The 72,089-nt window shown below is 39.3% G+C and overlaps 3 protein-coding genes and 1 pseudogene across 11 annotated transcripts; all 4 read right to left on the bottom strand.

Moving 5' to 3' along the window:
* Nucleotides 1-4,874: 4,874 nt before the first annotated feature.
* On the bottom strand, nucleotides 4,875-9,970 carry LOC105040370 (receptor kinase-like protein Xa21). The gene is given in 3 exon segments (XM_010916858.4): nucleotides 4,875-5,524; nucleotides 6,482-6,580; nucleotides 6,583-9,970. Coding segments are annotated over 3 exon segments (3,780 nt in total). The 5' UTR covers nucleotides 9,926-9,970; the 3' UTR covers nucleotides 4,875-5,186.
* Nucleotides 9,971-17,835: 7,865 nt separating this feature from the next.
* Nucleotides 17,836-26,577, bottom strand: LOC114913641 (uncharacterized; annotated as a pseudogene).
* Nucleotides 26,578-29,002: 2,425 nt separating this feature from the next.
* Nucleotides 29,003-44,237, bottom strand: LOC109505211 (uncharacterized). 9 transcript variants are annotated; one of them, XM_073254808.1, is made up of 8 exons: nucleotides 43,985-44,235; nucleotides 36,646-36,719; nucleotides 36,443-36,518; nucleotides 35,862-35,948; nucleotides 34,646-34,789; nucleotides 32,702-32,753; nucleotides 30,959-31,032; nucleotides 29,003-29,264 (listed from the first exon to the last, which is right to left on the bottom strand). In XM_073254808.1, exons 1-3 carry the CDS (start codon nucleotides 44,127-44,129, stop codon nucleotides 36,453-36,455), a joined length of 285 nt encoding a protein of 94 aa, XP_073110909.1. In that variant the 5' UTR covers nucleotides 44,130-44,235; the 3' UTR covers nucleotides 29,003-29,264; nucleotides 30,959-31,032; nucleotides 32,702-32,753; nucleotides 34,646-34,789; nucleotides 35,862-35,948; nucleotides 36,443-36,452. The 9 variants fall into 9 exon arrangements, with proteins under 9 accessions (XP_073110909.1, XP_073110910.1, XP_073110907.1 ...); XM_073254809.1 differs by having other exon boundaries at nucleotides 36,443-36,537; nucleotides 43,985-44,233; XM_073254806.1 differs by lacking the exon at nucleotides 36,443-36,518 and adding an exon at nucleotides 32,887-33,026 and having other exon boundaries at nucleotides 43,985-44,230.
* Nucleotides 44,238-49,035: 4,798 nt separating this feature from the next.
* LOC105037410 (receptor kinase-like protein Xa21) lies at nucleotides 49,036-55,401 on the bottom strand. The gene is made up of 2 exons (XM_073254810.1): nucleotides 52,149-55,401; nucleotides 49,036-49,614 (listed from the first exon to the last, which is right to left on the bottom strand). The coding sequence occupies exons 1-2, from the start codon at nucleotides 55,372-55,374 to the stop codon at nucleotides 49,277-49,279; spliced, it is 3,564 nt and encodes a 1,187-aa protein (XP_073110911.1). The 5' UTR covers nucleotides 55,375-55,401; the 3' UTR covers nucleotides 49,036-49,276.
* Between the last annotated feature and the right edge of the window lie 16,688 nt (nucleotides 55,402-72,089).

Raw genomic sequence — 72,089 nt, forward strand, 5'->3', positions numbered from 1 at the left:
TAATTTTCTCTCAGACTTCAAAGTCTCCTTTCACTTGTCCTGCTACCAATTGGGAATCTATGCAGATCTTCAATTTTGACACTCCAAGTTCTTTGGCGATCCTTAGTCTTGTCAGAAGTACCTCATACTCCACTTCATTGTTGGTAGCTGGGCATCTAAACTTCACGGCATATTCAGTAGTGAACCCTTCAGGTTCGAGCAGCAGTAATCTGTCCTTTGATCCAGCAGCATTTGATGAGCCATCCACATATATTACTCATAAATTTTTTGATTTTGATGACTCCAGTTCTTCTACTATATCTTCCTGAATGGGTTCGGGCATCCTCGGATCATCTGGGATGGTGCATTCCACAAGAAAGTCTTTCAAGATCTGACCTTTGATGGAGGGCTGAGGTCGGAACTGAATTTCAAATTCTACAAGCTCGATGGCCCATTTTGTCAGTTGTCCGGAGGTGTCAGGATGATGCAAAACAGCTTTGAGTGACTGGTCTGTCAACACTGCAATTAAATGTGCATGAAAATATAGCCGAAGTCTTCTGGCTGTGATAATGAGCATGAAGATCAGCTTCTCCAGCTTCATGTGTCTGGTCTCCGTATCATGCAGGACTCGATCGATGTAGTAGATGAGCCTCTAAACATTATCCAGCTCATGGACCAGCACAGTGCTTATTACCGCTAGAGATACTATCAGGTACAAATAAAGCTCCTCACTAATATTTGGCTTGCTAAGGAGTGGCGTCTAACTCAAATATTGCTTTAACTCTTCAAAAGCTTCCTGGCACTCATCGGTCCATTGGAAATTCTTTGACTGTTTCAAAGTTTGGAAGAATGAAGGGCAACGTTTAGTCGATCTCTTTATATTTCTTTATATTTCTTGATAGACTCATTTCTAATATAGCCTGAATTTACTATGGATTTGCTTCTATCCCCTGTCCGGACACCATGAAGCCTAGAAATTTGCCCGATGTCACTCCAAAAATGTATTTTATAGGATTTAGCTTCATTTTGTATTTTCTTAATGTTGCAAAGGTCTCTTCGAGGTCTCAATATGGGTCTGAGAGATCTTACTTTTGACAAGCATGTCATCCATATAAACCTCTATATTTTGATCAATTTGGTCTTTGAAGATCTTATTTATCAGGCACTGGTAAGTCATACCTGCATTTTTCAAACTAAAAGGCATCATCCTATAACAAAAGAGACCTCGATCAATAATAAAAATTATTTTTTCTTCATCTTCAGAAGCCATTCAGATCTGGTTATATCTGAAAAAGGCACCCATGAAAGTGAGGAGCTCATGACCTGAAGTTGCATCCACCAGCTAGTCAATTAAAGGCAAAGGATAGCTATCCTTTGGGCATGCTTTATTAAGATCTGTGAAGTCGATGCAGACTCTCCACTTGCCATTCACCTTTTTCATGAGGACTACATTCGTGATCTTGCTGGGGTAGTTAGCTTCCTAAACGAAGCCTGCATCCAGTAGCTTGTCTACTTCTTCAGTTATCACCTTTTGTTGCTCAGATACGAAGCTCTTTTTTTTCTACTTAATAGACTTATAATTTGGGTTGATGCCTAGCCGATGCATCATCACCTTCAGGTTGATGCCAGATATATCGGTCAGTGTTCAGGCGAATACATCAGCATGTGCTTGCAAAAAGAAAATGAATCTTTCTCTTATTACCTGATCGAGATTCGATCCAATCAGGATGGTATGCTCCTTGTTGCCGTCTTTGAGTGGGATGGTCTCCAAATCCTCCATCGATTTTTCTCTTTTTTCAGGTAACCCATCCCGTGTGTCCAACCCATCAATTGGGTAGGCTTCGAATGGCCCCGAACTAAAAAGCACGATGATGTAACAATATCATGCCAAGGCCTGATTTTCACGTACTTTGCCAACTTCAGACTCCATCGAAAACTTCATTTTCAGATGGCAGGTGGACACGGCGGCTTGAAGTGCATTGAACCCCAAACATCCAAAGATTGTATTATAAGCTGAAGGTGTTCGGACTACCAGAAAATCCATTGGACTTTAGATCATCCAGGATATAGTCCAGCCACCACAGGAAGAGTTATTATTCCCTCGATTGGTATAGCATCATCAGAAAATCCCACAAGAGGGGTATCCATCCATCCCATCCATTTTGGTAGTATGCCCATTTGAGAAAAAGCATCGTAAAATAAAATATCGACTGAGCTTTCATTATCAATTAAGACATGACGTACATCATAATTTTTAATATTAAGAGTTACAACCATCGCATCATTATGGGAGAACTGGATCCTTTGGGCATCCTCCTCAATGAAGACAAGGGACTCTTTAGTCTTTAGCCTCTTAGATGGTTTGGTTGCTTCCTCCATCCTTTCGTGGGGTGCTTCGATTATTGCATTGATTACTTCTACAGAAGGCCGATCCTCAGAAAGCTCTCTCTGCTGCGGTTCTGGTGGGATTGATAATCTTCGTTGTTCCTCCTACTAATCCTACCAACATCGAATGAACCAATCTAAGCGACCGTACCAGATAAATTCTTCTATTTCATCTCGAAATTAGATACAGTCTTCGGTGTCATGGCCATAGTCGCGGTGATAAAGATAATATTTATTGTGGTTTCACTGATCGAAGTTGGACCATAACTTCCCCGCTCTCAGGATCCGACCCCTGATCTTCATAAGGACCTGGGCTCTGGTGGTATTCAGAGGGGTATAATTTGTGAATCTTACACATGGAGTCATATGCCGATCCCCTTGAGGATTATCCCTTTGTCAAGGGTTTTGTGGGTGAGTTCGGGATCCTCGATGCTTGGGAGGAGAACGGGGGTGCTGCCGACTTCTTGACAGAGACTCTAGCCTTTCTTCCTTCTTGTCTTTAGCTAAAATCATCGAGAGCTCACCTTCAAACACCTCATCTGTCCTAGCATATTTTTTCGCTCAGGCCAGCATGTCGGTGAAGTCTCGGGGATAGATCTTCTCCAGAGAATAGCGAAGACCATTCTTTTACAATCCACCCTTCAAGGCAGCCATCGCAACCAATTGATCTAGGTTGCAGACTTCTAGCACGGCCGCATTAAAATGATCAAGATAAGATCTGATGGACTCCCCTTTTCTCTGCTTCACATTCATCAGGGAGTCAGATTCCTTCTGTTGCCTCCTACTGCTCATAAAATGGCCAACGAATAGTCGGCTCATTTGATCGAAAGAATGGATCGCTTCAGACTGGTATACCAATACCGAGCTATATACTTCCAAGTAGATAGAAAGGTACGGCAAAGGGCGGCATCAATTGCCTTGCAGATGAGCATCAGGGACTTGAAGCTCTCCAAATGGTCCACAGAATCGGTGATCCCATGATTGCTCTCAAGCTGTGGCATCTTGAAGTTCATGGGGAGCGGCTCTTGCATTATCCGATCACTGAATGGTGGGTTAGTATTATACCTATTGTCATATGTCGGTGCCTAATGATGGATCACCTCAATCTGCTCATTTATCTCCCAGAGTTTTTGGTCAATATCTGCATCCTTGGCAATATAATTTTCGGAATACTATGAGGGAGATCGTCGACAAGGCATTGAGTTTTACTTAGAACGAGAATTTGGTGATCGTCGTCTTCTAGGTTTTGGACTCCGAGGTCGACTGTAATGACTCTATCTCTTCCATTCAGGACTTCGAGGAGGGAGTGGAGGTCTTGCCTACAGTGCTGCTATAGGCTGTTGTGGGAGAATTACTGAAGATGGATCCACCACCGGTATTGTGCTGGCCAATGGGGATACAACCATAGTTACCACTACTGGTGTCGTCGTTGGGGGTACCGTATACAGTTGCTGTATCGTCTGGACGGCGGTGGTCAAGATTTAAACTTACTGGAATAATAAATGAAACTGTTCTGCATTGACAGTCATCATCTATGGAGGAGGTGGTTGCTGAACTTCCGACTGCAGCTGCACTGAAACTTGTTGGCCTGCTGCATTCTCCACTGGTTGGGAGGCAGCAGCAATACTAGATCTCTGGGTGGATGCTTTTTGTGGTGCCATAACCTATGTTTGGTGCTTTTTTTCATAATTAGGTCAGGATCCTTCCTCTAGCGTCAATTTATTGCCGCTGAAATCTATACTGTTGTCGGATAAGGCTGGAGCGGTGGCACGTCTTTTCGAAAGAAAAATCTATAAGCAAGTCTTGATCGGAGTTGGCTCCGACAGAGACTTCAAGTTAGATCATAGGAAAACAGAAGAAGAGTGTTGAAAAGATTATGCTTGCGTATCTTGGGAGGTCTCCTGTGGATCCTTTTGTAGGTTGAAGTTGTGTAACCGTCAAGAGAAATTATGGGGCTGATTTAAGTGCAACGTGGCGAGACTTCCGATCGAAATTGATGGGGTGGTTACCGCACCTATCTTTTCTATTTCGAAGCCAACTGAAAGTCATATGCGGTTTTGAATTTTGAGTTAAAGTGTAGGTGAGATCGGTCCTGTCTTTTTAATTGAGAGTTTGGTTTAATTTGATAGAAGCAGATGCTGAGCAGAAGAAGCAGCCGAGTTGGATCTCGTCCAACGAGATAAAGATCGGTGTATGCTTATTAGCCCGAAGTCAGAACTCGATATGTTTAGGTATTTCGCCATCTGTGTTAGACGCCAGTCGTCGTGAGGATAGGAGTAAACCTGATGCCAAAGTTATAAATTACCGATCCTAAGAATTTGGCTCAGGACGGTGGTCCGAACCTCAGGAGCATCACAGGCCGAAGCTAAGATTGGATCATGTTTCTATGGCTAACAACCTATATCTAGCCACTGGCTCAGATCTTCGGCCCAAAGAGGAAATATCTCCCCAACAGTAATAAACATGCACTAGGCTAGTAATAGACCCCAAAATTTTCTCAGGAATAATAATAAATCTCAAGAAAAAGGGCTTCAGGTTGCTTACCGGTAAATCTCATTCATTCCACAATTGCGGTCCATGAGGCTGAAGTCCTCTAGGCATTTTTACTTGAAAAGTCCATATTCTCTTTGCTCTATGTGTAATATATTCAATATCTTATCACACCATTATTCTCATTTTTGATAGATGGATGCAAAGGCACGCACCCTCTCACGCACACACACAGAAAAAAGAGAGAAACTCTTTTGAGCGCAAACAGCTAGTGATGAAGGACTAGTTTCGGAAGAAAATTCAGAAGGGTCTTTTTGATTTCTTTGAGCCTGTCATGGATTTAGTCCCTTGAGAAACTTATCCCTTAGTGCCACCATTTCCTTGGCAACCTCTGTCATCTCCAATCGCTCTTCTGGTGATTCCTTTGAGCAGAGGAGGCCATATTTGATTACTGAAGCTATACACTCCTTATGCTCCTCTGTTGAGAACAACCTGTGGTCTATGATGTCCATAACTTGTTCTGAGAAGGCCATTTGAACATATTTATGAAGGTTTAGGCCATCTTTAAACTTGTCATCGGTCGGCTTCTTTCCGGTAAAAATTTCTAGCAGAAGAATTCCATAGCTGTACACGTCCCCAGCTGTAGATGCTTGGTTGCCCATGCCATACTCTGCAGTGCATTTGAACATTTGATAAAGCTATTGAAGATTTTGAGGTTAATAAGGATCAACCTCTGCTACTGAATGACATATATCGCAATAACAAGCAGAGTTGTAAGTATACCAGATGCTCTATCGGAAAAATAAAATAAAATAAAATCAACCCAACAGAGAAAATGCCCTGTGACTGCAGCACTTCTTGAGTGAATAGGGACCAAAAATGAATGGCAAGCAATCCGGGGTGTTTGGACCTGATTAATTTTTTATCAGTGGTCTGGGCTGGATATTGGGCCCACGAACGCTGGCAGACAAGAGTTTTGGGGAAAGTCTGATTAACATCTAGATGGCCGAGGCTGAGATTAGGTACACAACAAACAGAGCCCAAAAGAATGCGTCCACTTGGGTGTGGTCCGGATCGGATCTGATGACTGATTCTGGCCCAGCCCCGTAACACCACCATACGACCATGAGTAACTCTAGAAAGTTGCAGGATACTAGAGAACGAGTTCTGAACAGCAATGGAATTTCAATGACTGGCTACAATGGGCTCGGCTTTCGATTAACCGCAGGTTTTGCGTTGAGGTTGTATCTTTCATGTGAAAGAAGGATCAACCTTCCTTCGTAGGAATCCACCATTGTATCATCCATTCATTGCTTTCATATCTGTGCAGGTGGATGAATGGCAGGGTTCGAATTGCATTAAGAGCTGCGCGGTGGGTGATCCAATGATGGATTCGCGCGAAGGAAGGCGAATCCTTCATTCAAGCCAAGGATACAATGCTTGGGGAGGGGCTGTTCTAACTGAAATTTATACAAAGCGTTTGTAATAACAAGGGAGCAACTTATCGATGTTCCTAATCCTAGGCAATAGGTGCATAAGTGGACGTCCGTGTGTGTGTGTATGTGAGAGAGAGAGAGAGAGAGAGAGAGAGAGAGAGAGAGAGACAGAGAGAGAATTGAATTCTCACCTGGAGGGACATAACCAACGGTTCCCTTGATTCCCACTGTACTGCTTGAACTCTGAAATGATTCACCATGTGTTTGTACGAGAAACCTTGCTAATCCAAGTCACCCACATGAGCAGTCAAGTCATTATCCAGAAGAACATTGCTGGGCTTGAGATCACAATGAACAATTGGAGTTGACCCGAGGTGATGAAGATACTCCAATGCAGAAGCAACGTCGATGGCTATGTTCAGCCTCTGGATGAGGCTTAGACTTCTAGATTGATGATCCTCACGTGCTTTCGGATGCAACCACTCTTCTAGACTCCCATTAGGCATGAACTCGAAAACTAAAGCTTTAAAATCATTACCATGGTGATCTATACTGGAGCACGAAGTGAAGATCTTGACGAGGTTTCGATGTCGGATGTTTCTCAAGGCTCTGCATTCAGCCATAAAACTCCTGGAAGCTCCATACCGTTGGAGGTTAAGCACCTTCACAGCAACGATCCGTTCATTACCATGATCCATAATTATTCCTTTATAGACCGAACCGAAACTTCCTGCGCCTATCAAATTAGCTGCAGAGAATCCATTAGTAGCTCTGGAAAGCTCATCATAAGACACTTGCACATGCATGTCTCTCAACCGAAGTATAGACAGCGATTTCATTCTAGACTTTGGTATCCATTTACGAGTAACAAAGAAGCATAGTAGTATAGTCAAACAGAAAACCACACCAGCTACTGAAATAATTATTGCCTTGAGTGCAAAAGATTTATGCCTTTTCCCATGGGTTTCAATAGAGCAGGGTGGCAAGTGTAGTTCAGGAATTCCACCACAAAGTCCATCATTTCCACCGACTGAAATCGCACTCAGATTGCTGAATATCCCTTCTTTTGGCACGTCACCCTCGAAATTGTTGAAAGACAGATTCAAAGACTGTAGGTAAATAAATCCTTCAAGGTATATCGGTATACGACCAGATAAAAAGTTGTGCGCCAGATCTAGCTCCTGAATCCCTTTTAAGTTGCTAAAAGAGGAAGGAATTTCTCCTTCAAGCAAGTTGAATTCCATATGGAGACTTTCCAAGATCTGGCATTCACCAATGGCGCCAGGTAGCTGGCCAGATAGTTTGTTGTGAGAGAGATCAAGCCTTTCAATATTTTTCAAATCACCAACTTCTGAGGGTATGGACCCATTCAACAGATTATGGGACAAGTCTAGGAAGATGGAGAGTGAAGAAAGGCCCATAACTTCTTTTGGTATGGCACCAGTGAGCTTGTTGGATGAGAGGTTCAACAACTCTAGATTTTGGAAGTTGCCAAAGACTGACGGAATGCTCCTTGCCAAGTCATTTTGTTGGAGATACAATGTGATCATTTTGGTGAGGTTACCAAGTGTGGACGGAATTTCACCGGAAATCATGTTTTCTCCCAAATTCAAGTATTGTAATCTCCAGAGCTTCCCAATTTCTGCACGAAGACTGCCTTGGAGAAGGTTGGTACCCATATCAAGGAAATTTAGGTTGATGAACTTCCCAATCCCATCAGGTATTACTCCCGAAATCTGGTTATTATCGAGCGCCAAATACTCCAGCCTCGTGGAAAGATTGGCAATTGAATTGGGCATCCTGCCTCCAAGCATATTGTCTCCTACATCTAAATGTTGCAAATTGGTGCAGTTGGTTAATGCCATCATGAAACTCCAGCCAATGATATTCTTCGCTTCTAGTTGATTACCCCAGAGATAAAGCCTATAAAGGCTCTGCAATTTTCCTAGGCTCGGAGGGATCGTGCCCGTGAAGCTATTAACATCAAGTTCGATGTCTTGGAGTGCAGAGGCATTGGCCAGAGACGCAGGAATTGGTCCAGTGAGCTGATTTTTGGCCACGTAAAAAGTTTGAAGGTTGGGAAGAGCATTGCCAATGTCTGATGGAAGAGTGCCGGATAGCTGATTCAGTTGGACGGCGAATTTGATGATGGCCGAGAGATTGTAGAGGGAGGAAGGTATGGAACCTGACAACTTGTTGAGCCCAAGATTAAGATATATAAGAAAGGAGAGTTGTCCCAATGAAGCTGGAATCTCGGCCGAAAGTTTGTTCTCGGAGCAGTCCAATTTAATGAGAGAGGACAGTTTCCCCAACGAAGATGGGATACCTCCGTGGAGATTATTTGTTCCGAGACTAAGAACATTCAGAAAGGAGAGGTTCCCAAGAGAAGAGGGTATGACTCCGGATAGATTGTTATGATACACATCAAGATAGACCAGGTTGGAGAGGTTGCCGAGTGAAGGTGGGATGACTCCATGGAGGTCATTACTCTCAAGACTAAGAGCTTCCACAAAGGAGAGGTTTCCAAGAGAAGGTGGGATGGCTCCCGTAATGTTGTTATACGAGAGATCAAGGGTATTCAGCAAGGGGAGGCTCCCCAAAGAAGGCGGTATGACTCCGGATAGATAGTTATTATACAGACCAAGAAAAACCAGGTTCGATAGGTTGCCGAGTGAAGGTGGGATGGCTCCCGTGAGGTTGTTATACGAGAGATCAACGTCATTCAGCAAGGGGAGGCTCCCCAAAGAAGGCGGTATGGCTCCAGATAGATAGTTATCATACACAGCAAGAAAAACCAGGTTGGATAGATTGCCGAGTGAAGGTGGGATGACTCCAGTAAGGCTGTTTTGAGAGAGATCAAGCTCGGCCAGGAGGGGAAGGTTTCCCAAAGAAGGCGGGATGTCCCCTGTAAAATTGTTGAAGCCCAATTGTAGCAGAGTTAGCCTCGGAAGGTTGCCGAGCTCCGCATGGATTCCACCTTTGAGAATGTTGCTCGTAAAGTTAATGGCTTTGAGTTCTTGACAGCGGCTGAGATTGAGAGGGATTTCCCCTCGAAGCATGTTGCTCCCTAAATCGATAATTTGAAGGCGGGAAAGAAGGGTAAGAGTTGATGGAATCTCACCTTGCAGCGCGTTGTCCCTCAAACTAACGACTATGAGCTGGGAGCACCGGCCTAGAGCGGATGGAATCCCTCCATCGAGGGAGTTGAGGGTCAGATTGAGATATCGGAGCCGGCGCAAGCGACCAAACTCTTCCGGGATGTGTCCCCTGAACCGGTTGTTTGAAAGGCTGATTCTCTGGAGGAAGGTAAGGTTGGCAAGGAAAGGTGATAGGAGACCAACCAGCCCAAGAGAGTCGAGTTTCAGGGCCGTGACCCTTTCTGGGTGATGGCTACCGCATATAACACCTCGCCACTGGCAAAAATGGAGGGAGTCATTCCATGAGGCAAGAAACCCCAGTGGATCATCAGAAATCAGGGACCTGAAGGCGAGGAGCGTGGACCGGTCGGTTGCATTGTTTCGACGCTGCTGGGTGGACACAGCAGTGGCGGTAGGAAGATGAAAGGTCTCCAGGATCAACACACACAGCAACAAAGGGACGAAGATGATGACCATGCTTGGAGCATTCGCCTCCATCCCCTGCGCCCACGCCGCTTGGCTGCCACGGAGAATATCCCTGGCGGAGCCATACTGGTTGGATATTTAAAACCCATAGCATCGTGTAAACGGACTTGGAAAAGTTGACGCAGACGTAATACCATCCAGACGCCATCGATATGGTCACATGCGCATATGGGACCACCGTGCAAGTTGGTTGGTGGTCCGCATTAGATATCTTAGCAACATTTTTTTTCCTTTTTTTGCAAGGATCGGGGGATAAGGTGGGGGTAGATGTGACATAAATATTTGGACGCACTTTGATCAATTACTGTTCGACCCGTGAACCCCAAGCAGAGGACGCCGCCCTCCATCAGCTACGAATATAAAATTTTATAATGAAATTTTATAATCATAAAATTAAAAGATATTATTAAATATGATGATAAATTAAATTAATAATATATGGATATAATTATATATTTTTAACAGAAACATATAGGGTTTTTAAGCCTTCAATGGAGAGAGGTCCAAGTAACAGAGTTTTGGTGAGCTTTATTTAATTGATCACTGTAACATAAACAGTGAGATATGTGAGCTTAGGACCAGAAAGAATCCCATGTGCGCATTATGTAAACCAAGGATAAGGTGCCCATGGAATCAGAAAACAATGCGAGACACATGGGACAGATGACGCATGGATAGAAGGTCCGATCATCCCACATGTTCTCTATCAAAATATTTATAGTGGAAGAGAAAAATGAAATAGAAAAAAAAAATAATTTATTATAGTTGTTTCAATTTTATACGATACATCTTTAAAGTTATTTATTTTAATATATAGATTTTATATAAAAAAATAATATTAATTCATGTAGAATCATATTAATAAAAAAAATAATACATAACAATGCTAATAAAAAAAATATTAGGAGATCACATCAATAAAAAAAAATATTATGGATTATCACGTGATCATCTAAAATCATGTTAACATTTTTTTTTCAAACTTCAAATGCTGCCTCCCTAAATTTAAAAATTAATCACGAATGTACTCAGATACTAACATAATAAACTGACATGTCTGTTGGTATAGCTAACTTAGATGATGTGATTGTGAAAAAAATATAGAATGTGGTTATTGCAGTAAGATCGACGCTCAAAAAAAAGACAACAAAAAATCAATGATTCTTGTTAATAATTCTTATTGACAAAAATATCACATGAGACAAAGCTGCTATTCAAAAAGAAAGCAACTGAAAACCAATGATTCTCATAGACAAAAATATCATAGAAGAGAAGGTTGGCACCCAAAGAGAAGACGGCCGAAGATTGATGATTTTCTCAGATAAAAAAGCTACATAAAAGATTGGCACTCAAAGAAAATAAAGTAGTCGAAGACCGATGATGGAGAGAAATTTACTAAGCCATGATAAAGAGAAATTACCAAAACTCTGAAGCTAAAAAAAAAATGCAATGGAGAACTGTAGATTCATCTAAAATTTAAAAAAATATATCTTCGAGCATTAATCTATCAAAAAAATAGATGATCTCCAAATCTACTAAAAATAGAAGATCTGTATGGAAATAGAGATTGATAGATCAATAATAATGGTTACAGTAAAGATAGAAGAGATGATGATAGCCTATTAAATGATCGGTGACTCTAATATCATATTAAAATATTTACAAAAGAAGAAAAAAAAATGAGAGAGAAAGAGAAAAGAAAAATTTTAGTATCTCTATTTTAATTTCATTCGATATCTCTTCGGGGTTATTTATACTAATATATAGATTCTATACAAAAAAAAGATAATATTAGCTACTACAAAATCATGCTAACAAAAAAAAAACTATACAAAATAATACTAGCAAAAAACAATGTTATAGGATTACGACAATAAAAAAAATATATTATAGATTGTTATATGAATCCTAAACCTAAAATCATGTAATCATCTCCAATCATGTCGGTATCCTTATCTTTGATGTAGAGGACCGGCATCCGATTTAGTCCTTTACTGTAAGTCTTATATCATCTCATCAGCAGACAGTTTCTATCATCCCACCCCTCTCCCTCACAGCAATTTATCACTTTTGATGGGATCTACAATTGTAATGCATTTGGTTTATTCCGCAAAAGCTTCTTAATTTTTCAATTTTGTATTATTTTATACCTCTCAACCCCAACAACAGCAAGATTGATAAAGAAGAGAGTGGAGTCTCATATCTGCTTGCTTGTTTGTCTTCCTGCTCTCACCAAACTCCGTGACAAAACGACGACCTCTATACCCTCTTCGCCTTCCCGTTACATATATGACTTCTTTCGTCTATTGCTACAGAAAGGAGTTCCCTTCCTTATAGATCCCAAACCTTGCCCCCAAGGACACCATATACACGTCACACGCGTATGACACCTTTTTAGATCCCCAAAGAAACGGACCCCAAAAGAAAATGGATACTTTTTTGATTAAAATGGAGGCTTGGAAGAAACCAGCACCAAAAATTTATTGATAAGAGACCGAACAACAAGCAATGTTGCAGAACCAGAGATCATAGAACATCTGGTTCAGTTACAGGATTTTCAGGACAGAAAAAAGAGCATGAAACAGGTTACAGACATGGAGCAGAAATACATTGCAGATGTGTCCAGAAACTGGTATCAGGCTTCTAAATGGCCAAGAATTGAAGGAAAGAAGAGTAAGGATTGCTCCAGAAATTGAAATAGAGAGTGCAAGTGCCGGAGAAAATGAGCAAGGTACTGTCATGTTGCATCAACTTTAACTCCTCTGATAGCATTCCAAACATTCCAAACATTTTCTGAAATGTGGCATGGCACATGATAACAGAACAGAGTTGGGGACAGAGTGATGATATTAGGAGCTTGGCAAGAAGGAAGAAAATGGATACTTGCTCAGCCAAAAAGGGCAATCCATTGCTCAGTGAAAAATGGCAAAAAGAAATTGCTCCACCAATAATTTTTGAATCAGATCAAAAATTATTGGTTGAACCAGTTGATTCACTACGTAATTTTTGGATCAGATCAACCAATGCTGTTTCATATGAAGAATAGATTAATCTTTCATTCATCCTATCATATATTTGATAAAATATAGACGAATAGATGGGACCGATTTCCTCCTTGTTTTTAGTATAAGAAAAGAAGGTAAGATGATATTTGTAGACATTTTTACAAAACTATTATTTGATTAAAAAATATTATTATTATTAATTTATAATACTTATTTATAGTAAAGAAATAGAGCAGTATATAAGCTATAATTTTTATATTTTATAACTAAATAAATATTTAGTTTAATTTAATAAATAATTTTATAATTAATTTTATATGAATAAATTTATTTATATATTAATTATATATGAATAAATAATTTATAATTTAATTTAAATAGTTAATTAATTTTGTAAAAATAGTTAACTAAAAAATAGTGAATGTAAATAAAAAATAGAAGACAACTTTAATTATTTACTTGTAATTATAGAAATTATATGTTAAAATTAAAATAATTAATAATAAAATTTAATAGTATAAGATAAAAAGTATAGGTAAAATATATATAAGTAAAATAAATAAAAAAATAAATAAGTATTAAAATTTTGTAAAAAAATAATAATGAATAATTTTGTCAATATAGAAACTTACCCTCTATGCTCAATCCATCCTTTATTATATTCCCCAATATGAGAAGATGAAAATTTGTGGGTCTAGATAGTTAGACAATCCCTTCTTTTCATCCATCCTCTTTAAAATTTTGAGTCAAATGATGAATGAAGACTATTCATCCTCCCTTTCGTAATCCTAACTAATATAAGATAAAATTTTTTGAACTAAATGATGGATATTTGGTAGATTGAGACAAGCAATCCCACTAACGGTATCCATTCCTCCTTTTATGACTCCAACCAATGCAAGATGAAACTTTTTGAACTAAAAAATGGATGAAGATCATCTATCCTTCCAATTCTATCCATCTTTCCTCTCATAGGTCCAACCAAACACAGGATCAAAAGAAGGAAAAGAAAATCGCCAAAATAAGGAGATTCCATGGCGATTGCCATTTCCATTGACGGAGTCACACGTCAGTTCAATTGAGCGTAAACCCGTTTTCTTTTCAATTGGGATTTTCCATTTGAACCAGGGAAAGGGAAGTGGGGGAACGGGAGAAAAGAAAGGATGGCAACCAGGGGAAAAACAGAACTTCTATTAATTTGTCGGATGCTCTGTATCTCATCATAGTTGTTAGATCAAGTCCTTGTCAACTTCTTCAATGCCGTCTCTCATTGGCTTTCCTACTCTTTTTCCAAATCTATCTTCAACCAGAAAAATGATGGCAGCCAATGGAGATAGGTACAATCTCAGGTGTGCTACAGACCACATACCAGAAGCAGCTAAGAATGGAGAGATTAGCGCAGAGAATGTGATATACATTGCGGAGAACATCAATGATGCCGGTAGGAACCTCTTTCCACCTAATATTCAGTATTCTCTTTCTGCACTCTTATTCTCCTTCCAGCTAACATTCATTATTTGCTACTGATTAAACTGGTTCAGCTATTGAGACCACCTTGTGGTCCATGTAATGGGCTGTGGCTGAGCTCGTGGACCACCCTGCGGTCCAGGAGAAACTCCGACGGGAGATTGCCAATGTCCTTAAGGGCGATGCAGTGACCCAGTCGAACCTCCAAAGGCTTCCTTACTTGCAAGCAGTTGCGAGGGAGATGCTAAAGCTGCACGCACCAATACCATTGTTGGTGCCCGACATGAAACTCGAGGAGGCGAAGCTCGGTGGATATACGGTACTAGAGGGCTCAAAGGTGGTGGTGATGCAGCGTTGGCGAATAAGAATAAAGATTCACACAAGAGAAAAACCTTCAAGATAACAAGGAAAAGAAAGAATCTTAGACTCCAATTGGAGAAATAATCCTGTGATTTTTTGATACAAGACCGAACAAACACAAAACAAGATATTTATAGTATCTCAACCCTAACATGGATAGTTCCGTATAACTGAAAATTAAATAAAAGCTAAGAACATAAAACTGAATTGAAGACGGACTTCCAAACATAAAACGGCTCCGAAACCCACTAAAATGATGGAATTTGGATTCGAAATTGTGGTGAACAGATAATCCCATTCATGGTTGCAGGGCTTGATGCAAGCTTTCCATTGATATATTATAGGTCCCGATCGTAATTTTTTCTGGATCAAAAGTTGTAGCCGTTTGAAGTTTAGATCCTTGTTTTGATGCTCCAGCTCATTTATTTGGTCTTTCACTACTTTCTGTGGTCTATCTGACCCAAGTACTCTTTAGCTAGATATTTCGGGTGATGAATGCATGGTGGCTCACAAACAACCCAGCATGGTGGGACAAGCGTGAGGAGAAGATCGATGTGAGCGAGAAGGGTGGCCAGTTCAGTTTTCACATTGCCAAGCATTCCGGCCAGTCAAGAAATGAACTGGAGAACGTGAACGTAGATATATTTGACAGAATATACAAGCTTTTTTCTTAAAAAACATTTTTTTCTTGTCCTTGATATAGACCATAGGAAGATTGCGGTTTCCTCGGAGTTCTGAAACTCTTGCAATTAATGAATGGAAATAAGTTCTGAATATGTAATAACTGTTCTTGTATTGTAAAACCAAATCCTTGATGAGATCTATATTGGTTTGATTGTAGAGGAAGACGACCGCGCTCCATCGTCCCGTTCACCAACGGCACGAGCTGCGGCTCTCGCAACCGAAAACGTTATCTCTTCTTTTATCCCGTCTCCCCTGTTCCGTTTCCTTGGTTCAAACGGAAAATCCCGATTGAAAAGAAAACAGCTTAATGCTCAAGTGAACGGAGGCGTGACTTCGTTGATGGAAAATTTCCACCTTTAAGAGTTGCTAAGTTGGTTGATATGGTTCAACCAATAATTTTTCGAGAGGGAGCCATTACACCAAAGTTGGCTGCCACGTTGTTCCATCTGAGTTCACATGCTCTCCTCGAAACGTCACTCTCTTGACTTCATCTCTCTCTGCAACAAGAGCTAAAAGGAAGACATGGGTTTGGTTGCCTCTCCTGCTGCTAAAGAAAGGCTGCTGATGCCAGTTCAGCTATCGGAATCACTGAAGATTCCATGAAGCCAGAAGCGAAGGATAAAGAACAGAAGCAGAAAAAGATTATTGAAGATAAAGAACCAAATCTAAGTGATAAAAATTCGGTAGGATGGCCTGCAGAAACTACAAGTATCTTGACATCTTAAAGTCTGCGAGGGGCTATTCCCCAATCACCACTTATACCTCTATTCACAGAACTGGGGAGGACTTTTTGAGCTTGAGAATTCCTCAAATGGCTTATAAAGAAATCAATTTCCAAATTTTGAGGGGAAAAAAAAAAAACAACTTGCATAACATTCTGCAGTAATGCATAACTATTTCTTTAATCAATAGCAAGACATGGTATTTTAAAAATGTAAAACTTATAAAAAAAAAATCTCTTAGCGCAGAATCTAAATTACAATTCTATTAAGCAATGCCATCGGTTAGGCAAGTGGAAATATTCTTGGTTAACACACTCAAGTAGTCAATATTTTTACATTTTGGATCATCATAACTGGCTAAAAATGAATTCTACATTGTAAATACAAGTCTAAGTTGATTCTTCTGCAATGAACCCGTGATTATGATTGTGTAACAATATGACAAGCATTAAAAAGGTTTGTGGAACAACAACGGCGTCCAGTTAATAAAACACGAGTTCATGCAATACTTGGAGGATGCACTTCCATGCTTGCTGTGAGAGCCCAATAAAAAATGGTACATCGAGTCCTGAGAGGAGAGCTGGAAAAGCTGAAGGACGATGTACGCGCATGTGGCAATGCTAAAAATGAAAAAGGAGAATCTCAGTATCAATACTGGTATATAACGCTGAAAAGACACAAGCAAGTACAGATATACAACAAGCTCGACCAATTGAGTCATCATTCATCCAAGGTTTTAGTCTCAGGCGAGATCACGTTTTGTGCTTGTGTGAGTATGACAATATGAGATATAAAAAATATTGGTCCCAAAAATCTCAGAGAAAATAAATCAATAAAATCTAATACATAGCTGAGATGATAAGATGATATCAAGTAAGCTATTTTACCAGGAAAGCAAAAATCTCAACCGAGATTAAAATATTATTGACAGATATTTGTCTTCATATTGGCTGATTAGGTAGAGTATCCTTGATCAGATAATTTTTAGGTTCTTCAATTCATTCTTCTTTCTGTTTTGACTTGCAATCTAGAGCTTTGTTGTGTTGCAGCTTGTTCATCTTCTGTAATTTTACTTTATCTCTTCTTTGTATATTCTTTACCTTTTTAATATAGCTAGGGAAAGCTAACTGCTTCCTTCATTTTACCTCAAAAAAAAAATTAGGCAAAGTATCTTTTATTGGTTAAATAGTTCCAAAACTCATTATTGAAATCTTGGACAATATAACCAAGATAATCTGACACCCAACTAAGATGAAAAAATGGCTCATGCAGTTGTTTGTATTATTTGTTTCTTTTTTCCTAAACATGAATAAATGACCAGACAAATCAGAAATAATACAGCAACAACTATTTGAACAAAAAAAAAAAAGGTCTGTCAAAAATAATATATTTTAAATAGATTAAAAATATGATATCTATGTCTTACTCTAACTTTAAAATTGAAAAAACCAATCAATAATATAAAAAATATTTTTTTGAGAAAATGATGGATAACCATGGGAAAGGCTCATCAAAATTTCATTAAGAGCATAAAACAGATTCAGGTCATGAAAAAGATACATAGATGGGCATAAGAGGCACAAGAAAGTACCCACGAAAAAGAAAAATAGGTAAGATTAAAATAAATGATATAAAATTTTGTCAAAGAAAAATGGCATGGAAACAACTACTAATGAAGGACATATTCCAAAAGAAAATTCAGAAGGGCCTGTTTGATTCATTTGAAATTTGGTCATGGATTTAGTCCCTTGAGAAACTTATCCCTTATTGCCACCATTTTGCTTTGCAGCCTCTGTCATCTCCAATCGCTCTTCTGGCGATTCCTTTGAGCATAGGAGGCTATATTTGATTACTGAAACTATACACTCTTCATGTCCTTCTGCTGAGAACAACCTAGGGTCTATGATGTTCATAACTTATTTTGGAAAGGCCGTTTGAACATATTTATGAAGATTTAGGCCATCTTTAAATTTGTCATCAGTAGGCCTCTTTCCTGTAAACATTTCTAGCAGAAGAATTCCAAAGCTCTACACGTCCCCAGCTGTAGATGCTTGGTTGCCCATGCCATACCCTGCAGTGCATTTGAACATTTGACAAAGCTAATGAAAATTTTGAGGTCAACATTGTTGCTAAATGATATATGTTGTAATAATAAGCAGAGATTGTAAGTATACCAGATGCTCTAACAGAAAAATAAAATAATAAAATAAAATCAACCAAATAGAGATAAAGCCCCGTGATTGCAGCACTTCTTGAGTGAATAGGGACCAAAAATAAAATGGCAATTAATCCGGTGTGTTGGACTTAATAAAACAGTGTAACCAACCATTGCTTAATCAAGTTCGGATCTGTTTGAAGTTGGTCTAAAATTAATTTTGAGCTGGAATGCTAAGATCAAGCTTGGTTTGTTTATGATTACTCTAAGCTCAGTTTAAGATCATTTTGAGTTGAGTCGAACATGAGCCTGATTGATCAGCTTCATAATCCTACATTGAGTTGAAATCAACCCTAGTTAGTTCAAGCCAATTTTCAATATAGTATTTATAAAGGTCCCTTTATATGATCACCTATTCATAAGGTTTTTCTATATTATGCATGATGATATTTTTGGTTTCACCTATATAAAAATAAGGCATATTTTTATCTTATTTTCCTTTAATTAGGCAGTTATTTGCTTTTATTTGAGCCCTGTCCGTTCAGCACTCGGATAATAGTAAAAGGGATCCAATCTCGTTCGGATACGGTTTCACCTATATAAAAACCCAAGCCCAACTCAATTAATTTGACCCGTAGCGTGCCCAAAGCCTAACGGCATGACGTGGTCTGGGCTGGATTTTGGGCCCACAAGGCTGATAACCAGAATTTTTGGGGAAGGTCTGATTAATTTCGAGATTATCGCAGACAGTGAATGGAGCCCAAAAGAATGGCTTGAGTTGAGTCTGGTCAGGATCGGACCTGACCCCCTACTCTTGGGACCCCTATACGACCATATTTTAACTATATAAAGTTGCAACTTGCAAGATACTACAGGACAAGTTCGGAACAGCAGTGGAATTTCCATGACTGGCTGCAATGGGCTCAACTTTCCATGAACAGCAGGTTTTGGGTCAGGGTTGCATCTTTCATTTGAAAGAAGGATTAACCTTCCATTGCAGGAATCCACCATCGGATCATTCACTCATCGCTTTGCGATCTGTGCAGATGGATGAATGACAGGATTTGAAGTAGATTAAAATATGTGTGGTGGGTGATCCAACGGCGGATTCATGCAAAGGTGAATCCTTCTTTCAAGCCAACGATACGACCCCGACCGTGGGTGTTTGTGTTGGGTGGATGTCTGGTCAGGACACCACCTTCCAAGATCCTTTCAGTACCACGCGATGCAGCAGGAAGAAAGAAGAAACAAAACAAAAGAAAAAAACAATCAAAATACGTAGATCAGCCACAAAAGGGCTCGCCTCCACGGGGCATGCAAACTTCACTATGAAAAAGAAATTTTACAAGAGGAGACCTCACCCTCAACTCTTGTACACCCAATTCTCTCTCACCTGAAGTTCTCCTCACAAAAGCTCTCTCTCTCTTGGAAACCCCCCTGAACCCCTGAAGTGCCTGACGACCGCTGTCCAGGAGCCTCCTGCTCCTTCTCTCACAGCACGTGCGCCTCTCTCTCTCTTCAATCGGGTTCGTACGGCTCTGTACGGTGAGAAACCGAACCGCCGCCTTCTCTGTTCGTCTCAGGCCCTTTTAAAGGGTTAAACAGAGCTTAAAACCTAATTAGATTAAGTTTAAGAGTCCTAAACAAGCCAAATCAGCATCCCAGACCGTCGGATCAAGATCGGGAGCCACCTGGGCCGTTGGATCGCGCTCCAGTCAATGAAATAGTACCGTGGACCGCGAGAAATGCGTGGGAAATGCCCACGCGGTCCAAAGGCCCCACCGTGGACCGCCCGGTCCACGGTGGAGAGGGGCAAGGGGGGCCAGCAGGCCGCTGGCCTGGGCAGGCCCGCGCGCGCGGGCCTGCGCGCGCCTGGGCTGCGCGCTCCGCTGGGCCGCACGCCCGCCTGGGTCGCGCATCCCGTGCGGGCCTGGGTCGCGCGTCCCATGCGCCGCCGGTCACCGGCGGTCCTCCACCGCCTCGATTCTCGTGCCGACTTCAAAAGTTCGTATCTCCTCCATCCGAGCTCCGTTTCAGGTGATCTTGGTCTCGTTGGACTTCGTTTTTCACCGCGAACCTCGCTGTGGGCTCAATGTGGGCTGAATCTCGAGGCGTCAAATCCTAACAATCTCCACCTCGACTCGATATTCGGTCTCCTCCAAACTCCGAGAGCTTCTGGATCTCCTCGCCCCCATGCCCTGGGGCAATCGCCTGCTGATCATGGATGGGCAAACATGGGAGTCGAGCCAGGCTGCTCGATCCAATCTCCGTCGTATGCTGTGCTCCTCCTGACCTAAGACCTGCTCGGGGCATCATCCTGCGGCAATAGGAATCTCACCTTGTAACGTCGCCTCTCGTCCTCCCGAGTCTCTTGTCTCGTGCCCGATCCACCTCCTGGAGCTCCACCTCGCTCTGGGCTCCACGTGGCTCCCAAAGCTCCACCTCGCACTGGGCTCCCTACCAGGTAATAATGTCCTCTGCTCCCCTTCTTCCCCTCCAGCACAATCCTATCGCCGCGTAGTACCCTCAGGATTCCTCCACCAGCTACCGTCCTGTAGCCTCTCGAATCCAGTCTACTAAGTGAGATAAGATTTCACCGAAAATCGGGTATGTATCGGACCTCCCCCAATCTCCTCACTGCACCGTCATGTGTCCTCCAGCTGACCGTCCCAATACCTCTGATCGCACAGCTCGATCCATCCGGCAGATATACAGTGCCCTCACTGTTCTCCAGGGAGTCAAACTGCTCCTCTCTGCAACACACATGATAGGGGCATGCAGAATCTAATATCCACTGCTGGGAAGAAGTAGATACCTCGTCAGATATCTCCAGAACATCTCCATCTGAATCGCTGCCGGCCGTCGTTACAGCAGCCACCGTCCGATTTTTCAGTTGAGGGCAATCTCTGGCTAGATGCCCCAACTCCTCACACCGGTAACACCTGGTTTTGCTCAAGTCCCTCCTGGATTTGGACCGCCCTCATTGCGATCTCCTGTCGCTCCGTCTACCGCCTCCTACTCCTCCAAAAGCCACCAAAGCTGAGCTACTGCCACCTGAGCTCGAAGCTGGGTTCTCCCTCCTGAGAACCTCGTTCTGGAGTATTGTCGCGGTGACCTCGTCCATCTTGATAGTGCTCTTCCCCACTAGAAGAGCAGTTACCAAGGACTCGTACGAAGGGGAAAGCGACGCCAGCAAAACCAACGCCCTGGTCTTCTCCTCAACGTTCTCTCCAACGCTGAGAAGGTCGGTGAGGATCTTCTGAAAGTGGCTCAAATGCTTCTACACGCTCTGTCCCTCAGTCATCCGCAGTTGGTAAAACTGCCTCCAGAGAAAAAGAGTGTTGGTGAGAGACTTCGTCATGTACAACTCCTCGAGCTTCGACCACAGTACCGTCGGAGAAGTCTCGCTCGGCACATTGATCACCACCTCATCCGTCAGGTACATGCGGATGGTACTCACCGCCTGCATCTGTAGCCGTTTCCAATCCCGTACCTCCATGGTGGTCGGCTTCTCATCGCACAAGAGAGCATCGATCAACCCCTGTTGGATGAGCACGTCCTTCACCCTTGCCTGCCACAAGGAGAAATTGCTCTTACCATCAAACTTGTTGATCTCCATCTTGATTGTTCCTATTTTCTCCATCTTCAGTCTTGCTCACCACCACAGGGGCTCGCCTCCATGGGGCATGCAAACTTCACTATGAAAAAAAAAATTTACAAGAGGAGACCTCACCCTCAACTCTTGTACACCCAATTCTCTCTCACCTGAAGTTCTCCTCACAAAAGCTCTCTCTCTCTTGGAAACCCCTCTGAACCCCTGAAGTGCCTGGCGACCGCTGTCCAGGAGCCTCCTGCTCCTTCTCTCACAGCACGTCCGCCTCTCTCTCTCTTCAATCGGGTTCGTACGGCTCTGTACGGCGAGAAACCGAACCGCTGCCTTCTCTGTTCGTCTCAGGCCCTTTTAAAGGGTTAAACAGAGCTTAAAACCTAATTAGATTAGGTTTAAGAGTCCTAAACAAGCCAAATCAGCGTCCCAGACCGTCGGATCAAGACCGGGAGCCATCTGGGCCGTTGGATCGCGCTCCGATCCACGGAATAGTATCGTGGACCGCAAAAAATACGTGAAAAATGCCCACGCAGTCCACAGGCCCCGCCGTGGACCGGGGCAAGGGGGCCGCTGGCCTGGGCCGGCCCGCGCGCGCGGGCCTGGGCCGCACCTGCGCGCGGGCCTGCGCGCGCCTGGGCCGCGCGCTCGCCTGGGCCACGGGCCTGGGTCGCGCGTCCCACGTGGGCCTGGGCCGCGCATCCCACGCGCCGCCGGTCGCCGGCAGTCTTCCACCACCTCGATTCTCGTGCCGACTTCAAAAGCTCATATCTCCTCCATCCGAGCTCCGTTTCAGGTGATCTTGGTCTCGTTGGACTCCATTTTTCGCCGCGAACCTCGCTGTGGGCTCAATGTGGGCTGAATCTCGAGACATCAAATCCTAACAGTTTGGGCAGGGGTTGTTCTAACGAAAATTTATACGAGGGTTTTTTTTTTTGGTAAGTAATTTATACAAAGCGTTTGCAACAGGGAGCAAGTTGTCCATGTTCCTAATCCCAAGTAATGGTGCATGAGCGCACGCCTCTCTGTGCATGTATGTGTGCATGTTAGAGAGAGAGAGCAAATGGAATTCTCACCTGGAGGGACGTAACCAATGGTTCCCTTGATTCCCATTGTGCTGATTGAACTCTGAGATGATTCACCATGTGTTTGTACGAGAAACCTTGCTAATCCAAAGTCACCCACATGAGCAGCCAAGTCATTATCCAGAAGAACATTGCTGGGCTTGAGATCACAATGAACAATTGGCGTTGGCCCGAGGTGATGAAGATACTCCAATGCAGAAGCAACGTCGATGGCTATGTTCAGCCTCTGGATGAGGCTTAGACTTCTAGATTGATGATCCTCACGCGCATTGGGATGCAACCACTCCTCTAGACTCCCATTAGGCATGAATTCCAAAACTAAAGCTTTAAAATCATTACCACGGTGATCTATATTGGAGCACGAAGTGAAGATCTTGAAGAGGTTTCGATGTCGGATGTTTCTCAAGGCTCTGCATTCACCCATAAAACTCCTGGAAGCTCCAAACGGTTGGGGGTTAAACACCTTCACAGCAACGATTTGTTCATTACCATGATCCGTAATTATTCCTTTATAGACTGAACCGAAACTTCCTGCGCCTATCAAATAAGCTGAAGAGAATCTATTAGTAGCTCTCGAAAGGTCATCGTAAGACAATTTCACATGCATATCTCTCAACTGAAATATTGACAGAGATTTCATTCTGGACTTTGGTATCCATTTACGAGTAACAAAGAAGCATAGTAGTATAATCAAACAGAAAACCACACCAGCAACAGAGATAATTATTGCCTTGAGTGCAAAAGATTTATGCCTTTTCCCAAGGGTTTCAATAGAGCAGGGTGGCAAGCGTAGTCCAGGAATTCCACCACAAAGTCGATCATTTCCACTGACAGAATCGCGCTCAGATTGCTGAATATCCCTTCTTTGGGCACGTCACCCTCGAAATTGTTGAAATACAGATTGAAAGACTGTAGGTAAATAAATCCTTCAAGGTATATCGGTATACGACCAGAAAAAAAGTTGAGCGAAAGCTCTAGCTCCTGAATCCCTTTTAAGTTGCTAAAAGAGGAAGGAATTTCTCCTTCAAGCAAGTTGAACTCCATATGGAGGCTTTTCAAGATCTGGCATTCACCAATGGCGCCAGGTAGCTGGCCAGATAATTTGTTGCGAGAGAGATCGAGCTTTCCGATATTTTTCAGATTACCAACGTCTGATGGTATGGACCCATTCAACAGATTATGGGACAAGTCTAGGAAGATGGAGAGTGAAGAAAGGCCCATAACTTCTTATGGTATGGCACCAGTGAGCTTGTTATATGAGAGGTCCAACAACTCTAGATTTTCGAAGTTGCCAAAGACCGATGGATTGCTCCCTTCCAAGTCATTTTGTTGGAGATACAATGTGTTCATTTTGATGAGGTTACCAAGTGTGAACGGAATTTCACCGGAAAGCATGTTTTCTCCCAAAGACAAGCGTTGTAATCTCCAGAGCTTCCCAATCTCTGGAAGAAGACTGCCTTGGAGAAGGTTTGTACCCATATCAAGGAGATTTAGGTGGATCAACTTCCAAATCCCGTCAGGTATTACTCCCGATATCTGGTGATTATTAAGCGCCAAAGCTTCGAGCCTCGTGGAAAGATTGGCAATTGAACTGGGCATCCTACCTCCAAGCATATTGTATTCTACATATAGAAATTGCGAATTTGTGCGGTTGGTTAGAGCCATCATGAAACTCCAGTCAGTGATATCCTTCGCTTCTAGTTGATTGTCGGAGACATCAAGCCAGTTAAGACTCTGCAATTTTCCTAGGTTCGAAGGGATCGTGCCCTTGAAGTTATTAGCACTAAGTTCGATGTCTTGGAGTGCAGAAGCATTGGCCAGCGACGCAGGAATTGGTCCAGTAACATGATTTTGGGATACGTAAAAATTTTGAAGGTTAGGAAGTGCATTGCCAATGTGTGATGGAAGAGTGCCAGAGAGCTGATTAACGTTGAAGGCGAAGTCGATGATGGCCGAGAGATTGTAGAGGGAGGAAAGTATGGAACCTGACAACTCGTTGAGGCCAAGATCAAGATACGTAAGAGAGGATAGTTGTCCCAATGAAGCTGGAATCTCACCCGAAAGATTGTCCTCGGAGCATTCCAAATAAGTGAGAGAGGACAGTTTCCCCAACGAAGATGGGATGCCTCCCTGCAGATTATTTCTAACTAGAGATAGAACATCCAGAAAGGAGAGGTTCCCAAGAGAAGGTGGGATGGCTCCTGTGAATCTGAGAGATCAAGGGGGTGCTTGATTGGAGGAGTGAGAGTTTGGAATGAAAATGGTTGACTCCCGTTCCAACCATTTGGTTGGAATGAGTTCTGTTTTGATTCTGATTTTAAGATGGAATGGAAATAGCCCAATCTATATAGAACTCAATCTCTATTCTTCTATATAGATTCAAATTTTCATTTTAATTTCGATTCGATTTCAATCACGAATCAAGTACTTCAGGAGATTTGGCCATTCCGACTTTAATTTCAAGCCATTTCAATTTTTATTTCAATTCAAATTCTGATCGCGAACAAAACACCCCCCAACTTAATTGGACAAAGAGAGGCTCCCTAAAAACGAAGGTATACCTCCAGATAGATTGCTATTATACATATCAAGATGGACCAGGTTGGAGAGGCAGCCGAGTGAAGGTGGGATGACGCCAGTGAGGCTGTTTTGAGGGAGATCAAGAATGGCCAGGAGGGGAAGGTTTCCAAAAAAAGGCGGGATGTCCCCTGTAAGATTGTTGAAGCCCAAATCCAGTTGCGTTAGCCTTCGAAGGCTGTCGAGCTCTGCAGGGATTCCACCTTTGAGCATGTTGCTCGTAAAGTAAATTGCTTGGAGTACTTGACAGCGGCTGAGATTGGAAGGGATTTTCCCTCAAGGCATGTTGCTCGCAAAATTGATAATTTGGAGGGGGGAAAGAAGGGTAAGAGTTGATGGAACCTCACCTTGCAGTGCATTGTCCCTCTGAGGACTCTGAGCTGGGAGCACCGGCCCAGAGCGGATGGAATCACTCCTTCGAGGGAGTTGAGGTTCAGATTGAGATATCGGAGCCGGCGCAAGCGACCAAACTTTTCCGGGATGTGTCCCTTGAACCGGTTGTTTGAAAGGTTGATTCTCTGGAGGAAGGTGAGGTTGGCAAGGAAAGGTGATAGGAGACCAACCAGGCCGAGAGTCGAGTTCGAGGGCCGTCACCCTTTCCGGGTGACGCCGACCGCATGTAACACCTCGCCAGTGACAAAAATGGAGAGAGTCATTCCATGAGGCCAGAGACCCTAGTGGATCATCAGATATCAAGAGGAGGAGCGAGGACCAATCGGTTGCATTGTTTCGACGCTGCTGGGTGGACATAGCAGTTGCGGTAGGAGGCTGAAAGGTCTCCAGGGGCAACGCACACAGCAACAAGGGGACGAAGACGATGATCATGCTACGAGTCTTCGTCTCCATGCTCTGCACCCACGTCACTTGGCTGCTACGGAGAATCTCTACGGCAGAACTGTACTCGTCCGATATTTAAAACCCCATATCATTGTGTGAAAAGTCCAATGATTCGTCAAAAGCACGGATTCTCCATCCACACAAACACCATCCAGAAAGAGCACGGATTCTCTGTCCACATGGTACGATGCAGCCATGGAGAGACAACACAGACCGTGTCACACACGGACACATCGGTTGAGCAAATATTCGAACAAGATTTTTTTTTTCTTTTTATTTTTGGGTGGATGGGTAGGCAGGTGGGGGTTGGATGTGACACATTTGGGCCACACGAGGTGACCGATGGAATATGCTTCTCCTAGATATTTTTTGTGCGCTGCCTGATGATGCGGAGTGCAATACTTTATCCTATTGAATCACGTAATTATTATTTTTTAATATATATTTAATATTTATAATTTTATTTTTTTATTTAAAATTTTAAATGATAAAAATATTTTTAAAAATTATGACATCCTTCTGAATTTTGCTATGACGTTTCAAAATTTTTTTTAATTTTTTTTTTATTATGAATGTTCTTTTTAACTATTCGATTTAAGATGGATGATTTTGATTTGTCCATCAACAACTGATTTTAATTTATCAAATGCATGACTGGTGCAGTAAATAATTCGAACTATATGGATATTTTTGCAACAAAGAAAATGACAAGTTTTTGAATTTTTCAACGTGAGATGGGATCCGAGGGAGGAGTAGGACACCAGTGGCCTGGTCTACGACGGACTCGAGGGTCCTTACGATCCATGCACCGCCACCATCTATGGGGACGAGGGAGAGGAGGAAGAGGAGGAGAGCCACTCGAGGAGGAGGAGAACTGAGGAGAGGAGGAGGAGAGCCGCTTGGAGATTGTAGGGCCACCGTTGCTTAGAGATCATGGGAAATCACTGCTCGAGGAAGAGGAGAACGGCATTAGGGGAGGGAGGAGGAGAAAGAGGAGGAGTATGGCATAAGAAAAGAGAGGAAGAGAGGCGGTCAACGCAGGAGGGGAGGAGAAGGAGAAGCAAGGAGGGGAGGGGGCCGGCGAGGCAGCTAGCGTGGTAGAGAGACAATCGGTGTAGAGAGAGACGGCGACGAGATAAAGATTTTTTTGTGATCTTTGATTTGAACATCCCTAACTACCCTTATTTTATAAAATATAATTAAAGAGCATGGAAGCAAAACACCTTTTTTTTTTTTTTTAATTATGACATATTTTTACAAAAATTATAATATTCTTTTTCTTTCGAAAAAATTATAACATCCTGTGCTGATATTATAATATCCTGCATTGAAATTATGACTTTCTGCATAAAATGTCATAATTTTTCACAAGATATCATAATTTTTGTAAATGAGTGTTATAATTCTGTGAAGGAGGGTTGTTATAAATTTTATGAAGGGATACCATAATTTTATGAAAGAGTGTCATAATTTTTTTTGAAAGGAAAAAGATATCATAATTTTTATGAAGAGATATTATAATTTTTAAGAAAGATGTTTTCGTCATTCAAAATTTCAAATGCATGCTAGAAAGCGATGGCTACATGATCCAATAGGACTAAGCTATGTGATCTAATAAAATAAAATGATGTACTCCACGTTAAATACACTACAGACCGTGCATAAAGAATTTCTCATGCTTCTCCGCTCTGCTCCACCCCGCCACCACACCCTCTCTCACATCACACCATAGTTGGCTGCCACTTTGTTCCATCTGAGTTCGCTTCTCTTCTTAAAACCTCGTACCCTTTATTTCAACAGACGGTGCACAAAGAATTTCTCATGCTTCTCCGCTCTGCTCCACCCCGCCACCACACCCTCTCTCACATCACACCAAAGTTGGCTGCCACTTTGTTCCATCTGAGTTCGCTTCTCTTCTTAAAACCTCGCTCCCTTTATTTCACCCCCTCTCTACAACAAGAGACATGGGTTTGGTTGTCCGCGGGAAGGATGTGGTTTCATGAAGCCATATCCTTCTGCTGCTACTGGTACAGCCTGATGCCAGTTCGGTTATTGGAATAACTGAAGATTCCATGAAGCCAGAAGCGAAGGATGAAGAACAGAAGCAGGAAAAGATTATTGAAGATGAAGAACCAAATCGAAGTGATAAAATCCAGTAGGGTGGGCCACAGAAACCACAAGTACCTTGATAGTTTAAAGTCTGGGAGGGGCGATTCCCCAATCACCACATTATACCACTAGTCACAGAACTGGGGCAGACTTTTTGAGTTTGAGAATTCCTCAAATGGCTCACAAAGAAATCAATTTCGAAATTTTGAGAAATAAAAAAATAATTTGCAAAACATTCTGTAGCAATGCATAACTACATCTTTAATCAACAGAAAGGCATAGTATTTTAAAATTTTAAAACTTTTTAAAAAAAAAATCTCTTAGTACACAATCTAAATTACAATTATGTTAAGCAATCCCATCAGTTAGGTAAGTAAAAATATTCTTAGTTAACACACTCATGTAGTCAATTCTTTTTCTATTTTGGATCATAATAAGTGACTAAAAATGAATTTTATACGTAAACAGAAGTTGAAGTTGATAGTTCTGCAATGAAGCCGTGATTGTGGATAATTGTATAAAAATATGAGTATATGACAAGCATTACAAGGTTTATGAAACAACAATGGATGTCCAGTTAATACACAGGGTGCTCAGGTGGATGGTACAATAAAACACAAGAGTTCGTATATTACTTGGAGAATGTACTTCCATGCTTGCTGTGAGAATCCAATAAGATATGGTACATTGAGTCTTGATAAGAGAGCTGGAAAAGCTGACGGACGATGTACGCACATGTGGCAATGCTAAAAAAGAAAAGGAGAATCTTAGTACCAATACCAGTATATAACGCTGAAAAGACACAAGCACACACATAGATATACAACAAGCTCAACCAGTTGGGTCAACACTCATCCAATATTTTCATCTCAGAAGAGATCACGTCTTCTGTTGAAGTATGGCAATATGAGATATAAAAAATATTGGTCCCAAAAATCTCAGAGAAAATAAATCGATAAAATCTAAATATATAGCTGAGATGATAAGATGGTATCAACTAAGCTATTTTACCATGAAAGCAAATCCCAGCTGACATAAAAATATTATTGACAGATATTTTATGTGTCGATAATATCAGCTGATTAGGCAAAGTACCTTTCATGTGTCAAATAGATCCAAAACTTGTTATTGATATCCTGGCCAATATAACCAAGATAATCTAACACCCGACTAAGATGAAAAAAATGGCTCATGCAGTTATTTATATTATATTTTTTTCTAAACATGACTACATGACCAGACAATTCAGAATTAATAAATGAACAACTATTTGAACCCAAAAAAAAAAAAAAAAAGGTCTGTGCAAAATAATATATTTTAAATGGTTAAAAATATGATATCTATGTCCCACTCTAATCTTTAAATTGAAAAAATAAAATCAATCAATAATATATATATATATATATATATAGAGCAAATGATGGATAACCACTGGAAGGGCTCATCAAAATTGCATTAAGAGCGTGAAATAGATTCAAGTCATGAAAAAGATTTAGAGATAAGCATAAGAGGCATAAGAATGTACCCATGAAAAAGAAAAATAGGTAAGATTACATATATTAAAAATATATGATATAAAATTTTGTTTTAAAAATTAATAAATGACATGATCATGTGAATTGCCGTTAACAGCATTGTCCACAAAAATTGGCATGGATAAATGACTAATAAGCAACTCATATGTTTGGTTCTATTACTTTTAAATTAGAACCCGTGGCACTGCAAGAAATAGCTAGAATCAATTTACACAGGTAATATTAAATAATCGGTCAAAATATCACATTATGACATGATTATCTAATATGAAATGATTTCTCAAACCTTACAAATAATTTTATTCATTTCATAGGAGTTTTGATGGCCATTTTAGCTGCATCTCGGCACAAACTCAAGTATTTAAGGCATATGAGTTTGTTAAAGAAGGATCTTAGCATATGTGGTGATGGCACAAACTTATTCATAGTGTTTGACACAAGAAAAAACAGGGCGGCATTGCAAGGGGAACAAAAACTTAACAAGGCAGGAGCTCTTAGAGGACATGGAGGAAGATGATCTTATTTGGTTTTCCCTTTGCGCCAACATAGGTCATAGAATTTGTTAGGCATCCTTGATAAACCATGTCTGGATACAATACCAGACCCTTCTTATTTGCTTTTCTTTTAGTTCTAATAGTACTCCCATAATCAAACAACAGATATCATTTATTATATATTGACAGAGAAATCCAGTCCTATGTGGTGTTTTTTCATTATGGATGAAAAATGATGTCTATATTATTAAAAAACCTCCATCATTGACCACAATTTTACAAGATGATGAAGACCTGGATATCAACAGATAACAGCTTTGTTTGCTCACAAGATGCAGTTTATATTAATTGAAGTAATAGCCTATTTTGGGACTATAAAATGCATTATCAAGCTTGCATTACGAGAAATACCTGCCAAAACATATTAACGAACAAATCCAAATTAATGCACTTATCCATGTTTATTCCTTTTAAGCAACCCACACCTGTACAACAAATTTTCATACATGAGCGAGTGTTCTTTCCCGTTCTAACTAGAATAAAATTCATCAAAATCTACATGGTGCATATGCAAATTAACATAATCAAAAAATATCTACATGCATATATATCTTGCAGCTTTAATACTCAAAGCTTGTACCTAATATAATTATACCTTGGTGCCAAGTGCATACTGAATCAACCATTTTTTCTAAACTTTTTTTTTCTGAAAGAGTCTTGTAAGAAGACTCTTGAAGCATCAGGTTCAAAGAAACAAAAAACTTTAAAGAATATAATATGCAGATCTTATTTATGCAAATATAGAAGAAAGACATAGTTATAGCAATTCTAATTTCTGAAGGGAATGTGGTCTGAAACTAATAGCTTAAAAAATAAACAAAAAATCATGCCGTAGCTACTTACTCTAGAAATGATGAACCAAAGCTCTCATAAAATTTAAAATGTAAAAGCATCTAAGAATCATTCATGTAACCATCTTGAAGGACCTTCCATTTCTAGAATACAAGATAAGCCACTCATGGGAACAGGCTTGACCTTTACATTTTAGAAGTCATACCTACAACTTCCTCCATTTGAAAGGAAAATAACTGTTTAGAGGAAGGTTAGAGCTTGTACATTCTTCACCAAATCAACCTTCTAGAGACTGGAGAATGTTCCTTGCTTGAGACCCTCCTCATGAAGCCAAGTAAAATTCTTAAACTTTTGCTTGAAGCAACATTATTTAGAATTCTGTCAAGATCTGTAATAAATGCTTTGAAAAAAGAAACTTTTATGCCAAATGAATGAGAAGGTTGGCAGATTCCATAGTTTAAGGTAGCGAGAATACGGATCGAAGTATTGGTGAAACGTGTTCGGTGTACGTCTTCATTCAAATTCTGAAAAAGGGTTACTGATAGATGCATTTCATCAACTGTAGTCTATTAGCAGTTTGTTATCATCAGTTTTTTTGTAAGGTTCAGAAGATAACTGGTGACCGACAGTGGCTGGCACAATTAGGCATGGATTGTTAATTTGGAATCACATAGTTAGGTCAGCAATGGAGGTTGCATAGAAGGTGAAGATTGGATATTATGGTTGAACTATGCATAAAGCTATGGGATTCTTTTGGCAGTTCGACAAGGACCACTATCAAGTAAGCAGCAGCATGATAAGTGGAAATATCTGCAAGAACCATGGTCAAGCTTAATATTATTCCAGCCAAAGCAGGAGCTTTCCATGCACAACCACAATGAGATCAGTTAATAATTATGATCCGTAAAAGAATAGGTGGATGAACCATCTTTCTACATTCTCAGGTATTAGGACAGAGATCCCTGCATTCTTCAAATTGAAATGCATCGAGCTATCTAAATGAATCAATTCAACAAATCACATTATCCCCGCTTTTGAAATAGTCGCCAGTTTTCAAAAGGAAAAATGACAACCAATGCTAGTGTACTAGGACTGGCCCACAAGTTGAGCATGCTCCCAATTATTCAAGTAAAATCTTTGCATGTCTATTTTCTTTGAAGAACTTTCAAAAGACATACATCATTAATTTCTGAGACCATCTTTTGAACTGCTGAAGTTACAGGTAGTATCCAGTTGCCCATTCAGGTTTCTAATTGACAATAATAGAAAAAAGGATAAAAATAATATATAGTCATGACTTACTGATATGGCAATAACATTTATATAAAAGTCAATCAAGGTTGCAGCCATCCACCTGCAAAATTATTAAGTAATAATTGAGATTAGGATCAAACAGCATACCTCCACGTATAACAATAAACATATAGAAAAATGGGTAGGTCGGCAATTATATTGGACAAGTCCCAAAGAATGTTGATGCATCATACCGTGTTCATCAGCATGACATCAGCTGGATTCACAAAAGAATTTGAATGTCTTTCATAGGTTCAGCTGGATTCACAAAAGAATTTGAATGTCTTTCATAGGTTCAGCTGATGTCATGCTTATGAAAAGGGTATAACACCAGCTGCCCCAGAAAGTGGTCAATCAAACATTGTCCAACACTCACAGAGAGGGTACAAGGAGAAGCATGTATTTTCAAAACCACAAGAATGACAATAAACAAAAGGACTATAAAAACACCACTCAAATGATAACACCCATAAAATATATAGGTCACATATGCTGTCACAGAGAAAGCTGAAGCAAGGGGTTCTGCTTTAGAAATAGCAAGGCATGGAGTCAAAAATCATAGCATATTGAGAGCAATTTAAGCCACATAATTTTGTTCATGAAAGAACATAAATCATAAGGGTGCCATGTCAGAAATAATGTTAGAAGTCCAGGAACATATTGATGATTACAATTAGAATATGATGACTTAATCAGCTTTCCAACTTTGATACCAACAATTCTTCTAAAGTTAAAGATGGATGTAAGATGGTAGCAAAACTAAGATAGTGAGAACAAATCAAGTTTTTTATATTGTGGCCAAATAGATCCATTTCAGCTGAAACTGATTGATTTCAACCAAGACTGAATCGAAACTGACCCCCAGTTTCAGCATTAAACACTAGCTATAGATGCTTCTTTTAAGTATTATTTTGGTGATTACAACAATATTGAGCTCATTTCTTTATTATTTAAGTACACAAGCGATATAATATTATTTTTCAATAATTTCTCTACTTTTCTTGATTCAAGAGATGACATAGACAATGGACATAATCTTGACTGGCCAAGATATCCAAAAGAATTCCGTTATTACAGCATATACAAAGATTTGAACAACAAATATGCGACATTTTCAAAGATATAACATCTTTTTTTATATAAAACAGGGAACATTCTTTAACTACCTGCAAATGGTTAAAGCCACTTAACTTTAAAAACATATGAATCCGATGTAAATGTAAGTTCTATTAGAAAATGAAGAAAAGATTTGCATGTACTCAGCATGAAAAGGATTTACAACTGGTAAATTTAATGAACTTTTGAGCATCTGAAGTTCAAGAAGGAAATTCTATACATATTATACATATGATATGTTCACTGCAAAAATTAGCAAACATAGTTACACTCCTAAGTAATACTAATGTCAGCCTATGATTGTCAAAACTACATAAATAAAGAATATATGAAGCACAAAATGCTTTGAAATGTTATCTACCAACTTTTTCTTGGCTTCTTTTATTTTCTCCTCTTTTTTTAAATTTTTTTATTGAGGCCAAAACTCTGAAACTTGGAGCAAGACTCCCGAAACAACCTAAACTACCAAAACCAAAACTTCATAAACCCAGCCAAAACTGAAACAGATGCTGAGTTTTCAAACCTTAAAACAAACGTCACTTCTTTGAGCTCAACATTCTATAAAGTATAAACTAAACAGAGAAGCTTTTTTGTTAATCATTTATATAATTAATTTCTTAATACTCAGATGTTCTCATAATTTTCATATTTATTGATATTGCATTTTGTATTAGGTACTTGGCATGGGATTAGTTTTGTGCAATGCTCTATGTTATGCTATATGTATTATGTTTGTAATTTTTTGAAGTAGAAACAAGTTTAGGCCATCAACAAAAATTCAATGATAACCTTGGAAAAGAAAGAGAAATAAAGAAAGGGAAGCAAGTAATAGCTTACGGTGTCAACAACTCCTTCTGAAAAGGAAAGCCATCAATAATGATAGTACCTACGACAGTTGCCAATGCAAGCACACCCAAGACACTGAAAAGAGTTCTTCCAAACATGACAGAAGAGAACTTTAACTTACGTTCATCATCATTCCTGAAGAAAATTAACAGTGCTCATATTAAAATATGACAGAAGGAACAAAATAACAGAATCAGACTGCTGATAAGAAGTTTTTGTCATATCCTTAAACCATAACTTCTTTTCTGAATTATTGATGTACAATTGATAAAGAAATGAGAAATCCATATATTATACAACATGGGAACTTTGTATCATCATTATTTAATTAATTTCCTATATTAAATATCTTTGATCTGAGACATCAATAAAATAAATATGGTCTGGAATCTTGATCACGTGTAGAATACACTTCTAAGTTTTTTTTTCTCTTTCTCAAGAATTATATTGCAAGGGTTATGCCCATTCATTCATCTGACTTGATTTTGGGAGGAGGGTTATAATTATATCCCATGTTGGAATGTCTTAATGGAACCTCACTTGACAGGCTTGTCCAGTTATTTCAACCATTACTGTTGTTACTCCACAGATGAAAAGTATCCATTGCTTGAGTTGCTTGTTGGAGATACCAAGAATATATGGTTGAAAATATATAGAGTGCATCAGTTAATCTGCTGTCAAAATGAGCATAACAAATCCAGTTCCCCGGGAAGAGATGCCTGTTTGAAGGCATGGTAAACTTTACAATATGGTTTTTGTTTCATGGAACTGTGATGATAGAACAATATAACCACTTGTCATAGAAGAAATTTCTTAAATAACTATACCGTTCCCAAGTCCATAAATTCCCATAAACATTAATAAACAATAGGTAAGGCAACAATAACAATACCAAAACCAAACACCTATTTTCAATTCTTAAAAAATAATAATAATAACACCAAACAGATTCAAGAACATGTTTTATGATCTAAACGTCACAAATTTGTTACATCAACGCGGCCATCAGGGTAAATCATATTCCATCTATTTTGGTTCGTTAAAGATATTATTTGTACTGCATGTATTATATAGGTGCATATAGTTGTATATGAAATATTCAACAAGTTGAAGATTTGAATAAGCTTCATCATCGTAAGACAAGGTAGATGAAATGCGCAAAGAAAATCAACTTTCTGAGAATCATGTCTATAAGCTGATGTCATACCTCAACAAGACCCGACTCATAGGATCTTTTACATCTGCAGAAGAAATGGTCAATAGTTTCTTGACAATATATGCACATGTTGCTATGCTACAAGAGGAAAAAGAAAAATGTATCAACCCAAGAATATGTTAATGATATACATGAAGAAGAGATGGAACTTGAAGGGAAACCATTGAGTGAAGTATACATAAGTCCTACCAAATAATGAGTACATATAAGAGATACAAGAATAAGAAAAAGCTGATAGAGTTTGATTGACACCTTAAAAAAGGCCAATTAATGTCCTATCAGCATAATAACAGAATATGTTTAAAATATTGGAAATCCTTTGAAAAGGAAAATTTGAATGCTATAGCATATTAAGAACAACAAGCACATAATTTTGTTAATTATTGAACAGGCAGCTGAAAAGAAAAGGTAGATGACATAATGATTATTCCTGAAGATACAGAAAGTTTTAAAAAAAATAAAAAATAAGAACCTAAACTGCTAGCAGATAAGACATGGATGTTTGAAATATCAAATACAGAAAGTCCAATTGCAGCAATAATAGTGGAGAAAAGGTCATTATGTCTACATACTTAAGAATATTCACTGGTTTGCTGCAATTTCAATGGCTGATGGACAACTAGGTTGCACTGATTTGACACATTCAGACTTGCAGACCAACAGGAAACTGAGCATTTTAGTGTTCAGTATAAGACAAACAAAATATAATAGGAAACATTTGCTAACTCAAAAAATTAAAAAAGGAAAAGAAAAAAAGGAGGAATAAGAAGGATACCTGCCAAAACATACTAACAGAACTACCCATAATATCGTATTGATCCATTTTGATTCCCTGTAGGCAACCCAAACCTGAAAGAGTAGAAAAGAGCATAAAAGACATGATAATATTCCCTTCTAAACCCAAGCTATTATAACAAGTAGGCAATTTGATAAAAGGTGTATATCTGCCAAAAATACAAAAGTATCTTCTTTTTTCATGAATCCCAAAAGAGCCTGCAAACCGGATGGTTTTGCTGCTCTTTCTCTTCTAATAGTTTAAGCTCCTTCTGGTGTGATCACAATAATTAGGGAAAAAAAATCAAAAATTTGATTAAGATTAGATGGATAAAAGGAGAAAGCAAGGTTCATGGAACCACCCCGAATCAAGCGGTTCTGGGCATGCCGAACTATACCAGTGGCCTACCGGTATAGTTCCAGCATGAAATTCGGAAAACCGGCAAGAGGGAGAAGGAAAGAGAGAAAAAGAGAGGGGGTAAGGGAAGGAGAGGGAGAGGGGGAGGGAGCGAGACCCTCTGAAGGGCCCCAGAGGTCACCGAAAGGCTGCTGCGCCTGCTAGAGGACCGACGAGGAGGAGGGATGGAGAAGGAAGAAAAGAAAGAGAAGGAAAGAGATCGGGAGGGAAGGAGAGGGGAGAGGGAGATAGAGCCTCCAAAGGCCCACCAAGGGCACTGGAGGCCGAAGTTAGCCCACCGCTATTTCAGTTTTTTTTTTTTTTTTTTTTGAAAGGAACATCAGGTGAAGTCCGCAATGGCGTTGCCGACTTCAGCTAAACTTTTTTTTATTTTGCCAACAAACAGTGAAATCAGCAACAGATTTGCCAACTTCATTATGAGTCGACAAAAAAAATTTAACATCGTGATGGGGAGGATTCAAGCCTCCGTAGCCCTCCGCCGGCCACTACCGGCCTTCCTGCCCTCTCCTTCTCCTTCCCTCTCCCTCTCTCTCTTCTTCCTTTCCTCTCTTAGTTCGGACTTTCCCGCTTCTCCGATCATCCGAGGGCCTCTGCAGCCCTCTGACAACCACCACCGGCATCTCCACTATCTCCCTCTCCTTCCCCTCCCTCCCCCATTCTTTCTCTCTCTTCCTCTCTCACATTCTTCCTCTCTCCCATGTTCTTTGCCATGTCAGTTCGGACCCAATGCAGAACCATACCGCCGACTAACCGGCATGGGGTCCAATTCCAGCACAGCGAACCTTGGGAGAAAGAGTGGCCATGCAAAGAAAGGAACCTCTTTCTTGTCAACAGATTGATCAGAAGGAGTATGCAGGCAGAGTTTTACAACTGCACCAATTATTTTCCCTTTATGGGAAAAACTGCACCATGGGTTTAATTCAAAGTAATGCAAGCTAGATATGGGAAAGATGAGGATATTTGATGGAAAGGAGTTGGTATGACTAAATGCTGTGCTATTTGGCAAGGACAAGCAAAATCTTTTTAAAAAAATCTCATTATGTTGCTCATTTCTAGTCTCACAAGAATCAAGATGTTTAACTGACATATTATGTTTTTCACACTCCAAGTAAACTTACTGGGCTCATCATTTAAAATGGAACCTTTTATTATTTTGTTTTTTGTCTTGATGAGCAAAATGGAACCAACATGATAATCAATTACTGGATTTCTTGATATTCACTTCTTGTTGTGGGGTCAGGGGTTATCCTTACCTGCAAAGATGAACAACCTAAAACTTGTGATAGTAACAAAATGTTCCCTTTCCATTGATGAAATTTGAAGCTAATAATTATCTTACAAAGCATATTGTCCAACAGGAATGGTGTTCCACTTCGATATTAGAATACAAATTTTTTCAGCCTCTTCATTTATTTTCTGTATAGATCTGGAATCACTTGGGTTTTTAACCAGACACCACGGAAATTGGAGCAGAGGTTAGGAAATAACAGTTGGAAGATAGGAAAAGGCACCAGCCATCCTTTTAGGGCAGTGTGTCAGAACAAAATAGTGGGAAAATGCTAGAAGCAAAACAGCACTAGGATCAGTTGCTGAGGATAGGCTCTTAAAAATTTTTGGTTAGTTTTCCCTTCACCAGATTGATCTAATCCATTCATTTGTCTATTTATCCAGTCATAAAGCATTCTTAATATATTCTGCTTTGATTCTATGTTCTACCTTTTCATTGTATAAAGCAAGGACCGCCGAACCAGAATCAAACCCTGTGCCGGCTAGCCGGCAATACAGTTCGGTATGAATCCGTACCGTTCCATACCGGGCTGAACCAATAGGGAAGAGAAGGCGAGAGAGAGAAGAAAGAAAGAAGAGAGAGGGAGGGAGAGAAGGAGATGGAGAAGAAGAAAAGGCCTCCAACAACCACCGCAGGCCACTTGAGGGCCTCCACCCTCCTCCAGTGCGGAATAAGGGTTCACCCTGTTCACTTTTTTTTTTTTAGGTTTTCTCACGCATTGCCGACTTTGCAGTATTTTATTTTTTTTATAATTTTGGTAAAAGTTAGAACTAAAGCGAAATAGTGGCGAACCCCTATTTTGCACTGGAAGAGGGCGGAGGCCCTCCTTTGGCAGAAACCGCCCTCAGGCCCCTCATCGCAGGCTCGCCAGCTGTCGGAGACATCACGGCAGCATTACTGTCTATCCAGAGGTAAGGACCTTCTCCTCTCTCTCCTTCCCTCCCTCCACCCTTACCGAGCTCGGCAAGAGCTCGGATGGCCTCTGACAGGCGTTGGAGGCCATCTTCCTCTCCCTCTCCTTCTCTCCCCCTTCCTCTCTCTTTCTTCTCCCTCCTTTCGAGATGGCCGCTATGCCATTTTGTACACCAAAATCAGACCAATTTTTTATCGATACGGTTCGGCACGACCTAAACTGTCCAGTTTGGGATGGTTCGGTGAATGATACTATAAAGAAATACTCCTATCAGAAAAGAAATTAGGAATGGAGCATGCATCACCCAATATTGTTCTTGAAGAAGATGCTTTACTAGTTCTGGCTTATTATAAACATATTAAGCAGACATCCCAATTATTGGCATGAACAATCAAACATGCGATGTGCAATCCCTCTGTGTTCCTCAATCTCTCTAAGATGCAAAAATTCTGCAAAGCTGAGCACTAATAATGTTTTTGAGAATTCCTTTCTAATCCTTAGAACATCTTCATCTCCAATTCATCTGTGGTAGGAATTTAATAGAGCTTTGTAACTACAAGAAATTTAGATTTTTGCTGATCAGTGGTCCTTATTCATAACTTAGATTTTTAGTTACCCCGATAACTGAACCAAATGATGACAATCAAGAGAACCTTGCTGCTAGTTGATGGAAGAAAATATGAAGTAATATTCAGGAAAAAATGGAAATTTCAAAGTTCAAGCTCTAATGAACAGAATAATTGGAAGGACAAAAGCATCATTTCATCAAATACATGAAGTTACAATGATGAATTTTACTAATCAAGAGAAGTGGACGTCTTGCATGTAATTTATTCCTGTGGTACGCAAGCAATAGCAGATATATGTTACATGGACATGGACTCACGTGTGTGTCCAAGTGCCAGATCCTCTCAATATCTACATGCTATTCTTGTGGAGCTGTTTCCAAGTGTCATACAGATGTCTTAAAAATTGTTTGTGGGAATTTCAAGCAAAGTAAAGGGTTTGGGTAACATTAGATGTATAGGACGACACTTGTTTCTGTAAAAGGTTTCTGTTAATATGCAACATATCTTAAGCTTGAACATGACAAGAGACTAAAATGATAGAATCACTTAATTAGAATTATTAACTAAAGTATTCTGGATCTTAAACAAAATGATAAATTAAGCATCAGCTAAGCATGCATGGAAGCAGGATCTAGCTTTCATACAACAGTAAATCATAAAACCAGCAACAATTTTTATTCTTAGTAACAAAAAAGGAAAGTATTAGTGATCTAAACTTGTTAAGTAGCAAGAATCCATCGATTAATCCAGCTTTACACCAACATTCTTCTTCTTCTTCTTCATCTTCTTCTTCTAGAGATGTGCGTGGCACTGGTGGTGGTGTCAGTGGTGGGAAGGGGCAATTCATCTGAATCCGAAAGGGATTGACTCCTAAAAATAATATTTTATCTTTGGTTTTAGACTTGCTTGTGAAGGCTATTTTTCTCTAAAAAGGTGTTGCATAAGGCATTTGAAGGTGGCTAGGAAGCTGATTCTAAGGTGACCAATGGACAAACCAAGGTTCATCGTATCGGGCCGAACCGTCCGGTACGGGGCATACCGAACCGGATCGACGGCCAGCCGATTCGATCGATTTTTTTGCAAAAGCACTCCGAACCACACCGAACCGCCCGGTTCGATGCGATTCGGCTCCATACCGCCTAAAATTGGGCGGTATGGACCGGTATGGTTCGGTTCGGCGTTGAACCGAACCGTACCGACACCCCACGTGAACAAAGGGGGGAGTGGGGCCTGGGCTGTCTTTCAGTGACAGCCCAGGTGGGTTGTCTCTCTGAGATGCTCGAGAGCTCTCAGAGAAGTCCCGAGGCATCTCAGACTCAACGAGACACCGAAAAAATAAGAAAAAAAAAAAATTCCGTCAAATTACAGCACTGGTTCGAGGAGACGTTGATTTTTGGCCAAAAGTAAGGTAATGTGTTATTCTTTTAGTAAACATTTTATTTTTTATGTTTTTGTTGTTAAAAAAAGAATAAGAACGAAGAAGTATGAAAATAAGAGAAAATCATACCAAAATTTTGTGATTTTGGTATGATTTGATCATATGTGATAGATCTTTGAAAGATCTATATGATGACACTAAAATCGTTAATTTTTATTAATTATATATTTTTAAAATATTTATATATATTTATTCATTAAAAAATTATTAAAAAATAAATTCAAAAAAATAAAAAATCAGAGTTTCAGAATCATGTTTAGAATGATTCAAGCTACTTAAATCTAACCTCAATTTTTTTAAAAAATATTTGAAATTAAAAAATATTTTTATAATTATTTAAATAATAAAAAAATATTATCAAATAAAAAATATGTAAAAATAGTGTTATATTTTAGTTAATTCAAAAATATTATTTGAAGCATATAACATATTTTTTTGAATTTATAAGTTTTAAAATTATTATTAAATTTTTTTTGAATTTATATATAATTTTTTTAATAATCATTAAACTATCGTGTTTTGTTATACTTGCAGATATTTGTAAGAAAAAAAATTCAGAGCAGGACGTTCATTGACTTTAATTAATTATATATTTTTTAATATACAACAACTAAATGGCATAAATACATAATTATAAGTTGAATATACTATATTGATGTGATCTACACAAAAATTGCCACAATGTTATTCATAATCAAGCCAAAAATCCAGAAAATGATTAACATTGTTTCCATTTAGATGAAACAAAATCAATTTCAGCTCAAATGGGCAACCAAGCACCCAGGATAACTAGGGATTAGGTGACATACAAGCTGGTAACAGGAGCTTAAGAATAAAGTGCAGGGTACTCTTTTGACCCAAAAGAGAAAAGAAAGAGAAAATTAGGAGAAAAAAGAGAGAATGCATATTTATTACATCATATGAATGTAAGCAATCAATCTGCAAACTCCATAATAAATAGATTTCAACAGATCTTAAATGAATGCTGAGAAAATGCCCTCAAAACGTGGGTTAAGTATAAGGTAGGAAGATGGAGATGAGCCCCTCCTAATCTTAAGAAAAAGACATTCTAGCTTTTTACGGAAGCTGTAGCATCTAGCCTTCATTCCCCCTCCCAGAAATCCAGATTCTGTTCGGCAAACTTTACAAGTTTCCTAAGGTAAATGTTAGCCACTTACAATGTTCAAAGAATTCACTTACTGCCTCACCACATGGTTTAGGTTTCTTGAGGATGGGCAGTAATAAATCTTAAAAAGACTATCATGAAATTCTGTACCACTGGAGAAGAGTGGAAGCAGACAGAAACCCAAAAATAAAAAGAAGATACATTGAATAATTCCACTTGAACGAAGCTTCAAAAGCCTACTATTGTAAACTCATTATATCTCAGTATTCAAGACTCTACCCTAAGGGGCTTTTTGGTTAAAAGGTTTTGATTGAAAGAAATTTAAATAAAATTTAAAATGAATAAGTTTTACAAAAAATAGTTGCTCAGTTCTTCTTCAAGAAAACTTGTTTTGCTAAAACCAATAAGTTGTAGAGCCCACAAAAAAGGTTTTATGAAAAACAAGTTCCCCTCTTTTTCTCATGAAACATGTTTTATATAAATCATGTTTTACAAGTATCTGCTTTAGAAAACTCATAGACAAGCAAAAGTCCTGAAAAGATTTAGTATAAGGCTATTAGTAGAGAAAGAAGAATGACTATAAAATGAAAAAACTAATCCTGTTTATTTGATTATATGGCTTTTGGAAACCTAAAGATCACAATTACTATTTCTAAGCCACATTCATAAACTTTATAGGCCAACTGTAGCTCCAAAAAAAAAAAAAAAACAAAGGAAACACTTTAAAACCATTTTTGGGCATTAAAGAAAAAATAACTAATTTGTGGCAGCTTCCATAGGTATTCATTGAAAAGGTCATAACTTCTCTATCCGAGCTTCCATTTGCATGACTATTAAAACATTGGAAATCTAATTCGTCTGAATTAATTTTAACCAAGCAATCTCCCATTTGTGATGGTTTTGGAACAGACGATTCAATTATTGTTGCCAGTAGCCTTTTTTGGTCAGCAATTTGCATCCAATGCTTTTGTTACCCTTCCCAGAAGCATGATCTGAAGAGTCACCGAAACTCACGATGCAGAACCATAAACATAGGTTCAGCAAAAAAATTTCAAGATTTCATCATAAACAAAATCTTGAAATCCAATAAATTGAATATGATCCCTTTGTCACAAAAAAAACAAAACATTACTACAATTCCTGGCATCTTGATCAAATTCTTTGCTACTATTCTACCATGAATATGCATGCTTGTCTTTACACGGCATCCGAGCACTATATGATACATCTACCGGTCTATATATATGCCTCTATGTCTTTAGTATGATAAATTTATGTTTCAGATCCTATGATCACTTCCCTTCAACAAAACAATTCCAGGGTTTGAGAAAAAATTTCTTTTTCTAATCGCCCCAATTGTCATCTGAGTCCGATCAATTTTCTATACCTAGCGCCAAAAAATAAACAAAATCCATAAACCTGAAAAGAAATATCAGCGTGCGATGAATAGTAAAATTTCTAATCAAGAATCCAAGAATTGCAAGGCAATCAATAAACCAAAAGATTATAAGAAGAAGAATAATATCAGAGAGGCGAGAGATCTGGTAGAAATCTAGAAGGAACGGGGAAGGTGTGTGGATCACGTCACCTGAAGCCGCGGAACATCGAATGGAGATGGTCTTCCGGCGATCGAGAAGGGTAGCGAAAGAAATAGAAGAGTGGGCGGCGGCCGGGGTCCGCTGATTCCCGGGAAAACGGCAGAGGAGGGGACCAGGGGTTACGGAGAGCGCCATGAGAGACCGGGGGAGAGGGGCCGGATTTCTCGGAGAAGGAAGTTCCAATAATATCTAGAATCATCGCTTCTTTTCTTCGAAACTCTCGGTTCGGTTTTGCCCCTCCACCCAAATGCGAGCCTGCCTGCCTCAATTCTGGTTCGGTGGGACCCACTCAGATTTTTAAATTATAAATTTAGTAACTCTGGCCAATGTCTCCATAGTATTTTCCAAGGGCAATTTGGTAACGAGCATTTATTTGGAACAAATCAAGATTCAGTGATTGGACTACCATACCTGGAAGTAGAAATAATTATGGGTTGTGCCGACGGCCTAAACTATATTCATTTTTCATCAGGCATCCTATGGAGCTTATTCAAAATTTAATATTTTCTATATTCAAACTAAGCCTATGGATAGCTCTATCTGAAACATAGTCTTATTGTTAGGATTTGATGCCTCGAGATTCAGCCCACATTGAGTCTACAGTGAGGTTCGCGGAGAAAAATGGAGTCCAATGAGATCAAAATCATCCAAAACGAAGCTTGGACAGAGAAGATTCGGACTTTTGAAGATTGCACGTAAGTCGAGATGATGGAGGACGGTCGGAGGCGGGCCGGTGGAGCGGCGGCGGCGGCGCGGTCGTAGGCGGCGAAGCGCGGCCCAGACGGGGCCAATGCACGGGACACGCGACCCAGGCGTGCGGCCCAGGCGGACGCATGGCCCAGCCCACGTGCGAGCCCGTGGGGCACGGCCCGAGCCCAGGCGCCCGGCGCGGGCGCGACCCAAGCCCACGCACGCGGGCCGGCCCAGGCCCAGGCACCTTGCCTGGGCCCTATACCTCGGTCCATTGTGGACCGGGCGGTCCATGGCGGATCGCGTGGATTGCATGGGCATTTCCCAAGCGTTTCTCGTGATCCATAGTACTATTCCATAGACCGATCACGATTGGATGGTCCAGGGAGTTTCCGATCTTGATCCGACGGTCCAGAGGCTTGATTTGGGCTGATTAAGGAGTCTTAAACCTAATCTAATTGGGTTTAAGCCCTTTAAAAGGGCCTGTACACAGGAACAGTGGCTTTGTGGTCTGGTTTTTTGCCGTGGACCCCATACGGAACTTGAGGAGGAGAAAGAAGCGCGCGTTGCTGAGAGAGAAGAAGCACGAGACTCCTAGACAGCGGACGCCAGGCACTCAGGGGTTCAGGGGGTCTTCCAAGAGAGAGAGCTTTTGTGAGGAGAACTTCAGGTGAGAGATAAATTGGGTGTACGAGGGTTGAGGGTGAGATCTCCTCTTGTAAAATTTCTTTTTCATAGTGAAGTTTGCATGCCTCGTGGAGGCGAGCCCTTTTGTGGCTGATCCACGTATTTTGATTGTGTTTGTTATATTTCTTCTTTTTTCCTGCTACATCGCGTGGTACTGAAAAGATCTTCGGAGGTTGTGTCCTGGCCAGACATCCACCCTACAAGTGATATCAGAGCAAGGCGATTCAAGAACGCAGATTGCAGCGGTGGTGAGCAAGACTGAATATGAAGAATACAGGATAAATGAAGATGGAGATCAACAAGTTTGATGGTAAGAGCAATTTTTCCTTGTGGCAGGCAAGGGTGAAGGACGTGCTCATCTAACAGGGATTGATCGATGCTTTCTTGTGCGATAAGAAGCTAACCACCATAGAGGTGCGGGATTGGAAACGGCTACAGATGCAGGCGGTGAGTACCATTCGCATGTACCTAGCGGATGAGGTGGTGATCCATGTGCTGAGCGAGACTTCCACGACGGTGCTGTGGTCGAAGCTCGAGGAGTTGTACATGATGAAGTCTCTCACCAACACTCTTTTCCTCTGGAGGCAGTTCTACCAACTGCGGATGACTGAGGGACAGAGCGTGCAGGAGCATCTAAGCCACTTCCAAAAGATCCTCACCGACCTCCTCAGCGTTGGCGAGAATGTAGAGGAGAAGACTAGGGTGCTGGTTTTGCTGACATCGCTTCCCCCTTCGTACGAATCTTTGATGACTGCTCTTCTAGTAGGGAAGAGCACTATCAAGATGGACGAGGTCACCGTGGCGATACTCCAGAACGAGGTTCTCAGGAGGGAGAATCTGGCTTTGAGCTCAGATAGTGGTAGCTCAGCTTTGATGGCTTCTGGAGGAGTAGGAGGCGGTAGATGGAGCGACAGGAGATCGCGACGAGGGCGGTCCAAGTCCAAAAGGGACTTGAGCAAAATCAGGTGTTACCGATGTGAGGAGTTAAGGCATCTAGCCAGAGATTGCCCTCAACTCAAGAATTAGACGGTGACTGCTGTGGCGACGGCCAGCAGCGATTCAGATGGAGATGTCCTAGAGATATCTGATGAGGTATCTACTTCTTCCCAGCAGTGGATATTAAATTCTGCATGCCCCTATCATGTATGTTGCAGAGAGGAGCAGTTTGACTCCCTGGAGAACAGTGATGGCACTGTATATCTACCGAATGGATCGAGCTGTGCGATCAGAGGCATCGAGACGGTCAGCTGGAGGATATATGACGGTGCAGTAAGGAGATTGGGGGAGGTCCGATACATATCCGATTTCAGACGGAATCTTATTTCACTTAGTAGACTGGATTCGAGAGGCTATAGGACAGTAGCTGGTGGAGGAATCCTGAGGGTGCTATGTGGCGATCGGATTGTGCTGAAGAGAAAGAAGGAGAGCAGAGGACATTATTACCTAACAGGAAGCCCAGTACGAGGTGGAGCTTCGGGAGCCAGGTGGAGCTCAGATCGAGGTGGAGCTCCAAGAGGTGGATCGGGCACAAGACAGGAAACTCGGGAGGATGAGAGGCGACGTCGCAAGATGAGATTCCTATTGCCGCAGAACGATGCCCCGAGCAGGTCTCAAGTCAGGAGGAGCACAGCATACGACAGAGATGGAATCGAACGACCTGGCTCGACTTCCATGTTTGCCCATCCATGATCAGCAGGCAATTGTCTTAGGGCACGGGGGCGAGGAGATCTAGAAGCTATCGAAATTAGGAGGAGGTCGAATATCGAGTCGAGATGGAGATTGTTAGGATTTGACACTTCGAGATTCAGTCCATATTGAGCTCACAGCGAGGTTCGCAGCGAAATATGGAGTCCAACGAGATTAAGATTATCTAAAATGGAGCTCGGATGGAGAAGATAGGGACTTTTGAAGATTGCACGTAAGCCCAGGTGGGGAGGACGGCCGGCGAAGCAACTGTGGTGCGGCCGCAGGTGGCGGAGCGCGGCCCAGGTGGGGCCAATGCGCGGGACGCGCGACCCAGGCGCGCGGCCCAGCCCACGTGCGGGCTTGTGGGGCACGGCCCGAGCCCAAGTGCCCGGTGCGGGCGAGGCCCAGGCCCATGCGCTTGCCGGCCTAGGCCCAGGCACCTTGCCTGGGCCCTGTACCCCGATCCACCGTGGACCGGACGGTCTATGGTGGACCGCGTGGACCGCATGGGCATTTTCCACGCGTTTTTCGCGATCCATAGCACTATTTTGTGGACCAGTCGCGATCGGACGGCCCAGAGAATTCCCGATCTTGATCCGACGATCCAGAGGCTTGATTTGGGCTGATTAAGGAGTCTTAAACCTAATCTAATTGGGTTTAAGTCCTTTAAAAGGGCCTGTACATAGGAACAGTGGCTTTGTGGTCTGATTTTTTGCCGTGGATGCCGTACGAAACTCGAGGAGGAGAAAGAAGCGCGCATTGCTAAAAGAGAAGGAGCACGAGGCTCCTGGACAGCGGACGCCAGGCACTTCAGGGATTCAGGAGGTCTTTCAAGAGAGAGAGCTTTTGTGAGGAGAACTTCAGGTGAGAGAGAAATTGGGTGTACGAGAGTTGAGGGTAAGATCTCCTCTTGTAAAATTTCTTTTTTATAGTGAAGTTTGCATGTCCCATAGAGGCGACCCCTTTTGTGGCTGATCCACGTATTTTGATTGTTTTTGTTTTATTTTTTTTTCTTCCTGCTGCATCGCGTGGTACTGAAAAGATCCTGGGAGGTGGTGTCCTAGCCAGACATCCACCCTATACTTACACTGAAAATATTTAAAAAGATGCATCTAAATGTTTGCCATATTTTATTATACCATCATTCTTATAAATTTAAATATTGAGCAAGCATGATGTACAACAGTGATAATTGCTGATTGTAATCTTACATCAATATATTGTTTTTTTTTTTCATTGATTAAATTTGTTCTTCCTCATTCGATGGCATATTTATTCTTTCCCTTCGTTAATGGCTTGAAAATTGAGAGAAAGATACTAATAAAGAACATTATTTTATCAATATAAAAAATTTAAAAAATATTTATATATATGGAGAGGAGATAATGGACTCCACTTACTTTTGAAAAATAATTTTTTGGAAGCCTTCTCTCCTACATTCTGTTGCAAACTCGGATCAATAGGGAAGAAAAAAGAAAGATAAAAAACTAAAAATACACGCCATTCCCATGACATCAATCAGAAAAAAAAATATTTAGCTGCAGCTTTTACTCAAAAATTTTCTTCCATTGTAATACTAAAACTAGCAGATAGAACAATTCTATCAGAACGAACAAAAATAAAATAAAAATAAAATAAAATCTCCCGCCACTGTTCTTCTTAAAGAATTATTATTTGTAATTAGATTTTTAGTTAGAATACTATTCATGAAAAATTTATTATCCGAAATTGTAAGAGCTCTTTTTGTCCATCTACAGTCCCATGGAGAAAAAAACAGACGTAGAAGAAGAATAAGCGGAGGAGAGGCTACCACAGATCACCATTCCAATCTACAGATAATAGGTCCGTAGTAATAAAAATGCTCTAGGCTAGTAATAGACCTCAAAAATTTCTCAGGAATAATAATAAATCTCAAGAAAAAGGGCTTCAGGTTGCTTACATGAAAATCTCATTCATTCCACAGGAGATGTCCGTGAGGCTATAGTCCTTTAGGCATTTTTATTTGAAACTTTCATGGTCTCTTTGCTCTGTTTATTATATATTCAATATCTTATTGCAGCATTATTCTAATTCTTGATGGATGCACCCAAAAGCATGCACCCTCGCGCGCACAAAGAAAAAAGAGAGACTCTTTCTGAGCACAAAATAAACAGCCGGTGATGAAGGACATGTTCCAAAAGAAAATTCAGAAGGGCTTGTTTGAGTCATTTGAGCTTTAGTCATGGATTCAGTCCTTTGAGAAACTTATCCCTTATTGCCACCATTTCCTTGGCAACCTCTGTCATCTCCAATCGCTCCTCTGGTGATTCCTTTGAGCACAGGAGGCCATATTTGATTACTGAAACTATACACTCCTCATGTTCCTCTGCTGAGAACGATCTGGGGTCTATGATGTCCATAACTTGTTCTGGAAAGGCCATTTGAACATATTTATGAAGGTTTAGGCCATCTTTAAATTTGTCATCGGTAGGCCTCTTTCCTATAAATATTTCGAGCAGAAGAATTCCATAGCTGTACACATCCCCAGCTGTAGATGCTTGGTTGCCGATGCCATACTCTGCAGTGCATTTGGACATTTGATAAAGCTATTAAAACTTTTGAGGTCAACAAGCATCAAGCTCTGATACTGAATGACATATATTGCAACAATAAGCAGAGTTATAAGTATACCAGATGCTCTATTGGAAAAATAAAATAAAATAAAATCAACCAAACAGAGAAAAAGCCCTGTGACTGAAGCACTTCTTGAGTGAATAGGGACCAAAAATAAAAATGGCAATTAATCCAGGGTTCTTGGACCTGATTAAAGTAGGTCTAAAATTAATTTCGAGCTTGCACACTAAGATCAAGCTTGATTTGTTTATGATTACTCTGAGTTCAATCTCAGATTTTGAGCTGAGTCAAACATGAGCCTGATTGATCAGCTTATAATCCTACATCAAGTCGAAATCAACTCTAGTTGGTTCAAGCCTATTTTTAATGTAATATTTAGCTGGTCCAACAAATGTGAGAAAAAAAAAGATAGATAAAAGTTCAATCCGATAGTAAACTATATATATATAATATGTATGGTGTAACTATGTTCAAGTCTTATCAAGTCAAGCTCATTGAAGTTGAATTGATTTTTAGCTTGATTTGAGATTAATTTTGAGTATGTTTTGCTGGTCCAAACTTAGCTCATTTAGCTTCAAATTAAAGTTGGTTCTCTTCTAGAAACTATCTCAAGAATGTTTAGTTAGATTGATAGCTCTAGGTGGTTCTCAATTACCCTAAGATAATAAAGCTCAATGTCAATTTTCAAAATTACCAAGAACTTCTATTAGGATTTTCATGGAAGGAAGATTGGGATAAACTATAGAGCTTCAGCAGGAGTGAGAAGATAAAATAAGGCATATTTTTTTCATTAGCCAGTTATTTGCTTTTATTCAAGTCCTGTCAGCTCCGCGTGCAGTTCAATGAATCAATCACAAATTCAATAATCTAGGCCCAATTGAATTAGTTCGATGAGAAATTCTTTGTGCATTGCATGCAGTATAGTAAAATTGACGTAGAGCATACCGCCCAATCACATTAGACCACATAGCATAATTAATAATAAAGCAGATATTTAATACTATACAGCTTTTTTTCTCAATTTTTTTTGGACAAAAATGTCATTTTCTTCCATAAAACAAAGAAAGAACAATATTATTATTTCCTAATATCTTGTATAACTTTTTTAATATATATATAATATCCTTAATAATATATTTGACTTCTTATATCTTTATAAGATATCTTGAACAATATATATAGCTTTCTGATGTCTTATATGACTTTCTGTGAATATATATGACATCATAAATAATATATAAGACATCAGGAAGCTATATGTATTGTTCAAGAAGTCATATAATACATCAAAAAGTCATAATAACAAGTAGTATATCATATAAAGAAACAGAAAGTAATATACATTGTTCAAAATATTATATATATTTATAGAAAGTCAAATATATTATTCAGGATGTCATATATATTGACAAAAGATCATATAAGGTATCAGAAAAATATATATATATTATTCAAAATATCATATATATATTCACAGGAGGTCATATATATTAACAAAAAGTCATATATACCACAGAAAGTCATATAAAACATCGAAAGCTATATATATATTCAGGATGTCATATAAAGACATAGGAAGTCATATATATTATTCAAGATATTATATGTCATAAGAAGTCATACAAAGCACCATAAAGTAATAATAATTTTTTTTTTGTTATATAGAGGTAAGTGTATTTTCGTTAGAAAAATTTGAGAAAAAAAGCTCTACAGCATTAAACATCTGTTCTATTATTAATTACACTATATGGATCAATCGAGTTTCATGGTGCACTCACACGGTGCATAAAAAATTACTCTTAGTGAGACCCGCCGCGTGCCCCTACTTTAGAGGCACAAAGTGGTCTGGGCTGGATTCTGGGCCCATGAAGGCTGGCAGATAAATTTTGGGAGAATGTCTGATTAATATCGAGGTGGGCCAAGGCTGAGATTATGGTACATAATGAACAGAGCCCAAAAGAATGCCTCGAGTTGGGTGTGGTCCAGATTGGACCTGATGACTGATTCTGGCCTGATGCGACCATGGCCAACTCTAGAAAGTTGCAAGATACTACAGAACGGGTTCTGAGCAGCAATGGAATTTCCATGACTGTCTACAATGGACTCAACATTCAATTAACAGCAGGTGTTGGGTTGGGGTTGTATCGTTCATGTGAAAGAACGATTGACCTTCCTTCATAGCCATAGGAATCCACCATTGGATCATCCATTCATTGCTTTAAGATCTATGCAGGTGGATGGATAATAGGGTTCGAATTGCCTGAAGAGCTGCACGATTGGTGATTCAATGGTGGATTCATGTGAAGGAAGGTGAATCGTTCTTTCAAGCCAAGTATAGGGCAGGGGCTGTTCGAACTGAAATTTATACAAAGCATTTGTAACAGAGAGCGACTTGTCCAAGTTCCTAATCCTAAGCAATAGGTGCATGGAAGCACGTCTTTGAGCATGTGTGAGAGAGAGAGCAAATAAAATTCACACCTGGAGGGACGTAACCAATGGTTCCCTTGATTCCCACCGTGCTGCTTGAACTCTGAGATGATTCACCACGTGTTTGCACGAGAAACCTTGCTAATCCAAAGTCACCCACACGAGCAGTCAAGTCATTATCCAGAAGAACATTACTGGGCTTAAGATCACAGTGAACAATTGGCGTTGGCCCGAGGTGATGAAGATACTCCAGTGCCGAAGCAATGTCGATGGCTATGTTCAGCCTCTGGATGAGGCTTAGACTTCTAGATTGATGATCCTCACGTGCGTTCGGATGCAACCACTCTTCTAGACTCCCATTAGGCATGAATTCGAAAACTAAAGCTTTAAAATCATTACCATGGTGATCTACACTCGAGCACGAAGTGAAGATCTTGACGAGGTTTCGATGCCGGATGTTTCTCAGGGCTTTGCATTCAGCCATAAAACTCCTGCAAGCTCCATACCGTTGGAGGTTGAGCACCTTCACGGCAACAATTCTTTCATTACCATGATCCACAATTATTCCTCTATAGACCGAACCGAAACTTCCTGCGCCTATCAAATTAGCTGAAGAGAATCTATTAGTAGCTCTGGAAAGCTCATCATAAGACACTTGCACGTGCATATCTCTCAACCGAAATATAGACAGCGATTTCATTCTAGACTTTGGTATCCATTTACGAGCAACAAAGAAGCATAGTAGTATAATCAAACAGAAAACCGCACCGGCAACTGAAATAATGATTGCCTTGTGTGCAAAAGATTTATGTCCTTTCCCAGGGGTTTCAATAGAGCAGGCTGGCAAGTGCAGTTCAGGAATTCCGCCACAAAGTCGATCATTTCCACCGAGTGAAATCGCACTCAGATTGCTGAATATCCCTTCTTTTGGCACGTCACCCTCGAAATTGTTGAAAGATAGATTCAAAGACTGTAGGTAAATAAATCCTTCAAGGTACATCGGTATACGACCAGATAATAAGTTGTGTGAAAGATCTAGCTCCTGAAGCCCTTTTAAGTTGCTAAAAGAGGAAGGAATTTCTCCTTCAAGCAAGTTGAATTCCATATGGAGGCTTGTCAAGATCTGGCATTCACCAATGGCGCCAGGTAGCTGGCCAGATAATTTGTTGTGAGAGAGATCGAGCTTTCCGATATTTTTCAAATTACCAACTTCTGAGGGTATGGACCCATTCAACAGATTATGAGACAAGTCAAGGAAGATGGAGAGTGAAGAAAGGCTCATAACTTCTTTTGGTATGGCACCAGTGAGCTTGTTGGATGACAGGCTCAACAACTCCAGATTTTGGAAGTTGCCAAAGACCGACGGAATGCTCCCTTCCAAATCATTTTGTTGGAGATACAGTCTGTCCATGTTGGTGATGTTACCGAGTGTGGACGGAATTTCACCGGAAATCATGTTTTCTCTTAAAGACAACATTTGTAATCTCCAAAGCTTCCCAATTTCTGGAAGAAGACTGCCTTGGAGAAGGTTGGTACCCATATCAAGGTAATTTAGGTTGATCAACTTCCCGATCCCGTCGGGTATTACTCCCGATATCCGGTTTTTATTGAGCGCCAAATATTCCAGCCTCGTGGAAAGATTGGCAATTGAATTGGGCATCCTGCCTCCAAGTATATTGTACCTTACATCTAGATTTTGCAAATTGGTGCAGTTGGTTAACGCCGTCATGAAACTCCAGTCAGTGACATCCTTCGCTTCTAGTCGATTGTTGGAGACATCAAGCCAGTTAAGGCTCTGTAATTTTCCTAGGTTCCAAGGGATCGCGCCCGCGAAGTTATTACCAGCAAGTTCGATGTCTTGGAGTGCAGAAGCATTGGCCAGCGATGCAGGAATTGGTCCAGTGAACTGATTCCCGGTCACGTAAAACGTTTGAAGGTTAGGAAGAGCATTGCCAATATCTGATGGAAGAGTGCCAGAGAGTTGATTAAAGTAGATGCTCAAGTGGATGATCGCCGAGAGATTGAAGAGGGTGGAAGGAATGGCACCTGACAACTTGTTGAGCCCAAGATTAAGATATATAAGAGAGGAGAGTTGTCCAAATGAAGCTGGAATCTCACCCGAAAGATTGTTCTCGGAGCATTCCAAATGAGCGAGAGAGAACAGTTTCCCCAGGGAAGATGGGATGCCTCCGTGGAGATTATTTTTGGCAACACCAAGACCATCGAGAAAGGAGAGGTTCCCAAGAGAAGGTGGGATGGTTCCTGTGAGGCTGTTACCCGAGAGATCGAGGGTCTTCAGCAAGGGGAGGCTCCCCAAAAAAGGCGGTATGACTCCAGATAGATTGTTGCTATACATGGAAAGATAGATCAGGTTGGAGAGGTTCCCGAAGGAAGGTGGGATGACTCCCGTAAGGCTGTTTTGAAGGAGATCAAGGAAGGCCAAGAGGGGAAGGTTCCCCAAAGAAGGCGGGATGTCCCCTGTAAGATTGTTGAAGCCTAAAATCAGGCGACTCAGCACGGGTAGGTTGCCGAGCTCTGCAGGGATTTCACCTTTGAGCATGTTGTTCCTTAAATTAATTTCTTGAAGTTCTTGACAGCGGCTGAAATTGGAAGGGATTTCCCCTCGAAGCATGTTGTTCCCCAAATCGATAATTTGGAGGCGGGAGAGAAAGGTAAGAGTAGATGGAATCACACCTTGTAGTGGATTGTCCCTCAAACTGATGATTCTGAGATGGGAGCACCGGCCCAGAACGGATGGAATCTCACCTTGCAGTGCATTGTCCCTCAAACTGATGACTCTGAGCTGGGAGCACCGGCCCAGAGCGGATGGAATCACTCCTCCAAGGGAGTTGAGGGTGAGGTTGAGATATCGGAGCCGGCGCAAGCGACCAAACTCTTCCGGGATGTGTCCCTTGAACCGGTTGTTTGAAAGGTTGATTCTCTGGAGGAAGGTGAGGTTGGCAAGGAAAGGTGATAAGAGACCAACCAGGCCGAGAGAGTCGAGTTCGAGGGCTGTGACCCTTTCCGGGTGACGCCGACCGCACGTAACACCTCGCCACCGGCAAAAATGGAGGGTGTCATTCCATGAGGCCAGAGATCCCACTGGATCATCAGATATCAGTGACCTGAAGGCAAGGAGCGAAGACCAGTCGGTTGCATTGTTTCCACGCTGCGTAGACACAGCAGTTGCCGTAGGAGGCTGAAAGGTCTCCAGGAGCAGCACACACAGCAACAAGGGAATGAAGACGATGATCATGCTTGGAGCATTCGTCTCCATCCTTTTTGCCCATGTTCGTTGGCTGCAAAAGAGAATCTCCATGGCGGAACTGCCCTCGTCTGATATCTAAAAGCCCATATAATCATGTGACAAGTCTTGTCAAAAGAAAATTCCATGCAGACACCGTCCAAGAAACCTCTCTATTACCAACCTGCCATGGAAGAAACTTTTTCCTGTCCAGCTTCATTGGCTATCTGACTAGCCACGGAATATGCTCTTCATTAATAATATTTTTAATGAGATTTAATTACCGGTCCCTCCCTTGACCATACTATAACAAAAGCTTTCCGTTGACTTACACCCCCGATCCCTCCGTCACATAATCCCATTACACAGTTCATAAGCCACAATTTAATTTTGAAAAATCCCAAACATATCCCAATACGTGGTCCCCTAGAATAGATGTTCCCGATTCCTATTTCAAGCCGGAAATCACACGGCGCGATTCCTCCAAGAAATCACACACGGCGTAACATTCCTATTCCTCCCTTGGAACTTGGCACGTCCTAAACTACTTATCGCTACGTTGCGTACATTTTTTTTTTTTGGTAAAAAACACGTTGTGTACTTGACGCCCTAGATATCTTTCGGTAAGGTTACCTTCTCGATGTCCAAAACCGTTTGCCCCTTTCCATTTAAATTATCTCCTCCGCATACTAAATTTCTTCCCATTAGGTTATCTTCATGGCGCCCAAAACCATTTGTCCCGTTTAGCTTATGTGATCTCCTGCGTGAAAGTCGATGGCTTCCAAGAAAACTGTTGGTATGCTCGATAGCCCATACCTGCTAAAAAACCAGCATAACCATTATATTTGAAGTCAATACAACTTCCAAATAATTAAATTACAAATAAACATAAACATGCTTACCATCAAAGCCGCATATAGTCATCCAATATTTAAAAGCTCATATCATCGTGTGAAAAGTCTTGAATAATTCCATGCAGACATATACATCAAAAGAAAATTCCACGCAGACACCATCCTAGAAAATTCTCTATTACCAGCTGGCCATGAAAGAAACTTTTCCATGGGTTGCAGTCCTGACTAGCTCGTTCTTTGTCCTATCCAGCTTCCATGACTTCCTAACTAGCTCATCTAGCTATTATAGATAGCCATGGAATATGTTCTTCATTATTAATATTTTTAGTGGGATTTAATTATCGGTCCCTCCCTTGACCATGCTATAACAAAAGCTCCCTATTGACTTGGACTTAAATTCCTGATCCCTCCATCACATAATCCATAACACGCAATCCCTAAGCCACAATTTAATTTTCAAAAATCCCAAAGATATCCCTATACGCGATTCCCTCTAATAGACGTTCCTGATTTATATTTCATAGCGGAAATCGCATGGTGTGGTTTTTCCCAAAAAACACATATAGCATAATATGTTTTTCTCGATATGTTATCTCCTATATGGATCCCTTCATCGCAATATGGTAGGTAGATGTTCCCATTTCTCCGTTAGAGCCTGGCATGCTCTATCTCTTCTACTTACATTGTGTACTTGACGCCCTAAATTTCATCCGGTTTGATTGTCTTCTTGATGTTCAAAACTATCTATTCTATTTGGTTTATCTCACACTCTAAATTTCTTCCCGTTATATTATCTTCATGACTTCCAAAACCATTTGTCTTATTTGGTTTAGATTATCTCCTTCCCGATGGTCGGTGGCTTCCAAGAGGGCTATTGATATACTCGACAGCCTATACCTACTAAAAGATCAGCGTAACTACTCTATTTGAAGTCAATACAACTCTCAAATAATTAAATTACAAATAAACATAAACATGCTAACTCACGTATGCTCGTCCAATAATTAAAAGCCCATATCATCGTGTGAAAAGTCTTGAATAATTCTATGCACACATATACATCAAAAGAAAATTCCACGCAGATGGGGAGCACACCCTCTTTCTTAGGGATAAGAGAGACAAAGGCGAAGTTGAATCTGTCAAGATCAAGGGTGCCCATGTAGAATTCCTCAAAGAAAACAAGCAAATCATCACTGATCACATCCCAAAATTTTTTGAAGAAAGCAAATATGAACCCATTTAGATCCGGTGCCTTTAACTCATCAAAAGAAAAGGCAGCCCTTCTGATTTCCTCAGGCGAGAAGTTACCATCTAGTCCAGAGAGAACCAGTGTTTCATGGTGTAATAACCCAGATTTAAAAAAAAAAAAAAAAAAAAAACAGAGGAGGAAGACTCCTAACCGGAGTCTTCTTCCTCTTCGTTTACGACGAAATCGGACCGGTAGAGTCCGATCAGAGGTAGAAAATCTCCCCTATAAAACCCTCCTTCCCTCCCTTATGTCTCTGCAATTGGTTTTAGAGAGAATTTTAAGAAATTGAGGGATTTTTTCAAGAGGATCCGTGGGTTCTTAGATGGAAAAAAAGGGTTCGCCGGAGCTCTTCTCAACTGCCGGAGCAAGCCATCGTTGGGGCTATCACTGCGTCGCCGTCGGCTGCTGTCGGAGGGTGGCCAGAGTCGGCCCTCCTTGGCCGCCTGAGGGTGAGAGGAGATAAAGGGGGACGATGCCCCTGTTTTGCCCCAAAGGAACCCATGGGAAAAGAAGAAGGAAGAAGAAGAAGAAGAAGAAGAGAAGAAAAGAAAAGAAAAAGGAAAGAGAAAAAGAAAAGAAAAAGGAAAAAGAAAAAGAAAAAAAAAAGGAAAAAGAGAAAGAAAAAAATAAAAATAAAAATAAAATAAAATAAAATAAAATAAAAGAAGAAGAAGAGAGAAAATTTTCTCTCTCTCCTCTCTCTACCTTCTCTCTCTACATTTTCTCTCTCTAGATTCTCTCTCTAGACTTTTCTCTCTCTTTACGGATTTTGTCTCTCTAGGATCTTTTCTTCCTCTCTGATTGCATCATGAACCCTAGGATAAAATTGAGATGAAAATAAGATGATCTGATATTGCTCCGAAATTCATGCGGTAGATCTGATCCCAGTCCGATTCTATTCAAAATTTATAACACTTGATTCATATTGAGTCACCTTTATAGGACCTCTGATGATCTCGATCATGAGTGCCTCATCGGAAGGATGCGAAAGTTTTTCCCTTCACTTTCTCTCTCTACTTTCTCTCTCTAAAATTTTCTCTCTCTTCATGAATTTTCTCTCTCTAGAAGTCTTATGGAACAGTGGAGGATCCAGATACATAGACAAGTCCTAATTTTGGTTAATCCTAAGAGAGGTCTTCGATCTGTGTTCTTAAGATCGATTATCAGTAATTTTCTCCATATATGATTTTTATATTTGATCAGGGTTATGAAGAGACGATTGTCTGCATAAGATATCGAGTGGAATATTTTGTTAGAGAAATTCATAAATCAAAGAAGAATATTGATTTCTGTGCTTGGATCAGTCACCGGTAAAGGTAAGAATCCCTGTACATGATCACTATTATATATATGCTATTTTACTGTTGGTCTTGCATTATTGGTTTTGCATTGTCGGATTTGAGATCGATGAATTTATTATATCTGAGATACTATTATTTGATTTTGAGCATTAGTATGTTATGTCAATATATATGTATCAGAGATTAATGGCATGATTATATGGATATGATATATCTGAATTGATCATAATGCAAGTCGGAATTGATTTGATGAAATCAATACAAAATGATTAAATGAAAAGAAAGAGATATATGGTATGGACTAGCCTTGTCATATGGAACAGCCCATCAGGAGCTTATGCCTGGGACAGCCCCCACTGGCTTACAGGTGGATCAGCCGGCCAGAAGCTCATGCCTGGGACAGCCCGCCAGGAGCTTATGCCTGGGACAGCCTCTCACGGGCTTTGGTACTGGGACAGCCGGCCAGGAGCTCATCCTGGGATAGTCTTGAAAGACTTTTTAAATGGATTCGATCCGGATGATGACTGAGGTATAGAATTGGATAGTCCAGAACCAGAAAGAAAATGTTAAAAATCATGTGGTTATGAAAAGAGAAATGAAAGATAAAGCATGAAACAATTGTTGAACAAAAGTGTTTCACCTGTTAACATATGATGATGCATCTATTTTAACAAGACAGAAAATTTATGAATGTTTGCATTATTCTGGACATTGAACATGAGATTTTATATTTTATTGCTTATCCTTATTTTCAGACTATATTACTATATCAGTGTGATATGGAAATTCTTACTGGACTGTAAAGCTCACATCCCTTCATCTTTCTTTTTCTTCTCAGAGTTACAGGATGCTTATGATTGGCTATGATCTGGATTTACGGGTGAGCAGAAGGATAAATAGAGTGTCATAGTATCTGATCAGAAAATTGAAGAAATTTAAATTATAATTATGTAAGATTTTATGAATTATTATTGAAATTAAATATTATGGTTGATGAGATTGTAATGATTTAATTTGGCCTTGCATATTCTTTAGGGCTTGCTCTAAGGAGTGTGCGGCCATCACGTATCCGACCCGGGTGTTGGGTTCGGGTCGTGACAGAATGGTATCAGAGCATAGGTTATGATCATTAGGGATTATGATATAAGTGATTGGAATATTACAGAGTGATATCAGAGCTTAGGTTATGAACATTGGAGATTACGATATAAATGATTAGGATGTGATAGAATAATATCATAACTCAGATTTAAGGTCACCCGAGATTATAAAGAAATATTAAAACTTTATGTAAGATCAGTAGGATGTGACAGAGTGACATCTGAGCTTAGAACTTAAGTTACGTTCATTTGGAGATAATGATACAAGTGATTAGGATATGACAGAACAGTACTAGAGCCCAAGTTTAAGGTCACTAGGGATTGTCATATAAGTGATATCAAAATTTTGAGATTATAATCGATAGAGTATGATAGATAATATCAGAGTTTAAGGTTATGATCATTAAGGATGTAATAGAATGATATTATAGTTCAGGTTATGATCAAAATAATAATAATAATAATAATAATAATTTAAGTGATATTTAAGCTTAAGATTATAATTATTTAAAATTATGACTTTAGTGATATTTAAACTTAGGTTATGATCATGAGGAACATGATAGATATAAAAGAGAAGATTCAATATTTAGATTTCGAATCAATAGATATTAAGATGAAATTTAGGTATAAGCGGCATATTATATCTATAATAGAATTGATGAGTTATATCTTAGATTTCAATTAGTAAGGTTGACCTAAGTATGAAAAGAGTTGATCCTTGGAATAAAGTGGGAGGTATTGATAAGTTATGTTGAGTATACTAGATGGTTTTGAAATGTAAAACTTATATGATTGAAGATCATGATATTTTTTTAATTTCGATGATAATTGTGTGAACATTATGAATTTTGGACTTATCAAAGAAAGTTAATTAGGGTATGGTCTAAGAAGAAATTACATCATATGAGAGAGAAATATTTTTGAACACTGAACCCATAAGAGGTCATATATGGAACTCAATCTTAGATGAAAAATATACTTGAATTTTATTATGAGAATATGAAATACACATTTTGATAAAATTTTTGGTTACTCAAAATATCATATTCTGAATATAATTCCTTGATCTTTCAAGTTGCATTGAATTTCAAGTCAATAGTTTATTTTTTAAGTGGATCAAAAGTCTTTTGATATTGTTGTTAAATTAAAGAAGAAAATTTATTTTGTCAGAGTATGATATACAGGTTATGATGAAATCCTTAATAATTCGTATTACTATCTTTGGATTAGATGTTTTTAAATTTTTTTTCTTGTGATTGTTGAAGATGGTGAAGTGTATTAATTATTCAAGTCAAAGTTTGGATTTTTTTTTAAAATTGAACTAAGACATCTTGCTAGTGTTAAATTTTGAATAACTTATACAAGGGATAAGATTTTGTATGGATAACAAGATTTTGTATGAATTTATTGATTAATATTAAGGGTTGTGATGAAGGGAGCTCTATAGGAAATAATCAAGTTGATTCTACTTAAGGATGTTGGCTTGAGCTCTTCTAGTTTGTCAAGTTAGAAATTAATTCTTTTAAAAAGGAAGATTGATTTAGAAATTATCTAAATAATTGTAAGGTAAATCTAAGATTAACTCCAATTAATTCTAGACATGTTGAATTCTTGAAGAGTGATGAAACTTATGCAATGATTTCAAATATAGGAAGTAGATCAAGATTTAATTTTTATATGCTATGCCCAAAGGTAGTAAAGATGAAGAAACTTAAAATTTTGCTCTAAGTCTTATATGAAATTTGAAGGTTAGATCTATCCTGGACTGATCTAACATATAAGGATATTTTATCTTTGATAGACTTATATAATTTGATAAATTAATATCAGAGTGCGCAGCAAAGCATGGTGGATTAAATTGATTAGAAATATTAATCTTTTAAATCAAAAGATATTATGATGAAATACATTAGTTGCAAATAAGGAAGGATTTTATTAATAATGAAAGGATACTATAAATTTTGATCTAATTTGATCATAGCTGGATAATTTTTGTCAGTAGGTTGCTTCATTGTAGATAATACCTAGATATCTCAAGTTTATTAACAGCCTGATAGTTCTGAGATTAGTTCAAACTTAGAATATCCTAATATAGATCTCATATTTTTAAAATTTAATATTGTTACTCGAACTGATATAGAAGATTGAGGTTTTCTTAAGATGAGAGTCTATATATAAAATTTGTTGGAAGGTCAAGAGAAGAAAGAAATCGATGATTATGAAGAGTGCCCGATGTTTGACGTTTATTTATTTTTCTATCAAGGGTAGTCTGAGATAATTATGAAGTTGAGTAGAATGTATTAGATAAATAATGGTGGTATATTAATACAAGTCCAAAATATTACAGTTCTTCAAAAAGTTGAGAAATCAATAAAAAGCGATGAGTTTGAGATTTCAAATAAATTTTGTTATAACAAGATCATGAGAAATAAAAGACATTATTGTAAGCTTGAGAATGACATGAAGAATGTATACTTCGAAATATATTTTAAACAATATAACTTAATTTTGAGGATGAAATTATTTTAAAGAGGAGAGAATGTAATAACTCAGATTTAAAAAAAAAAAATAGAGGAGGAGGAAGACTCCTAACCAGAGTCTTCTTCCTCTCTGTTTACGACAAAATCGGACCGGTAGAGTCCGATCAGAGGTAGAAAATCTCCCTATAAAACCCTCCTTCCCTCCCTTATGTCTCTGCAATTGGTTTTAGAGAGATTTTTAAGAAATTGAGGGATTTTTTCAAGAGGATCCGCGAGTTCTTAGATGGAAAAAAGGGGTTCGCCGGAGCTCTTCTCAACCGCCGGAGCAAGCCACCGTTGGGGCTGTCACTGCGTCGCCGTCGGCTGCTGTCGGAGGGTGGCCAGAGTCGGCCCTCCTTGGCCGCCTGAGGGTGAGAGGAGATAGAGGGGGACGATGCCCCTGTTTTGCCCCAAAGGAACCCACGGGAAAAGAAGAAGGAAGAAGAAGAAGAAAAGAAAAGAAAAGAAAAGGAAAAAGAAAAGAAAAGAAAAAGCAAAAAGAAAAAGAAAAGAAAAGAAAAAAAAGGAAAAAGAGAAAGAAAAAAAATAAAAATAAAATAAAATAAAATAAAATAAAAAAAGAAGAAGAGAGAAAATTTTCTCTCTCTCCTCTCTCTACCTTCTCTCTCTACATTTTCTCTCTCTAGATTCTCTCTCTAGACTTTTCTCTCTCTTTACGGATTTTGTCTCTCTAGGATCTTTTCTTCCTCTCTGATTGCATCATGAACCCTAGGATAAAATTGAGATGAAAATAAGATGATCTGATATTGCTCCGAAATTCATGCGGTAGATCTGATCCCAGTCCGATTCTATTCGAAATTTGTAACACTTGATTCATATTGAGTCACTCTGATAGAACTTCTGATGATCTCGATCATGAGTGCCTCATCAGAAGGATACGAAGGTTTTTCTCTTCACTTTCTCTCTCTACTTTCTCTCTCTAAAATTTTCTCTCTCTTCATGAATTTTCTCTCTCTAGAAGTCTTATGGAACAGTGGAGGATCCAGATACATAGACAAGTCCTAATTTTGGTTAATCCTAAGAGAGATCCTCGATCTGTGTTATTAGGATCGATTATCAGTAATTTTTCCATATATGATTTTTATATTTGATCAGGGTTATGAAGAGATGATTGTCTGCATAAGATATCGAGTAGAATATTTTGTTAGAGAAATTTATAAATCAAAGAAGAATATTGATTTCTGTGCTTGGATCAGTCACCGGTAAAGGTAAGAATCCCTGTACATGATCACTATTATATATATGCTATTTTACTGTTGGTCTTGCATTATTGGTTTTGCATTGTCGGATTTGAGATCAATGAATTTATTATATCTGAGATACTGTTATTTGATTTTGAGCATTAGTATGTTATGTCAATATATATGTATCAGAGATTGATGGCATGATTATATGGATATGATATATCTGAATTGATCATAATGCAAGTCGGAATTGATTTGATGAAATCAATACAAAATGATTAAATGAAAAGAAAGAGATATATGGTATGGACTAGCCTTGTCATATGGAACAGCCCGCCAGGAGCTTATGCCTGGGACAGCCCCCACTGGCTTACAGGTGGATCAGCCGGCCAGAAGCTCATGTCTGGGACAGCCCGCCAGGAGCTTATGCCTGGGACAGCCTCTCACGGGCTTTGGTACGTGGGACAGCCGGCCAAGAGCTCATCCTGGGACAGTCTTGAAAGACTTTTTAAATGGATTCGATCCGGATGATGACTGAGGTATAGAATTGGATAGTCCAGAACCAGAAAGAAAATGTTAAAAATCATGTGGTTATGAAAAGAGAAATGAAAGATAAGGCATGAAACAATTGTTGAACAAAAGTGTTTCACCTGTTAACATATGATGATGCATCTATTTTAACAAGACAGAAAATTTATGAATGTTTGCATTATTCTGGACATTGAACATGAGATTTTATATTTTATTGCTTATCCTTATTTTCAGACTATATTACTATATCAGTGTGATATGGGAATTCTTACTGGACTGTAAAGCTCACACCCCTTCATCTTTCTTTTTCTTCTCAGAGTTACAGGATGCTTATGATTGGCTATGATCTGGATTTACGGGTGAGCAGAAGGATAAATAGAGTGTCATAGTATCTGATCAGAAAATTGAAAAATTTAAATTATAATTATGCAAGATTTTATGAATTATTATTGAAATTAAATATTATGGTTGATGAGATTGTAATGATTTAATTTGGCCTTGCATATTCTTTAGGGCTTGCTCTAAGGAGTGTGCGGCCATCACATATCCGACCCGGGTGTTGGGTTCGGGTCGTGACAGAATGGTATCAGAGCATAGGTTATGATCATTAGGGATTATGATATAAGTGATTGAAATATTACAGAGTGATATCAGAGCTTAGGTTATAAGCATTGGAGATTACGATATAAATGATTAGGATGTGATAGAATAATATCATAACTCAGATTTAAGGTCACCCGAGATTATAAAGAAATATTAAAACTTTATGTAAGATCAGTTGGATATGACAGAGTGACATCTGAGCTTAGAGCTTAGGTTACGTTCATTTGGAGATAATGATACAAGTGATTAGGATATGACAGAACAGTACTAGAGCCCAAGTTTAAGGTCACTAGAGATTGTCATATAAGTGATATCAAAATTTTGAGATTATAATCGATAGAGTATGATAGATAGTATCAGAGTTTAAGGTTATGATCATTAAGGATGTAATAGAATGATATTATAGTTCAGGTTATGATCAAAATAATAATAATAATAATATAATAATTTAAGTGGTATTTAAGCTTAAGATTATAATTATTTGAAATTATGACTTTAGTGATATTTAAACTTAGGTTATGATCATGAGGAACATGATAGATATAAAAGAGAAGATTCAATATTTAGATTTCGAATCAATAGATATTAAGATGAAATTTAGGTATAAGTGGCATATTATATCTATAATTGAATTGATGAGTTATATCTTAGATTTTAATTAGTAAGGTTGACCTAAGTATGAAAAGAGTTGATCCTTGGAATGAAGTGGGGAGGTATTGATAAGTTTTGTTGAGTATACTAGATGGTTTTGAAATGTAAAACTTATATGATTGAAGATCATGATATTTTTTTTAATTTCGATGATAATTGTCTGAACATTATGAATTTTGGACTTATCAATGAAAGTTAATTAGAGTATTGTCTAAGAAGAAATTACATCATATGAGAGAGAAATATTTTTGAACACTGAACCCATAAGAGGTCATATATGGAACTCAATTTTAGATGAAAAATATACTTGAATTTTATTATGAGAATATGAAATACATATTTTGATAAAATTTTTGGTTACTCAAAATATCATATTCTGAATATAATTCCTTGATCTTTCAAGTTGCATTGAATTTCAAGTCAATAGTTTATTTTTAAGTGGATCAAAAGTCTTTTGATATTGTTGTTAAATTAAAGAAAAAAATTTATTTTATCAGAGTATGATATACAGGTTATGATGAAATCCTTAATAATTCGTATTACTATCTTTGGATTAGATTTTTTTAAATTTTTTTTTCTTGTAATTGTTGAAGATGGTGAAGTGTATTAATTATTCAAGTCAAAGTTTGGATTTTTTTTTAAAATTGAACTAAGACATCTTGCTAGTGTTAAATTTTGAATGACTTATACAAGGGATAAGATTTTGTATGGATAACAAGATTTTGTATGAATTTATTGATTAATATTAAGGGTTGTGATGAAGTGAGCTCTATAGGAAATAATCAAGTTGATTCTACTTAAGGATGTTGGCTTGAGCTCTTCTAGTTTGTCAAGTTAGAAATTAATTCTTTTAAAAAGGAAGATTGATTTAGAAATTATCTAAATGATTGTAAGGTAAATCTAAGATTAACTCCAATTAATTCTAGACATGTTGAATTCTTGAAGAGTGATGAAACTTATGCAATGATTTCAAATATAGGAAGTAGATCAAGATTTAATTTTTATATGCTATGCCCAAAGGTAGTAAAGATGAAGAAACTTAAAATTTTGCTCTAAGTCTTATATGAAATTTGAAGGTTAGATCTATCCTGGACTGATCTAACATATAAGGATATTTTATCTTTGATAGACTTATATAATTTGATAAATTAATATCAGAGTGCGCAGCAAAGCATGGTGGATTAAATTGATTAGAAATATTAATCTTTTAAATCAAAAGATATTATGATGAAATACATTAGTTGCAAATAAGAAAGGAATTTATTGATAATGAAAGGATACTATAAATTTTGATCTAATTTGATCATAGCTGGATAATTTTTGTCAGTAGGTTGCTTCATTATAGATAATACCTAGATATCTTAAGTTTATTAACAGCCTGATATTTCTGAGATTAGTTCAAACTTAGAATATCCTAATATAGATCTCATATTTTTAAAATTTAATATTGTTACTCGAACTGATATAGAAGATTGAGGTTTTCTTAAGATGAGAGTCTATATATAAAATTTGTTGGAAGGTCAAGAGAAGAAAGAAATCGATGATTATGAAGAGTGCCCGATGTTTGACGTTTATTTATTTTTCTATCAAGGGTAGTCTGAGATAATTATGAAGTTGAGTAGAATGTATTAGATAAATAATGGTGGTATATTAATACAAGTCTAAAATATTACAGTTCTTCAAAAAGTTGAGAAATCAATAAAAATGGATGAGTTTGAGATTTCAAATAAATTTTGTTATAACAAGATCATGAGAAATAAAAGACATTATTGTAAGCTTGAGAATGACATGAAGAATGTATACTTCGAAATATATTTTAAACAATATAACTTAATTTCGAGGACGAAATTATTTTAAGGAGGGGAGAATGTAATAACCCAAATTTAAAAAAAAAAAAAATAGAGGGGAGGAAGACTCCTAACCGGAGTCTTCTTCCTCTCCGTTTACGACGAAATCGGACCGGTAGAGTCTGATCAGAGGTAGAAAATCTCTCCTATAAAACCCTCCTTCCCTCCCTTATGTCTCTGCAATTGGTTTTAGAGAGATTTTTAAGAAATTGAGGGATTTTTTCAAGAGGATCCGCGGGTTCTTAGATGGAAAAAAGGGGTTCGTCGGAGCTCTTCTCAACCGCCGGAGCAAGCCACCGTTGGGGCTGTCACTGTGTCACCGTCGGTTGCTGTCGGAGGGTGGCCAGAGTCGGCCCTCCTTGGCCTCCTGAGGGTGAGAGGAGATAGAGGGGGACGATGCCCCTGTTTTGCCCCAAAGGAACCCACGGAAAAAGAAGAAGGAAGAAGAAGAAGAAGAAAAGAAAAGAAAAGAAAAAGGAAAAAGAAAAGAAAAGAAAAAGGAAAAAGAAAAAGAAAAGAAAAGAAAAAAAAGGAAAAGAGAAAGAAAAAAATAAAAATAAAAATAAAAATAAAATAAAATAAAATAAAATAAAAAAGAAGAAGAGAGAAAATTTTCTCTCTCCTCTCTCTACCTTCTCTCTCTACATTTTCTCTCTAGATTCTCTCTCTAGACTTTTCTCTCTCTTTACGGATTTTGTCTCTCTAGGATCTTTTCTTCCTCTCTGATTGCATCATGAATCCTAGGATAAAATTGAGATGAAAATAAGATGATCTGATATTGCTCCGAAATTCATGCGGTAGATCTGATCCCAGTCCGATTCTATTCGAAATTTGTAACACTTGATTCATATTGAGTCACCCTTATAGAACCTCTGATGATCTCGATCATGAGTGCCTCATCGGAAGGATGCGAAGGTTTTTCTCTTCACTTTCTCTCTCTACTTTCTCTCTCTAAAATTTTCTCTCTCTTCATGAATTTTCTCTCTCTAGAAGTCTTATGGAACAGTGGAGGATCTAGATACATAGACAAGTCCTAATTTTGGTTAATCCTAAGAGAGGTCCTCGATCTGTGTTATTAGGATCGATTATCAGTAATTTTCTCCATATATGATTTTTATATTTGATCAGGATTATGAAGAGACGATTGTCTGCATAAGATATCGAGTGGAATATTTTGTTAGAGAAACTCATAAATCAAAGAAGAATATTGATTTCTGTGCTTGGATCAGTCACCGGTAAAGGTAAGAATCTCTGTACATGATCACTATTATATATATGCTATTTTACTGTTGGTCTTGCATTATTGGTTTTGCATTGTCGGATTTGAGATCGATGAATTTATTATATCTGAGATACTGTTATTTGATTTTGAGCATTAGTATGTTATGTCAATATATATGTATCAGAGATTGATGGCATGATTATATGGATATGATATATCTGAATTGATCATAATGCAAGTCGGAATTGATTTGATGAAATTAATACAAAATGATTAAATGAAAAGAAAGAGATATATGGTATGGACTAGCCTTGTCATATGGAACAGCCCACCAGGAGCTTATGCCTGGGACAGCCCCCACTGGCTTACAGGTGGATCAGCCGACCAGGAGCTCATGCCTGGGACAGTCCGTCAGGTGCTTATGCCTGGGACAGCCTCTCACGGGCTTTGGTACGTGGGACAGCCGGCCCGGAGCTCATCCTGGGACAGTCTTGAAAGACTTTTTAAATGGATTCGATCCGGATGATGACTGAGGTATAGAATTGGATTGTCCAGAACCAGAAAGAAAATGTTAAAAATCATGTGGTTATGAAAAGAGAAATGAAAGATAAGGCATGAAACAATTGTTGAACAAAAGTGTTTCACCTGTTAACATATGATGATGCATCTATTTTAACAAGACAGAAAATTTATGAATGTTTGCATTATTCTGGACATTGAACATGAGATTTTATATTTTATTGCTTATCCTTATTTTCAGACTATATTACTATATCAGTGTGATATGAAAATTCTTACTGGACTGTAAAGCTCACACTCCTTCATCTTTCTTTTTCTTCTCAGAGTTACAGGATGCTTATGATTGGCTATGATCTGGATTTACGGGTGAGCAGATGGATAAATAGAGTGTCATAGTATCTGATCAGAAAATTGAAGAAATTTAAATTGTAATTATGCAAGATTTTATGAATTATTATTGAAATTAAATATTATGGTTGATAAGATTGTAATGATTTAATTTGGCCTTGCATATTCTTTTGGGCTTGCTCTAAGGAGTGTGCGGCCATCACGTATCCGACCCGGGTGTTGGGTTCGGGTCGTGACACATGGCCATAAAGAATGTCCCAATTAATGGATAAGAGTGGGTGAGAAGACACACCGAATAGACTCTTGAAAAAATCATGGAGCTTGATGCCTATCTCCTCCTGATCAAGAATCTCAATCCCCTCCAGCATGATGGAGTCAATAAAGTTTCTCCTTTTTCTTCGGGAGATGACTTTGTGGAAGAAGGCAGTATTTTCATCCCCTTCTTGAAGCCACTGAATTTTTGGCCTTTGCTTCCAATAAATTTCTTCTTTCCGATATAAGTCATCAAGGGAGGCCTCGAGGATTCTCTTGCTTTGAAGATCAACAGGTGTTAGATCCGTTAGTTCCTCTTTTTTCTCCAAGATCTCCAAGTCATGATGCAATTTTTCCTTGAGCTCACTATTCCAAACTCTCTTTGAAGCAGACCAATATTTTAGAACATGGCAGACTCGTTTCAAGTTTTGCACCCAAGCTACAGTTGGATTGATTGCATGTCTAATACCTTTCCAATTGTTTCTAACAATTCCCCCCAACTCAGGTTCATTCGCCCACCAAGCTTCGAATCTGAACAGGGTAGAGCATCGGAATTTGCAATTGCAATCTAAAGTGATTGGTATGTGATCTGAAGTTGAACTTGGGAGAGCCAATTGAATGGATACAGGGAAGATGTCCTCCCACTCCATGGACAATAGAAATCTATCTAACCTGGCAAGAGATGGGTGGTCCCTTCCATTTGACCGGGGACAATCCTACTTGGCAGGGAGCTAGGGGATGTTCGTTTAACCAGTCGGACATGACCCGAAAAGAGTCGAGTAGAAAAATTGAAAATCAGGAAGGAGCCAAGTCCAGGCTTCACCTCAATCAGAATATTCACCTCGATCGGAAGACTTAGCCTATTCGATTATCTCGGATCAAGTACTATCGATTATCTCAATTCGGAGCGAAAATGTCTGTGTAGATTGCCGACCCAAACCTGAGCCAAAGTGTTTGCATGCAAGCTGATGTATGGACCATTGGCTCATGACCTTCCTCCATTACCTCGGCCGTCAGTTTTTTTATCACGTGCAGATCTACTCCTTTGTACGTCATGCTTGATACCAAGAGAATCGCGTCTAAAACGTATTCTGTTATGTTCTATTTTATCTGTTCCGATATATGAATCGGATGTATATCTCTGTTACAACTCTATTTATTCAACATAATCCTAATAGAGGATAAGCTTTATCTGTACAGGCCAGGACTCTCAGTTAGGAACGAGTCTTTAGTTTTAAATACCAAAATTGTAAAGAAGAACAAAACGAATGGTAGAAGAGTTTTCATGTATTTTCTCTTCTATTGTTTGTTCTCCCTGAGCTTGGTTTCACAAGGATCAGGTTTTTGGTATCAGAGCACTGGTTCTAGACCGTATATGGTAAACATGAGATCCTTGTACCATGAGACCATGCTTGGACCATGAGACAGACTTAGCCTATTCGATTACCATGAGATCCTTGTACCATGGTAAACATGAGATCATGCTTGGACCATTTTGAGATCCTTGTAGCGCCTGACAAGGGGCTCCTCAGTTGGGATGAACATGGAGACAGACTCTGATCCACCCGCCTAATCCCTATGACGAATCCCTATGACGAAGGCTGGCACTACACCTGTAGGAAGAGTGTCCCGCTCCTCTACACAGAAAGCAATGAAGCCCGTTCCAGCACACTCTTTTATAGTGACCAATGTCTCCGCACCTGAAACAACCCCCTGCTCGACGGACCTTCCAAAGGCGTTTTCCTGAGAGTCCTGGACCAGAGGAGGTAGACGGCAGAGCAGTGACGTCCGCCGGCCGTTTTCCAAGGATGCCCGATTTGTCCTTCACCCAGGGAGGATGAGCCGACATGGGGCCCACAGGGATCGCATTGGCACCCGTGAGAATGGGGCGTCTCCTATCAAGGCCACTGTTCCGCCAGCCACCTAGCTCCGAACGCCCTCGACCACCATGGCCGGCACCGCCGCGTCGACCAAAGGATCCCCGATGACCTCCAAACCTATTCCAAACACCAGCCATTCCTAATGAGCCGGTGAAGCTATTAAAATCAAATTCGATGCCTTGGAGTGTAGAAGCATTGGCCAGCGACGCAGGAATTGGTCCAGTGAGCTGATTTTGGTTCACTAAAATTTTTTGAAGGTTGGGAAGAGCATTGCCAATGTCTGATGGTAGAATGCCCGTGAGCCGATTAACTTCGATGCCCAATGTCTGAAGGAACAAACACATGCTGACAGCAAGGGAAGGTGATCAATTGCTAGCAGTAATGCTGTGGGAAATTTGGAAGGAGCGGAATGTAAGATTATTTTTGCATAGAAAAAGATCTATCTTCTCTATTCTGCAGGCTGCGCTTCAGCGCTTTCTTAGTTGGAAGACTCTTTGCTCCATCAAGACCATCTTGGCCTTGTTAGGAAACAGATAGACTAACATAAATAAATTTCAAAATAATTTTAAAATAACAGCAAAAATTGATCTAAATTAAATCTTTTAACTCCATATGCAATAGATCTAATCTATATCTATCCAAGTCCTGGATCAAAATCATACAT

This window comes from Elaeis guineensis, chromosome 3 (genome assembly GCF_000442705.2).
Source record: "Elaeis guineensis isolate ETL-2024a chromosome 3, EG11, whole genome shotgun sequence".
Taxonomy (NCBI): Eukaryota; Viridiplantae; Streptophyta; class Magnoliopsida; order Arecales; family Arecaceae; genus Elaeis; species Elaeis guineensis.

Excerpts from the sequence above, each read along its gene's own strand:
- LOC109505211 (XM_073254804.1), bottom strand. The coding sequence starts at position 35,881 with ATGAGTCGGGTCTTGTTGAG. Across the intron at positions 32,754-34,645 it reads CAGAAGGAGTTGTTGACACC|GTGGATGGCTGCAACCTTGA; the intron begins GTAAGCTATTAC and ends ATAATTTTGCAG. Across the intron at positions 29,265-32,701 it reads TAAATGTTATTGCCATATCA|CATTGCCACATGTGCGTACA; the intron begins GTAAGTCATGAC and ends TTTCTTTTTTAG.
- LOC105037410 (XM_073254810.1), bottom strand. The coding sequence starts at position 55,374 with ATGGAGACGAATGCTCCAAGCATGATCATCGTCTTCATTCCCTTGTTG. Across the intron at positions 49,615-52,148 it reads CATTGGTTACGTCCCTCCAG|AGTATGGCATCGGCAACCAA; the intron begins GTGTGAATTTTA and ends AATGCACTGCAG.